The sequence below is a fragment of the Eschscholzia californica genome, unplaced genomic scaffold (genome assembly GCF_041429995.1).
Source record: "Eschscholzia californica isolate CP2 unplaced genomic scaffold, dmEscCali1.0.p SCAF_1, whole genome shotgun sequence".
In the NCBI taxonomy this organism is placed as follows: Eukaryota; Viridiplantae; Streptophyta; class Magnoliopsida; order Ranunculales; family Papaveraceae; genus Eschscholzia; species Eschscholzia californica.
In genome coordinates this window covers 13761528-13831244 of record NW_028238198.1, presented here as the reverse complement: position 1 = coordinate 13831244, position 69717 = coordinate 13761528, and the positions used below count along the sequence as shown (strand labels likewise).

The 69717-nt window shown below is 36.7% G+C and overlaps 9 protein-coding genes and 3 long non-coding RNA genes across 16 annotated transcripts in view; 3 read left to right on the top strand and 9 right to left on the bottom strand.

Moving 5' to 3' along the window:
• Positions 1-380, bottom strand: part of CSN5B (COP9-signalosome 5B) — a 6876-nt gene extending 6496 nt beyond the window's left edge. Inside the window, exon 1 of the mRNA XM_086645035.1 lies at positions 1-380. This exon is cut by the window's left edge and continues 489 nt beyond it. The gene's annotated coding sequence lies outside the window, so the exon portion shown is untranslated.
• Positions 381-3175: 2795 nt separating this feature from the next.
• Positions 3176-8431, top strand: ZTL (Galactose oxidase/kelch repeat superfamily protein). 2 transcript variants are annotated; one of them, XR_015227159.1, is made up of 4 exons: positions 3176-3999; positions 5651-7269; positions 7460-7577; positions 7957-8431. XR_015227159.1 is itself a non-coding variant. In XM_086645135.1 (3 exons), the coding sequence occupies exons 1-2, from the start codon at positions 3776-3778 to the stop codon at positions 7260-7262; spliced, it is 1836 nt and encodes a 611-aa protein (XP_086501261.1). In that variant the 5' UTR covers positions 3320-3775; the 3' UTR covers positions 7263-7269; positions 7460-7760. The 2 variants fall into 2 exon arrangements, 1 of the variants encoding a protein (XP_086501261.1); XM_086645135.1 differs by lacking the exon at positions 7957-8431 and having other exon boundaries at positions 3320-3999; positions 7460-7760.
• An 8486-nt stretch (positions 8432-16917) lies between these two features.
• On the top strand, positions 16918-30741 carry LOC147564329 (uncharacterized). Of its 2 annotated transcripts, none has more exons than XM_086645033.1 (3): positions 16918-17567; positions 17672-17769; positions 19151-19561. In XM_086645033.1, the coding sequence occupies exons 1-3, from the start codon at positions 17183-17185 to the stop codon at positions 19202-19204; spliced, it is 537 nt and encodes a 178-aa protein (XP_086501159.1). In that variant the 5' UTR covers positions 16918-17182; the 3' UTR covers positions 19205-19561. The 2 variants fall into 2 exon arrangements, with proteins under 2 accessions (XP_086501159.1, XP_086501160.1); XM_086645034.1 differs by lacking the exon at positions 19151-19561 and adding an exon at positions 30331-30741 and having other exon boundaries at positions 16983-17567.
• LOC147564331 (uncharacterized) lies at positions 21195-27990 on the bottom strand. Its single transcript, XM_086647696.1, has 2 exons — positions 26363-27990; positions 21195-22347 (listed from the first exon to the last, which is right to left on the bottom strand). Exons 1-2 carry the CDS (start codon positions 27988-27990, stop codon positions 21321-21323), a joined length of 2655 nt encoding a protein of 884 aa, XP_086503822.1. The 3' UTR covers positions 21195-21320.
• LOC147564330 (uncharacterized) lies at positions 28565-29990 on the bottom strand. Of its 2 annotated transcripts, none has more exons than XR_015227099.1 (4): positions 29976-29990; positions 29122-29227; positions 28976-29044; positions 28565-28867 (listed from the first exon to the last, which is right to left on the bottom strand). It is a non-coding gene; the product is annotated as an uncharacterized LOC147564330 (long non-coding RNA). The 2 variants fall into 2 exon arrangements; XR_015227093.1 differs by lacking the exon at positions 29976-29990 and adding an exon at positions 29397-29588.
• Positions 30742-34927: 4186 nt separating the features above from the next.
• On the bottom strand, positions 34928-37315 carry LOC147564328 (uncharacterized). The gene is made up of 5 exons (XM_086671948.1): positions 37294-37315; positions 36371-36803; positions 36042-36213; positions 35595-35959; positions 34928-35358 (listed from the first exon to the last, which is right to left on the bottom strand). Exons 1-5 carry the CDS (start codon positions 37313-37315, stop codon positions 35175-35177), a joined length of 1176 nt encoding a protein of 391 aa, XP_086528074.1. The 3' UTR covers positions 34928-35174.
• Positions 37255-43422, bottom strand: LOC147564327 (uncharacterized). Its single transcript, XM_086645020.1, has 6 exons — positions 43105-43422; positions 40545-41104; positions 39589-39752; positions 38549-39316; positions 38190-38330; positions 37255-38005 (listed from the first exon to the last, which is right to left on the bottom strand). Exons 3-6 carry the CDS (start codon positions 39739-39741, stop codon positions 37397-37399), a joined length of 1671 nt encoding a protein of 556 aa, XP_086501146.1. The 5' UTR covers positions 39742-39752; positions 40545-41104; positions 43105-43422; the 3' UTR covers positions 37255-37396.
• A 1009-nt stretch (positions 43423-44431) lies between these two features.
• On the bottom strand, positions 44432-47000 carry LOC147564326 (uncharacterized). The gene is made up of 2 exons (XR_015227060.1): positions 45360-47000; positions 44432-45190 (listed from the first exon to the last, which is right to left on the bottom strand). It is a non-coding gene; the product is annotated as an uncharacterized LOC147564326 (long non-coding RNA).
• Positions 47001-48668: 1668 nt separating this feature from the next.
• On the bottom strand, positions 48669-51474 carry LOC147564325 (uncharacterized). The gene has a single exon (XM_086645008.1). The coding sequence runs from the start codon at positions 51459-51461 to the stop codon at positions 48795-48797; it is 2667 nt and encodes an 888-aa protein (XP_086501134.1). The 5' UTR covers positions 51462-51474; the 3' UTR covers positions 48669-48794.
• A 489-nt stretch (positions 51475-51963) lies between these two features.
• Positions 51964-65759, bottom strand: LOC147564322 (ACT domain-containing protein DS12, chloroplastic-like). 2 transcript variants are annotated; one of them, XM_086645005.1, is made up of 10 exons: positions 65242-65759; positions 64188-64245; positions 63974-64099; positions 63428-63522; positions 62960-63044; positions 62778-62837; positions 52769-52824; positions 52496-52601; positions 52345-52413; positions 51964-52256 (listed from the first exon to the last, which is right to left on the bottom strand). In XM_086645005.1, exons 1-10 carry the CDS (start codon positions 65382-65384, stop codon positions 52194-52196), a joined length of 861 nt encoding a protein of 286 aa, XP_086501131.1. In that variant the 5' UTR covers positions 65385-65759; the 3' UTR covers positions 51964-52193. The 2 variants fall into 2 exon arrangements, with proteins under 2 accessions (XP_086501131.1, XP_086501130.1); XM_086645004.1 differs by lacking the exons at positions 51964-52256; positions 52345-52413; positions 52496-52601; positions 52769-52824 and adding exons at positions 61739-62042; positions 62131-62199; positions 62282-62387; positions 62547-62602.
• On the top strand, positions 52597-55018 carry LOC147564324 (uncharacterized). The gene is made up of 3 exons (XR_015227054.1): positions 52597-52994; positions 53117-53214; positions 54594-55018. It is a non-coding gene; the product is annotated as an uncharacterized LOC147564324 (long non-coding RNA).
• On the bottom strand, positions 56642-59407 carry LOC147564323 (uncharacterized). Its single transcript, XM_086647300.1, has one exon. The coding sequence runs from the start codon at positions 59405-59407 to the stop codon at positions 56768-56770; it is 2640 nt and encodes an 879-aa protein (XP_086503426.1). The 3' UTR covers positions 56642-56767.
• Positions 65760-69717: the final 3958 nt, after the last annotated feature.

Here is a 69717-nt window from a genome sequence, read left to right as displayed (position 1 = left end):
CAGTCTAGGGTACCCGAAGCCCCGATCTTTCTTCTTCGTTAAAATTAGGGATAACTTTTATACCCCCCCTTGTTGGAATGGTATTCTAATTTAGTCCGTTTCTATAATCTAATCAACTTTGGCTCTCCTCCTACTTTTTTTTTTGCCACTGTTTTGGGAAAAACATATTAGTTTTCGGGGAAGATGGTGCAAACCCAAAAAAAAAACACTCCCTCCTCCTCAAGTCACATAGCCGGTCGGAATTTCTCTCTTTCTTCTCCTTTGTCTGCCTCTCTCTTGTTCTCTCTTCTTCCCTTCTCCCTTCTTTTCCTCTCTTTCTTTCTTTTGTTGCAGTTCCAGCGAAGGGGTTTCTTTTTTTTTTGAATTGGTCAGCGTGTCTCGAACCCTTGACCTCTAAGTGGAAGATTATACCTCTTACCACTCCAACCAAGGGTTGTTGACGCGAAGGGGTTTCCCTTCGCCGGAAACCTTCGTCTGAAGACCAGACGATAGCGTCTGGATCTGGACGAGCCAGATCCAGACGAGTTTCCGACGAAGGGAGATCCCCTTCGCCGGAACTTTCGTGAGAAGGAGAGAGGATAAGAGAGAAAAAAAGAGAGATAAGAAAGAATAACGAAAAAAGAAATAAGAGAGAACTAGTTGAGGTCGCCGGAATCCGGTGGAAGTCGCCGGAATTTGGTGGAGGTCGTCGGGGTTCTAGTTGAGGTGAGAGGAGAAGAAGAAAGAATATAAAATTGAAAGGGTGGTGTTTGGAGGAAACAAAAAAAATAGTTTCCACCCAAAACTTATTGCCCCGGAAACTTATACTGCCCTTTTTTTGTCGAAAAACTTTTTTTTGTTGAAAGGCTCTCCTTTTACTTGGTAATTGATTCTCTTAGGAATGAAATAGACTTGGACTTATCTTACAAGAAGGTGACGAGGAGAATTGATACATTGCGGGGATATTCTTCTTATTTGGTTGATATCTGCTCAAATTTAATACATCTAATAATTACGATATGTACAATTACTTTCATTTTATTCAGAATATACCAAAATTATAATTATTGTTCAGGGTTTTGTTTAGAGAATACGATTCCAGGGATTCGTTTATTCTTGTGGAAATACGACGATACAACTCGTGTCTTGTGGGCACACTTCTGTTTGGATCCTCAAACAAGGGAAGTCTGTGGTATCTTACGGGTTTGGAAGGCGGTGGAAAAACAAATGCGAGATCCTCAAATGACTTTATACAGTGTGGCGTACCAGGACACGACAACACCCTTAAAAGTGTCAGGGAAACCCCGACACAGAACTGATCCATCGATAGTGTTCAGTTTCATAGTACTAACGTAGTTACGAGGAAGGATATATGGGACCCACGAGTTGTTGTAAGTCTCCGAAATCGGACGTTTGAAGTCAGGTCATTACGCCTCGAGTATCTCCTAGATGAGGGGAGGCGGGGTTATATTCCCCGAAGTGGGGTTTCTAATGCAATGACTTTCTTGGTTAACTCAACTTGTTGTTGTATGACTAAGTCAATCAGGGAATGCTCCTCTTTTCCTGAGACAATTTCTTGTATCGGAACTGAAATAATCTCTCTTATTTCCTGCTCGACCTCAATAGTGGCTTCTTGGTGTTCTTTTTAAAGCCTATCCACTTCTTTCATCCTGTCATCCTGCATTCTTTTCTCTGTTTCCAGATTTTATCGTTCCAAGTAAGGGTGGTTGATGTCTCTACAGGGTTGCAAACAATTTTTTGGCTTACGTGGGGTAAACTTGACTCAGATATGTCTTTCCGTGCCTTGAGCCAAGATGGCCAGATGGGCTTAAGGCGGAGTTAATTCTGCAACCTCCCCTTGCTCCTTCAGGATAAAAAACAAAGTCATTATCCAGAGTTCCGTACTGACATAGTTGATTTTAGAGCTACATCAGGGTTAAAGGCGCCTCAGAGTCTCGTGCCAACCTCTCAGTTCTTGGCTTAGGTAACAAAACTCTTTTGAATTCACCTCTTGTGTGACTTGAATACGGTTGACCCGTTTGATTCTTGATTTTATTGACTTTTTGACTTGATCAACTAATGGCCAATATTTGAATCATTAGTAAGGATCTATATTTTCCAATTTCCATTTACTTGTTTGCAAGTGCATCAACATTGGATGATTTCATTCGCATCAAACCGAATCTAGGGTCGATAAAGGCGTTCTTCCACCACAATATAATTTTATCCTTCCCAACATCCTTTTAATATGTATTTATTCTGTTGTAACTTGTTATCGTGAAGAGAAAAAAAGAATATAATTGGATGCCCTCGTCCATCCATAAGATGAAAATCGTTATGGGGTCTCGCCAAGCTCGCCAAATGGAGAAGAAATCCTGTCATCTTCAAAAGGTCGATTACCATAAAATTGCCTTTTAGTATGGACTCTAAACAAGCTTGCTCAATGCATTCACAACCAAATTACTTCAACCAAATTTACCATAAATATCGAAATGTTCAATTTATGTTTAATAAGTATTTGCATCAGGTTCACGATTTTTTAGCATGTGTTTGACTAAGTTTAGTTTGATTCGTCTGGGCTGATTTAGTTCAACTGGTCGATCAAGTGATATATCACCATTTTTCTTAGAATTCAAATAAAGAAGTATGAATATCACCAGCTTACCTATTGCAACCCCCAACACAAAGAAAATTGTTGTGACAAATAATAATGTGATTCGTTATTTGCAAATGACTCAGTTTACCACTTATTATCAACTTTCTCATTGCCTATAAAACATATAACAATCTACCAACTTCACATGGAAAAAAGTCTACAAACTTAAGAATTTTGTGAAATATTGTCTCCTTAGAAATAGACCTTTGTACATATTTGTTATGTTAATAAGATTTGAACTTGCTCGTCCACGTTATGAAGTAGCAAATGTTGTCGTTTTTACAGTTTTTTTTTTGATAAAACCATAACTTTCATTCATACGTAGGAATTCCATCCAATACATTACATGGTTTTGGAGACTTTTGACTCCTTTGAGTACAACATTGATTTACTATCGTAAATGACAACACGAAACTTCCAAAAGTAAAGACAACAAAACTTACAAACGTAAAGACTTTTAACTCCTTTCATAGTTATAGCATATGAGTCTGATCGATTCGATGTGAAATATTTCAAAATGTTCAAATTGAAATCAAACTCATTGATACTTTGTTTTCGCTCGAAAAAGTTACGGTTCAGTTCGTTCGGTTGGACGGATTTATGCTCACACCTAATTTATGTGTAAAATGTAACAATAACAATTTATCACTCTCATCAAAAAAAAAAAAACAATTTATCACAATTTTTCTTGAAAAAAAAGGGATATCCTATTTCTAATGTTCCTTTCTTATTCATCCTTTTGTCTCTAGGAAGTTCACTTTCTCTCTCTAAAAATGACTTCACACGCAGGCGCGCACAATCCTCTCCTCCTATCTGGGTGGTGAGTTAAGTAGCCGATTTTTAACGTGGGGGTCGGTTTTGTGGCTTAATTTATAAGTCGTCTCCTTTTCTCTCTAGCCACTCGTTACTCTCTCAAACCCCCAAATATCTCTCTCTCTCTCACTCTTTCTCTCTCTCTCTAAAATTCCCCCAATTTCTTTCTCTTTCTATCTTAACCCTAATAATATCTTCATCCCAAACCCTTACTTTCTCTAATTCGTTGATTTCTCTACCAGATCTATCACTTATCGCTTTGAGATTTTGTTCGGATGGGTTAAAAATTCGAATAATTGGGTTTGATTTTTCTTAAGAGCGATAATTATGGAGTGGGATAGTGATTCTGAAGGGGTTAGTGGTGATGATGAGGGATTTTTGTTAAATGATGGAGGTCCACGTTCTTTTGCAATCGGTAGTTTGCTTCAATCAGCTCCTTGTGGACTTGTTGTTACTGATTCTTTGGAACCTGATCATCCAATTATATATGTTAATACTGGTTTTGAGATGGTTACTGGTTATCGAGCTGAAGAAGTTCTTGGTCGAAATTGGTAAGTCCTTTTGTATTTAGGTTTTTCTTATCTTATGTTTTTTTTTCTTTTCTCTTTTTGGGGTAAAAATGAATTTGTAATTTGGTTTCTGCCATGATTCTGTAAAATATTAGTTTTATATTATTACTACTATGAATCAACTGTTTCATATGATGAAATTCGGAAAGGGGTTTTATTTATCATGCTATTAGTTGTTTTGATTGTTTGGTTTTTGCCTATCTAGTTATGCTAAACTCATATCAGATGAAGATGAGTAAGTACCCTCTTTTAGAAAAAAAAACATTTTTAGCTCAATATGAACCAAGCTAACATTTCACTGAGGGGTTGTTTACCTGACTCATGAGGAAAAGTTACTGTGTAAAGTTCTTGCCTTTAGGCTATTTATGAAATTGTGCATTCTCTTGAGCTCTCAAAGGGCAAAAAGAACAAATAAAAATGACATTGTCAACGGTAGATAGTTACTGTAGGAAGAACCTTCATGATAGATGGACCAAGGAAACCAATTTTGTGGCTTTGTTAGGATTGTTAGAGGTGGGATTTGGAGAAGGAAGGATGATAACTGGAATCAGGTAGGTAGTCATTCATGCAGGCATGCGTACTATTAGGCTGTTGGTTAAAACATAGTTTACACTTTACAGTTGTCGAAGAGGGAAAGTAACTTAATATCCACAGGAGAAAACTTGTAAAAGAACATCCAAGAAAGAAGGAGATGTAAATAAAGTAAGAGTTGTTGAGGATACTTGATTCTCCTTTACAGGGTTCATTTTGTTCTAGCTCGGGTTAGGGATCTAGATGCAAACATAAGAGTAGTGGAAGTTCACAGTACATTTTACATAAAGCAATTAAGTAAAAACAATATGAACTTGATAGTTCACATTATGTGTCTCCTCACATAATCTAGGGGGATAGCTACTAATTCAAGAGCCAAAATTTGGAAAACAACTTCATAAGAACAATTAACACACACTCATCAGAATGAGATTCTAAGCATTTAAACTACTTGGATTATTTGAAGTCATTGTACGAGCAAATGACTTCTGCAAGTTCCAGAAAGCATACAAAAAAGAAAAGAGAAAACAATGTGATTACTAATTTATGGACATGTCTCTGCTTAGCTACATGTGCTGCTGTTTACTTCATATAGAATTCAGATATTTTCTGTTTCTCGCTCCTCTGTCACCACATATATAAAAATGTGTGAGAAATTTTACTAGTTTTGTGACTGCAGGGCAAAGTTCAGCTATTTTCTATTTCTTTCTTGTTTGGATACGGTTGTTTGATGAATGAAAGACACAATACGCCTAATTAAATAGTTTATCCTTTGAATCTCCGCTGTCCATCCATCTTTATACTTTTTTGGTGTTTGACCCTTAAGTAACTTTATTTGCTCATCCTCGAGAGCTTATAACTCCTATATTAAAAAATATTTTACATCTGCCGCTCTATATGCAATATCTGAAAGTCTCTTGTTGAATGGTTTTAGTTGTCTAAGTTCTTGTTCTCTTCTCGTGTCATATTCTATCGTATGCAGTTATTTAAGTTAAGGTCATTTGTTAGACTTGAGAAAGTGTTCGTACTTTATGCTGTTACGTGACAAAAATGGTTAACTTTAATACTTTATATAGTTACTTATTACACCTTCTTCTTTCAGCCGTTTCTTGCAGTGTAGGGGCCCATTTGCTAAAAGGAGGCATCCTTCAGTTGATTCAACAGTAGTTTCAGAAATAAGAAGATGCCTCGAAGACGGTGTTGAGTTCCAAGGTGACTTATTAAATTTTAGAAAAGATGGTTCTCCTCTGATGAACAGGTTGCGGTTAACACCTATTTATGGGGACGATGAAACAATTACCCATGTCATTGGTATCCAGTTCTTCACAGAAGCAAATCTTGATTTGGGTCCATTGCCTGGGGCATCTCTTAAGGAGTCAACAAGATCATCCGACCGTTTCCAATCTGATTTGTCTTCTTATAGATCTGCTCCATTTGGACATGGAAATATTTGTTGTGAACTCCGTGGCATGTTGCAGCTTAATGACGAAGTTTTGTCCCATAAAATACTCTCAAAGCTGTCACCTAGGGATATTGCATCAGTTGGTTCCGTGTGTAAGAGGTTATATCAACTAACAAAGAATGAGGATTTATGGAGAATGGTATGCCAAAATGCATGGGGGCGTGAAACAACTCGAGTATTGGAAGCAGTTCCTGGAGCAAAAAGACTTGGGTGGGGTCGTCTGGCCAGAGAACTAACTACCCTTGAGGCTGCAGCATGGAGAAAGTTGACCATTGGGGGTGTTGTGGAGCCCTCTCGTTGCAACTTCAGTGCGTGTGCTGTTGGGAATAGAGTTGTCCTCTTCGGGGGAGAAGGTGTGAACATGCAACCGATGAATGATACATTTGTCTTGGATTTGAGTGACAGTAATCCGGAATGGCAACATGTCAAAGTTAGCTCCCCACCACCCGGGAGGTGGGGTCACACTCTTTCTTGTGTAAACGAGACATGTTTGGTCGTCTTTGGAGGCTGTGGAAGACAGGGCTTACTCAATGATGTTTTCGTATTTGATTTGGATGCACAATATCCTGCATGGCGTGAAATCTCTGGATTGACCCCTCCCCTCCCCAGATCATGGCACAGCTCGTGCACCCTTGATGGCTCTAAGTTGGTTGTTTCTGGCGGTTGTGCGGACTCTGGCGTACTTCTCAGTGATACATTCTTGTTAGATCTCACAACAATGGACAAACCTGTGTGGAGGGAGATACCCGTAGCATGGACCCCTCCTTCTAGGCTGGGTCATACACTCTCTGTATATGGTGGACGGAAGATATTGATGTTTGGTGGGCTGGCGAAGAGTGGACCTCTTCGACTCCGGTCAAGCGATGTGTTCACAATGGATCTAAGTGAGGACGAACCGTGTTGGAGGTGTATTACTGGGAGTGGAATGCCTGGGGCTGGAAATCCAGCAGGTATAGGTCCTCCTCCTAGGCTCGATCATGTTGCTGTAAGTCTCCCTGGTGGCAGAATTTTGATATTTGGCGGATCTGTTGCTGGTCTTCACTCCGCTTCCCAGCTTTACATCCTGGATCCCAGTGACGAGAAACCAACTTGGAGGATACTAAATGTACCTGGACGACCACCCAGATTTGCTTGGGGACATAGTACATGTGTTGTTGGAGGAACAAGGGCTATAGTTCTTGGAGGACAAACTGGAGAAGAATGGATGCTCAGTGAACTGCATGAGCTATCTCTGGCAAGCACCTTGATGTGATCTAAAGGTAAATTTAAGTCATAGAAGGAATCATTGTCAGGTCTTTTAACTTCGTTTTGAATATCAATATTGTGGTTCGCCTAGCATTTGATCGATGCTAACAACAATTAAACAAAGTAGTTGATCTTCATCAACATATTTTGACGTGTTCAGTAATATCTATTTATACTAGTTTTTGGTGCATTTTCCTGTTACAGGTTGCAATGGGAATGATCTGCTATCTGGGATCTGAGTGTATATTTATGATTTGCGAGGGAAAAACATAAAGTTAAAAAAACAAAAAATACCTTCTATTAGTATATGCAGTTGAAACAGGTCAGTAGAACTTGTTAGTTCGTAGATACAGGAAGATGTGGTTTACTGCTTTTGAAGTCTTGTTGTCGTCTCTCTTTTTCTTTTTTCTTCGTTTGTTGGTTCAATGTACGTATTTCTGGAGAAAAGTAAAAGTGCATGTATATATCGTACTCTGTTCTGTGCTTATTCTTAGTGTATTCTGCATGATCTTGGACTTCTCTCTTCCCTGCCTGTCTGTGCGTATGGATAAGTTTTGGTTGTATGTTTCCCATCAACTTAAACTTTTCATATTGTTGGTTAGGGTAATCCGTTAAGAGTTCTTTTGCTTTTGTTTTGGTTTATGAGTAAAATTCTAGTCGGGCTGGCCCGTTTGACATTTTCTGTATTGCAATGGTTTTAGGTCACTTGTACATGGAGTGTGGATCATCTGTTGCTGAGATTGAGTCGACGTAGCGACTTGGGCTCGGAACAACGGAGAGACAAACACCCAGAATTAGTACGAGTGAAGACAGAGTAAATGACTATTTAGGCAGAATATGCTTTTCTGAGACAAACTCCACTCTCAGGAGTTATGATCTCTTAACTTTTCTATGATGCAGGACATGACTGGGATGGCTCCAGTTTTTTAGACCATAGACATGATCCGTGACAGTAAGTTTTTAAGGTCTTTGGGCTAGGTTCAAGTTTTATTCTACTATGGAAATGGATTGTTTTCTCTGTCCAACTTTTTTGGCGTTCTCATCAATACATTTAGATTGAAAGAAGTAGAGTTCTTGTAGAACAGTATATATTCATTAAACCCACACAAATACAAAACATTGAACTTCTGTTTGTCTGATAAATAAATGTATATCTGATTAAGGGTTACTTAGTAAGATATTTACATGCCAGTGCAGGAATCAGGCAAAAGCCTTCCTTTTTTTTCTTCTGCCGTCAAGCAGTTTCTACTGTTTTTTCTTTTTTATTCTGTACTCCGTAGCCTGTCTTTTTTCATGTGTATCTAGTCGACAGTAATTGCAGCTGTCTTGTTATAACTGATACAAATAGGTCCAAGCTCGGTATCTGTACTGTTAGGTCGGGGACTTGGACACCCAGAGTTTGTGGTATGTTCACTACCTGGGCAGGTCTGGTACGTTGTGTCTACGTCTGGTAGCTAGGCAGGTTCTGGATCAAGTTATGGGATAACGTGGGCTTTTTGTTTCCCCTGATTTGTTATCTCCTGTTTGGGTTAGATCTCCATATCACTTTCACTATATGCTTGAAGATCGCATGAGCTTATCCTTAACTTTCTCTTCCGTGATACTGTCTTTATCTTTTGTGTGAAGGTCGACATAGTTTGACTATCCTCTTTAGTTGGGCTAAATTAGAACCACAAAGTGGGTAGGCTGTTTTATGCACCAACTCCCTAATCACATGATTTTGCCAGGACATGTGACCCAACACTGTTCTTGCAACAACTGTTTCCCAAACTGACTCGCCCTAGCGCGGGTCGACAAAGTTAAGCAATGTATGATCTTGACTTAAGAGATTACCGTGTTGTGCGAGAACTTTGTCATGAACTGAAAAACAGATTCACCTATACTCGGACTCAAATCCTTGCCTCTCCCTGATGTGGGGTTTCAGCATCACTAGCTTTCAGATACGGTAATGTAGGTTCAAAATTATTGGAGGGTTCGTAAAAGCAATTCAAGGGTTTCAGGTGGAGTTTGCCTGAAAACCAAGGTACTTTACAAAATGAAACAAATTCAGACTAGGTTAAAAGATCAATTAATAAATCTAGCATCAGTAAACTAATTAAAATAGTTGAAATAGACTTGTAATACAAAACTAATTTCATTAACTAATCAAACATCATTAAAACACCTAAATCAGTAGTAAACTAGTATTTATCACAATGATCTGTACTGAATTGAATAGTATCCAATTAACATTAAAAACACTTTTGACAGTAACTACTAAATCTAGTGATGAAGAAGATGATGATCAATTGGTTGAACGGCGGGCGAAAACGGATCTTCTTTTGCAATTTCGGCACGAGATAGCAAAGTAGTACTCGTTACTTCTTCTCATTAGTATGACTCGGCAAATCTTCTGGCACTTCAGGCATGATCTTGTATTACTCATGGACCTTGTTCTTTTGGGCATTGATGATGAAGAACCACTAACTGATGCACATGATGATGATGGTGGTGACCGCAGCGACCTCATAGGGCTATTTGATGATGATGATGATACCGGCTGCAACATAGGACTATACGATGGTGATGCCGGCGGTGCGAGAGGGCTATAGGATGGTGATGCTGGCGGCGTGAGAGGGCTATAGGATGGTGATGCTGGCGGCGTCAGAGGGCTATAGGTTGGTGACCATGGCGGCGTCAGAGGACTATAGGTTGGTGATGCTGGCGGCGTCAGAGGACTATAGGTTGGTGATGCTGGCGGTGTCAAAGGACTATAAGAAGAAGATGATGATAGAGGCGACATAGGATGATAGGAGGATGGGGGTGATGAATGGAAATTAGATGATGATGATGAATCGTGAGAATGATACAACATCATAGTAGAATTTGAATAAGCAGCATGAAAATTGGAAGCTTGTATGGATTGGGTTGGAGAAGTACGGATATCTATCATGGTGGTGGGAATTGTTAAGAAACAAGCAGTAAGTTGAAGGTTGAAGATTAAAACAGAGAACAATCAATAAGATGGGGGCAGGGGGTTAATTACGAGTAGTATATCAGAGAGGAAATATATCAGAGTGAATGAATCCCCTTTGATCAACCAAGTACATATATATATATACAGTAGTAGCTAGAGAGAGAGAGAGAGAGAGAGAGAAAGGGCCAATTTTTAGAAACTTTCTAAATTAAAATTAGAAAGTAGTACCTTAGGATGAGTGTGGAAGTAGTTGTATTTTAAAAACTTTCCCCCAACGGTCGGACTCCTGTTTCTTGATCCTCACTTTAATTAATGAACACAACTTCCCATCTCTTAACAAAAAAAGAACACAACTTCCCAATCTACAACTATGTAAGAGATATTTTTGGGATATTGTTGTGGTGTATTTAGAATGTGCCTAGATATTCCCCGCATCATAACGACCATCATAAATATTGCTACTTTAAGAGACTAGGAAAATAATTTAACGGTTACACCTGAGTTTCAAGTTCGGAACAGTTACTAGAATTTTAGACTTCGTGTTGAGTCTGATATGGTTTATTTAGAAATTGACCCTTAGTTATTTAGTAATATTAGGACTATACCTCTAAAACTAAGATGTGTATGGTATTGATCCATATTCTCGATTTTTCTGTTCAAATATCAGTTAGGTTCACATGTCAACTACATGCGTGACTTATAATAAAAAATACCTTTAACGAAATATTTAGACATTCTCCAGTAATTTAGAAATTTTATGACTACAACTCCAAAATGAAAATGTCTAGGTAAGTTTGTCAATGGATATCCGAAATCGACTTCAACCCACGCTCGACGAAGTCGCCCAAATCCCACACTCGTCTGGATATCCTTTGTCGTTTTTTTAAGAAAGAGGCAGCGTTGACGGATTGTTTTCAAATTGGGGGTTTTTTGGTATTTTTCATTAGACAAATGATATTTTTGACTTTGAAAACGTGACTGTCTACAAAATTGTCCTTCGACAATATTTTGAAACTTTATTTGGGCCCTAGCTTTTGAAAAAGAGAAGATGCTTAAAAAAAAGACTAGGAAATTTCTTGTAAATTAAAATCTTCTTTTTAACTAAAATTACATTGCTCCGTGAGGGATATTGACATAACAAAGGACTGTTGTCACACTGGCTGTGGAAGCTTAACTCTTAGGTGGTGTCTTTTTTTAAATGGTTGAATTTGAATTTGCTGAATTGAATAGGCTGAATCTGAATTAGCTAAACTATATTAGAAGTTAGATGTTTGTTTTTTAAATCAGAATTAATATTTTGACATTAACACCCTTATTATATGTTTTCCAAAAACAAAATCAAACTCTAATTCTCCCTTGCCTTGTTAAAACAAAGAGAGAAACCCTAAATTCTTTTTTTTTCTCTCTCTCTCTGTTGTCTCTCTAGAACACTCTCCCCCTCTCCCGCAGAAAACGACAATGGAGGTCCGACAATGAAAGTCTGACGAGGTTTGACTCTCTATCACTCTCGTTCTCTCTCTCTGAGACCCTCTTTTCTTTCTCTAACAGATCGGTTAAGTCAAACTCTTACCAAATCCAGCGAGGGTTCTCCTCTCTGTTACTTTCTCTCTTTTAACCTTCGCCAGATCTGATGGTTTATGCTTTTGTGGTGGCAGCCGATTTTGGTGGTGGTGGCGGTTTGATTCAAGTTGTGGTGGTGGCGGTTTGATTCATGTTGTGGTGGAGGCGGTTTGATTCATGTTGTGGTGGAGGCGGTCTAGTTGATGTTGTGGTGGCGGGGGGATTTGTACCTGTGTTGGTGGTCTGTACCTACGGTGGGTGGGGGGGGGGGGGGGGGGGGTCTTAGTGGCGATGGTGGTCTTACGGGAGAAGATAATTTTTACCGATCACCAGTGGGGGTGGGGGGGGGGGGGGGGTGAGATCTGAGAGAAAAACTAAGGGTTGCCGACAATGCAACTTGTCACTTGTTAGTGACTATTTCCTGCCTGAAGAAAAAATCAAATAATATTTTCATCCAAAAATTTGTACACTGGTATGTTTTTGTTTACTCGCCGCGGTGGCCTTAAAACTATTGCATTGTTTTTGATATCACAGTTTGCCATGTTATGTGTTAATATAATGATTTTCTCTTAATATTATTGTATTTTGACAAAATATTTGGTTTGGCTGTGAAATCTGTAGTTGTACTTTTAGAGAAATACAAGAGCTTAGGGTAAGACCATATTTTCCAGAAACAATACAACTTTTCGAAGTACAAATTACTTTTCGGGTGAGAAAATCTAATCCCCTTTCCCCCAAACTCTCATCTTTCTTTCCTCTAATAGTGTTCTAAGAGTGCAGGTGAACTTGGTTGCAATCCGTTTGTTTTCTTCTCGTCTCATACCACAATCATTTTCATCTATTTATCTCTTCCCGTAACTCACTAAGTTCTTTTTTTTCCTCCCCCTGCCTCTAACTCTGTTCCGGCTAAGAGGAGTGTGGTCAAAGGTAGGGTGGGAAGAGAGGTGGAAGAAGATCCAGAAATAAAATTAAATTTCGACAACGTCTGCCTATCTTCGACAACGTGAAGCGAATAAACGACCATGGAAGTTTGAGGAAGCAAAAGAGCATTAAAAAACAAGAAAAAAAATTTCACTCTTTTTTAAATGGGTTTGTTTTTGTTTCCCAAAAAAGACTTAGAATAAGGGTCGGTGGGTATATAGACCAAAATAATGTTCAAAAAAGGTTTATGATCCAATCTTCTCAAAATATGGATATTTAGTCCTTTTACATTATGGACATAAAAACCCTCACTTTCTAAACACATTACCGTCTATGTCCCACGCTCAAATTTGACGTGGAGATTTATTAGCAAAAATTGTAGAGATTTATTAGCAAAAAATATGGAGATTTATTAGGAAAAAAAATGGATAGAAACAAATCATAATTTCTCTCTCCTCTAAACAGATTTGGAAAACAAATTTTCTCTTTCCTAATATCCGAATCAATCAGAAACAAAAATCCTAACCAAAACGAAACGTCATCACCACGGATATTTCCAAATCAATTTTCTCTCTCTTCTTTACAGATTTAGAAACCAAATCAATTTTCTCTTTCCTATTATCCGAATCAATCAGAAACAAAAATCCTAACCAAAACTACTGTAAAGTATGTATAATTTCTTCACAAGTTTTTTTTGCATGGTTATTTTTCATCATAAAGAAGATTGTTTCAACGTTATGGTGAGATTTTGGGTTGATTTTTATGGTTTTTTCTGTTGTGACATAGTTGTTCAAAGCTTCGTCATAAATCAATTTTTAGAGATCTGTTTGATAAATTATGTCAATTTCTGTCTGGTATAACTTAAACTACCGTAAAGTATGTATAATTTATTCACAAGTATCCGTGATTTACCACAGGATTTGGTAATTTTTGATAAATAACCAATGATAACAGCAAAAATTTAAAAGTTTTTAATTGATCAAACCTTGTAATTTCTGATAGTGGTCATTTATATGAAGGAATTTATATTGTATACTGATATACAATAAGTATGTTTTACAATGGGATTTAATGATGTACAACAAATTCTGATATACTAATGATAAAGTATAATTTTAAACGTTATATACCTAAACTGTAAATACGATATTATGTATAATTTACAATAAATTATGCAAACTTTATGAAAAATAATGAGACATTTATCACAAATAATGAAATCATGTTTCCTTTCCATGTCTTTCAATATGAACATGGAATCGCATTTCAATGGTGCCCATCCATGCACTATCCATTTGCAATCTTCAACAGGACACACAGCAGTAACACGCTTAGAATCATTCTTTATGAATTTGAAATCATGCCCGGTGTTGATGCTATATTGCCTAAGAGCATATCGAAAAGCTTTTGCACCCCCAGGAAATAACTGTCCTAGTTCTGTAAATATCTTATCCCAACCATCTGATTTCAGTTTGATTTTCTTATTTTGATTTTCTTATTTTGATTTGATGATTCTGCCTGAAACTCCATCTGTGATAACAAAGTGAGATAGATTAATTCAAATACATTATATATACAAGTATATTATTTGCAGTAAATTATATGAACATTTGAATAAATTACATGTACTTTACAAAAAAGTACACAAGATTTACATATGTAAATCAAAGATGTTATAATAATGAAACGAGAACTGTTTTGATATTAAATCATACATAATGTTCCATAAATTACGTATGATTTACACAAAATAATATAATGTTAATGTTATTCGTGAAAAATTTGCAGAACCAGAACATATATCATGTTCTCAATTTGATATACATCGCAGGGAAAAGTTTATATAATTTACGTTACATTATGGTAATTTATTCTAAAGTATATATAATGTTAATTCTGTTACGAGTAACCGTGTGACAGAATCACGTTTCATCAATCTGTACGGAAAAAAATCAGATCTGGAGAAAATTTGAATATCATACTTTGTAAACTCCAAATCTATTGATAACTGATATGACGATTGATTGAAAACAATAAGTAAACTCGATTTGTAAGATTTAGAAATGAAGTATTAATCTCATGAAGATCGTGATCATTAATACAAACTTTAGAGAGAGAAAGACAATAATAACTTTCTTGATCTGAAACAAATCATCAAATAAGAAAATTGTTTACCTGATTAGCAATTAAGATGATGATTTTGAATAGCTCTAATGATAATGAAACAAGTTAATGGAAGATTTTCAATCGAAACATAATCAGAAAACATAAAATTTGGTTTGAGTTTTACCTGAACTTAGAAACTCAGTTTTCTGTTTTAATGGAGGATAGTTTCAGAAGATGAAGATGTAGAGAGAGAGAGAAAGATAGGACGAGAAGGTTTCGGTTAAAAAGTTTTTTGTTTTAATGGAGGATAGTTTCAGAAGATGAAGATGTAGAGAGAGAGAGAAAGATAGGAAGAGAAGGTTTCGGTTACAAATTTAAGGAAGATAAAGATTTCTTTCTTCCTTTAGAGTCGGTAATTGGAGAGAGAAACGGGGAGATAAAATAGGAAAACGAATATTGGTTGATTTGAGCTTAAATTAGATTTTATATATATGGAAGGTTAGTTTAGGTATTATAAATTATTTGGTATTCTAGGGATTTGTGTTTTCTCTCTAGATGACACCAAATGGACTAGATATCCATTTGTATTATTTTTTTGGTTTTGAAACCCTTTATAGGATTAGAGAGGACTAAAAGTCCTATTAGGGCCCGTTTTTTGGATTATAAGCCCAAAAATAAATCTTCCGATTAGGTTTTCACGACAAGCAAATATAATCTAAGAGGTAGGGTTCATGTAAACCATAAGCTTCATCTCCTTACTTTTTCCTCCCTCTCTCTTCTCGATCTCTATGCCTTGGGGTTTTGCGTGTCAAATTTCAACTACTTCTGTCACTACAATCTTCGTCCCCCTTACTTTTCTATTTCTCTCTAAAACTCTAGTGGCTTCTAGTTTTCATGTGTAGGGAAATTAGCGGTAAAGATGAAGTGTTCTCCTTGGACGAGGGCCGCCCCAAGTCTTTAGGGGGCTCAAAGCGAACTTGAAAAATGGGGCCCTACATATATCAACAAAAAATAGTCATATTGTTCTATATGTATTACTTGGTATGCAAAATTAAACTATCCTTAGAATTGAAGAAGATTAAAAGACGTTGCAAATTCAGATTGTTTGATTCATCGAGAAACTAGTCACTGTGTAGTTTTTCTTGCATATTTCATTTTCCATAATGATATACGTGAATCTTAGCTAGCTGGTTATCCACCAAGTTGTATCATAAAATTAATTCATATTGACATATTTATCAAATTTTCCTATTTAACTGAATAAACAAATAGGCCTAAGCACATTCACATGAAAAAAGATATGTGCAGTAGACACATAACTAATAATTATTTCAACAAAAAAAAAAAGACACATAACTAATATAAAGCGAAATATCTAAAATGTATGGAATGTATTGAGTAATCCAATACATCGTAGTTAATTTTTTTAATGATTCGATCATGCGAGATCCAAAAATAATTGTGGAACAAAGTAATAGTTAAAATAACCAAATTAATTTTAACTAAAATAAAACTGAAAAGTATTGACAAAGAAAATCTAATGGAGAAACGGATAAATAAAAACAAACTGGGAGAGAAAGAAATATTTCTTTCTAGAAAGTGGGAACAAAGGTTAGAAATTGGAAGTTTATGATGGCGGATGGGTTGATGGTATTAACAAAGAAAATCATAGATTTTGGGCCTTTAAATTTATGTAATGTGGGGCCCTTGGTAAGCTCGGGGCCCAAAACAACCGCTTTGCCTGTTTTGGGCCTGGACCGCCCCTGCTTGGATGCCAGTACTGGGTGGGTTTTAAATTTGATTTTCTTTGACTCTAATTTTGTTGTTTATCGAAAGATGAAGCAGTGGTAGAAAAACAATTCGAATCAATTACGAAATTTTTTATGTCTGATTATTTGCAGAAAAAGAGAATAGTAGAGATGGAGAGAAAAACATGTGAGGGAGAAGATAGACAATAAGCGTGAAAAACACAAATGAGGAGTGATAATTAGTTACTGATAGCGCACGACAGGGAGCGAATAAGAAAATGATTTAACCACCTTTGGGTGGTAAATATTTCACCTTTCTTTACCTTTTATAAACGAGAAATCAATTTTCACACCCTTTTATCTAGTCAAATGAGCAGAAAATCAAACGGACCCTAAGAAAGAAAATAAAAATAAAGTTGGAGAAAGACAAAGATCTGAGAATTTGATGCTTTTCTACTGGTTAGCTTTAAAAGCCCACAACAAATCCAACTTTCCACTGTCACTCTCTACTTTCTCTCTCTACATCTCTCCCTCCCAATTCCACTCCTTTTTCCCATGGAAGAAGAATTTCTCACTACAAACTGAGGGCATTTTCACACTCTTTATCTCCACTTCTGTTTCTCTCTCTAGAAGACTATGCCGATCACCAAAGAATCTACACCACCACCATTGATTGGTAAAGTTGGAAGATACACTGTTTTTATAACTCCACCGGCCACTCCAAAACCCTCATCTGAACTCAAATCTCCTTCCACTCCTCAATCCTTCTCTTCTAATACCAAATCCCCAAAAGTTATTACTCCAAAACCCTCATCTGAAACCAAATCCCCAAATTTCACTACTTCAAAACTCTCTTCCGAATCCAAATCTGATGATTCCCCAAAACCCCATTTTACGACTAAAGTTGTTCCTCCAGTTTTACCTCCACCTCAACAGTTTGAGAAGCTAGGTAGTGTTCGATCTTCTTCTGATTCTTCTGTACTTGGATTTTTCCGGAATGCTGTCGCTAAAGTTCAAAATGGTAACTTTTTTTGTTTTTCGAACTTTTTTAGGTTTCCTTTTGGATTTTTGTGTTGTTTCGAGTCCTGATGTTTCTAGGGTTTTTTTTTTGTTTTGTAATGGCAGCACATTCGAGTTTGGATGAGTATTTAGCGGATTGGTTTGGATTGAACCATTCTAAGTATCAGTGGGCGTTGGATGATTACTATGAAAGCCAAGGAATTGTAAGATTTTATCCCTTTTTGAAATGGGGTTTAGGGTTATTTTGGATCTGATTGCTCAAACCTACTGAAATTTGCAAGCTTTTTTTTTCTTGGAAGTTTGTGTGGAATGGTTGGTGAATTTAAGATCCGAATGCATAAAAGTAGTCTTCTAAGATAAGTGAAGTGATGTGACTTGGATCAATTTGGTTGCCTTTGTTTTTTCGATAGCAATGCTAGTTGTTCTACTTCAAAGCAAAGTTGTATTTACTCATATTGTGTCTATACTCTATGCCAATTTATCTGCCAAGGATCTTATGATACTTGTTGGAACAATTAACAATAATGTATATGCGATATAAGAAAGATACGTGATGTGATATAACATATGCTTGACCTTGAATGTTGAAGAACTATCTTTGTCTACCAAAGTGAAGCGAATATATAACTTCGTAGTTGGATAGAGAATGCTGCTGCAAAAGTCCTGGTGTTTTCAAATGATATAGAAACATAGTGGTACCCAAAAATGTAATGACGATTAAATAGCTATTCTTATGTGTAACCTGTTGTAGGATCCGGTCGAAGTTAGCCGCGAATTACTTCGTAATTCGACGATCGTAGTTGGTTTCTAGCTAAACACTACAACCCCTAAATTTACCGGACTTGAGGATCTTCTTCATCAATTGTCCTATCCGACAAATTTCTCACATTGCATCTTTGGTCGGAGGACATCTCCTTCAGATTTGTGTTGACAGCTGTGGTCCCGTGCGCGCACACACACACACACCCGCACACACATACACATTTTGGTGCTTACATTTCTTATATGCCTAGATATGTTTCTGAAAATACTTAACATAATTTTGAGTCACTTTGGTTGATCAAATTTTCCCTTTATTCTATAAAAGGATTTATAATCTTGGGCTTCATCTTTTCGTCTCTTTCTGATGCAAATTGCTTCTACAATGTGGGCTTTTTGTTTACTTCAACTACGTTGTCTCTCACAAAAATAGTTCAAAAAAGTTCCCTTTCTTCGGGTATTTTGCACCTTCAGCTTCTTCGTGTTACTCCTTGTGTTGCTTGTCTGTGCTGTCACCTAGGACTTGTTTCCTTAGTTCTCTTCCTTTGTCCAGTTTTACATACACCATTATCCTCGTGCTGCAATTGTTAGTATTTTCTTATTTCTTGCCTTTTACTATGTAATTTGCGAGTGTAGTAGGTACTGGTGAGTCGCGTGACCACATCAGTCAGGTTCTCCAATTTTCTAAAAATCACTGTTGCATTTCTGAAGACCATGTATGATTGCATTTCGAGCATTCCATTTCTAGCACTTCACTGATCGAAAATTGGAGTTTCATGTTGAATTTTGAATCCCTTCTCACTTGTTCAAATTGATGGATTTCAGGGAAAGGGAGATAAAAAGCCGAAAGAGATTGCAAGTAATGAGCAAAACGTTTGAATGTGCTGATTGCTGAAGGAAAGAAATTCAAGATCAAGCGAGAAACATATAGTAGTTCTGTATGAGTAAATTAAATCAATGTAAATCCAGAAGGCGAATGTCCGAAAAAGCAAAAGGAAATTCCCCTTCTTGTGGAAGGGATCTCTCTATTCAAACCCACATCCTCCTGTCGGTGATGTGCAATATCACCTAATTTTGTGCTGTATTTTAGCATCCATTACATGTCCTGTTGTTGAAGTATTTCTTCAAGGCTATATTTTGAAGTATTTCTAATGCACTTATATGAAGATGAAAGCAAAAACCATGTAATCTAACCATATTTATATGGTAAGTTTTACCAATAGTTCCTATTTCTTCTGCCTTGGGGTGTTGTTCAATTACTTTGTTTGAAACATTGTTACCTGAAATTTGAAAAAAAACAAACACAAGTTAACTTAGAAGTCTTGTCGTAAACTACTTGATTACTTGAGCATATCATTTTCACAAATGAAGTGTTGTTAACTGCTTAACTATTGAGTATGTTATTTCACAATAAAATTTAGTCAATAAGACTAAATTTTTTTCTCACACCAACTCAGTGCAATCCATAGCCAAAATACCAATAAAAAAGGCATCTCTCCTTGATAGAGTACTTAGAAACAAAGGTGATAGGGGACTCCCTAAGCCTACTCCCAAGTGTACTCCCCTCACATGGGAAGACCATTTTGGTCTTTTAACAGTTTTTGTCATGAAAAAACCAAAATATCCTTCCCATGTGAGGTCATTTTTGGTCTTTTTAACAGTTTTCGTCAGACTGAAAATATCAAAATATCTTTCCCACGTGAGGGGAGTACACTTGGGAGTATGATTTAGGGAAGTCCCCAAATCCTCTTTGTTAGTTAAAGTATGAAGCTATCGAGTACAATCCAGTGGATCGTTCTCCTGCCATGGCATATAGAAGTGCCCCCATATTTTATGCATCAACATTCTGAAGTCTGCAAGTAAACCCACTTATCTCTCAACAAAAAAAAAAAAAAAGTAAACCCACCTATGGTTTTCTTAAATATCCCCTTTGTAATATTTTTCATCTTCTCTGCGTCATCGTTTTTCATTCATTGAATCGTCCGTCTATAAGGTCAGAGCATATTTTGCAGAGTATAATTTGGAAGTCCGAATTATACCTAAAATACTTAAAATAAGTTGGACAAAAATCATCCCTTATCAGAGAGAAGGTGTGGATGAAGAATAAAAAAACTAGACCACTCAACTAATATACATCTTAAAATGAAATGAGAATACGAAAGGACAAACACAATGAAAAACCTCATCCTTCACAAGTAACATGTCTACCTTCTTTTTTGTCTAGTGCCCTAAAAACTAAAAGGGCACATGTTCCCCTTTTTTTGTGATCACATTACAAAAAAGTTCTCCACATGGTGGTCACCCAACCTTGTTTTTTTGCTTCAAAACCTTACAAATATTCTTTTGTTAACTAATATTTTAAAAAATTAGAGTAAACAATTATAATAGAGGGATTTCTTTTTGTGTCAGAGTTACATTAGCTTCTCCTGTTTTTAAAGTTTAAGTTCAAATTTCTAATTTCTCCTTTTAGACTTCATATTTTTAGCTTTATTTAAGCCTCAAAATTTTAGGAAACTTTGTAAAAAAGTCAAATAGGACTTCAAAATATATAAAGTTATCATTACATCAAAATTGCAACAATTGTAATAATAAGATTTTATTTTATTTTATTTTTTTGTTGAGATATAATAAGATTTTATTTGGGTAGAAATTGTTTGTTTCTAGTATAATTTGGAAGCATTTTGACTAGTATAATTTGGTTCTCCACTTTTGTTTTTGGATTTGAAAAGATTTAACCCAAACGACCAAAATTGAGGAAGAATAGTTTATCCTATTCGAGCAGCCTATTCGAGCAGCCGTTGAAATTAGATTAAAAGAAGAATGAGAAAAATGATATTCTCTCAGGGCGGTCAGCAGTATGAAATGACAATAATATAAAAATAGATCTACAATAGATATATAATTTTGTAACAAACAAGACAATAATTAAGAGAACCGATCACAAGTAGTAAGTACAATATTCATCGAGCCATTTGGAGACCTGACCATTCGATCATTAAATGAAGTGTTTCATCACACTTTTTAGGAGTATCTTTGTTAACTTCCCGTTCAATATGATATGTTCTATGACAACTCCAATTACAAATCCAGAACTAAAACCCATCAACATGATTTTCCAATCAAACATGCTAGTTTCCTCTAAATCATCCCCACTCTCTTCTACTTCAGGCACTTCTGCATGATCCCCACACTCTCTTGACACTTGAAATCCACATAAACCTAGATTCCCGTCGAAAGAAGTGTTTGAGAATGTGTTGAATTGTCTACCGGTTGGTATGGTTCCAGTGAGTTGGTTCTGTGAGAGGTTCAGAACTTCAAGGGATGTTAAACTTGCAAGCTCCCAAGGGATATCTCCTGACAAATTGTTGCCTGAAAGATCTAACGACTCAAGCTCTTTCAAGTTTCCTAACGACGATACAATATGGCCAGAGAAATTGTTGTGAGACAGATTAAGCATTTTCAGAAACTTGAGATCACCAATTGATTCAGGTATACTTCCTTGGATCATGTTGTTTGAAAAGTCTATAGACATAAACTGAGTCTCCATCCTATACAATATCATCTTTATTCCTTTGTTTATCAGCGCCAAAGGATTTTTAGAGTAGTAGTCCGATGTAGATTCGAACCTTTCCAGATATGAATCAGTTGCCTTTATCATCAAACCAGTAAATCTAGAAAAATACTTTGATGACAAATTTCCTGTGAAATGATTATATGAGATGTCGATGACATGCAACTTTGGAAATGTAAAAAGATCAGTTTGCAAAGGGTGTTCAAGCGGCCCATAGAAATGATTTGATCGAAGAATAAGAAATCTTAGATTTGGCAAAGACCCCAACCAAAAAGGAAAATAACCATTTATGAGATTGTTTCCAATATCAAGATACTGTAGTTCTTTACAATTGATCAATGAACGTGGAATATCCCCTTGAAATAAATTACCATTAAGGTTTAGCAATCCCAAACTGTTCCCACTTATAAACATCTGAGGGATAACGCCTACCAACAGATTGTCAACATACATTTATATATATGTGTAATTGTCTATGTACACAATGTAATTGTCTATGACTTCAATGTCTAGTATTGTAATCTTGTACATGAAACCTTTCTATAAATACAAAGTGAATAGCCCTCTTTAGGGCATCTTGCCTTCAACGTTTTCATGGTATCAGAGCAGGCCATCAATCTCTAAACTTCCTCTCCCTCCCACCCTAGTTTTCAGTGTCAATCTCCTCTTCTTCTTCTTCTTCCTTTCATCAATGGCAGATCAAACTTTTCAACCTCAAACCCAAACTTCAATCCCTCTTTCTCCTATCTCTCAACCTCCTCCATCTCCTATCCCTCAACCTCCTTCTTCTTCTATCAATCACTCTGTCTCCACTCTTCCTTCTCTAACAAACATTTCCAACCTTATCTCCATTAGGTTGGATGCTTCCAACTACCTACTTTGGCGCAGCCAACTTCTTCCCATTCTTCATTCCCAGGACCTCTTTAAGTTTGTCAATGGAAGTTTTCCTCCTCCTAATGAGTTTATCCCTGCTTCAGCTGAAGGCTCCTCTGCTCTCATTCCAAACCCTGACTATGTTTACTGGTATCGAGTAGATCAAATGCTACTCTCATGGATTAATGCAACTCTCACAGAACCCATCCTTCTTCAAGTACTGGGACTTACTTCTTCTCGAGCTGTTTGGGAGTCCCTTGAGCATACCTTCTCTTCTCTAAACTCAGCTCGTCTCATGAACCTTAAGCTTCAGCTCCAAACAACCAAGAAGGGATCACTCTCTGTCTCTGAATATCTCCTTCGTCTCAAAACCCTATCTGACTCTTTAGCTGCCATTGGTCATCCAGTGGCTGATGATGAATTAGCTCAATCACTCTCTCCTGGAGTTCGTACATCTGCAGATACATGGCATACTCGACTGGGTCATCCTCATCTGCAGATTTTAAATTTCTTAGTTAAAAATCAATTGTTACCATTAACAACTTCATCATTATCTAAAACTAAATGTGTTAGTTGTATTAATGGCAAACATCATCAATTCCCATTTGGTACTGTTAATCATTCTTCTTCTTCACCAAATGAATTAATACATGCTGATTTATGGGGACCCTCTCCTGTCCCTTCCATCTCTAACTTTCGTTATGTTTTGATTCTTGTTGATGATTACTCAAGGTATACATGGCTGTATTTTCTTAAAAACAAATCAGAGGTCGAATATCATTTTCAAAACTTCAAAGCCATGGTTGAAAAACAATTTTCAAAACCAATTAAGATTTTTCAAACAGATGGTGGAGGTGAATTCATTAGTAATTCATTTTCTTCATTTCTTCACACTAATGGCATTATCCACAGGAAATCTTGTCCTCATACACCCCAACAAAATGGGGTAGCTGAGAGAAAGATTCGCCATCTAGTTGAAACTTCTCTATGCTTGATCACTCAGGCCTCTGTTCCTCTCTCTCTCTGGCCTGATACCTTCTCTACTGCCATTTACACCATTAACCGACTACCATCTCGAATTCTTGGTAATATTTCCCCATTTCAGAAGCTAACAGGAAAACCCCCAAATTATTCCTTTCTTCGTGTATTTGGATGTCGATGCTTTCCTCTTCTAACTCCCTATCGATCTTCCAAACTCGAATCAAAGACAAAGCCTTGCATCTTCATTGGTTACAGCCCAGACCATAAAGGGTATCGATGTTTAGATGAATCATCTAATAGGGTTTATATCTCTCGAAGCGTGATCTTTGATGAATCAATTTTTCCATTTCATCTACAAAATCAAAAATCCCCAAATTTCTCATCTTCTACTCCTGTAACCCTAAATTGGTCTGTTATTTCAAATCCACAAATTCCAACGGTCTCAAGCCGAGCTGTCCCTTCTCCCACCGTTCATCGTGTCTCAAACACATCTCCTGGAACCATCCCTTCGTCCATTCCATCTTCTAATCCTAACCGTTCATCTCACGTACCACCTGTCAACCCCACAACTAATAACGTGGTCCAACGATTATCAAATCCTGACCGTTCCTCTGCTCCCTCTCATGGATATCTTCCACCTGTCTCTGTGGTCCAACGATCGTCCTCTCCTGCCTCCCACTCCTCTGAATCTTCTTCGTCTCTGAACCCTAATTCAGAGGACGACTCATCTGTCCCTCCCTCTCTCTCAACTGCAAATACTTTACCACCACCTCCTTCAACAACCGACATCTCTGTTACCACCTCTAAACATCACATGGTAACTCGCAGTCGTGATGGTACGAGAAAGGCAAAGGTCCTCTTTACAACTAGTCTGCCCCAATTACCTATTATGGAAAATTCATCATTGCTTGAGGAACCATCGACGTTCCTTCAAGCATCAAAGTCTGAACATTGGCGTGCAGCCATGAAAGAAGAAATTAATGCTCTGAATAAAAACAAAACCTGGAAATTGGTTCCTAGGGATTCTAATATGAATTTGGTCGACTGCAAATGGGTTTTTCGGGTGAAGCAAAATTCAGATGGTTCGATAGCTCGTCACAAGGCTAGGCTTGTTGCTCGTGGTTTTACTCAGCAAAAAGGGATTGATTACACCGAAACTTTCAGTCCGGTTGTTCGTCCGGCCACAATTCGTACGGTTCTATCTCTAGCTGTTAATGGTAACTGGTTAATTCGACAATTAGATGTAAAGAGTGCGTTTTTGAATGGGGATCTTAAAGAAACTGTGTTTATGACTCAGCCGAAGGGATTCGAAGATAATTGTCATCCTGATTATGTATGCAAACTCCAAAAGGCAATCTATGGTCTAAAGCAAGCACCGAGGGCTTGGCATCATCGTTTTAGTTCGTTTTTGTTCGAATTAGGGTTTTCTCAATCAATTTCAGATCCCTCCATGTTCTCAATTCGTTCATCATCAGGTATAACAATTCTATTGCTTTATGTAGACGACATTATTGTCACCGGCAGTTCATCTGAGTTTTTACAATTACTAATTTCGAAATTAAAAACCCAATTTGATATTACTGATTTGGGATCATTGAGCTACTTTTTGGGCATGGAAGCAAAACGAGATTCTTCTTCTCTTCTTCTCACTCAACAAAAATACACAATTGATTTGCTCACCAAGTTTGGTCTATTACATTCTAAGTCTGTCAATACACCATCATTAACTGGTAAGAAATTGTCTAAGAATGATGGAGAACCTCTGTCGAATCCTCAAGAATATCGAAGTCTCGTCGGAGCACTACAATATCTAACACTAACTCGACCGGACATCGCTTATTCAGTCAATCAGGTGTCTAAATTTATGCACTCTCCAACTACAACTCACTTGAAGGCTGCTAAGAGAATCCTTCGATTTCTCAAAGGAACAGTAACAACTGGAATCCATCTCCGATCATCTTCTTCATTACCTCTGTTAGGATTCTCGGATGCGGATTGGGCCGGGTCACCCGATGACAGAAGGTCCATTACCGGCTCGTGTATCTTTCTTGGACCAAACTTAATTATGTGGACTTCTAAGACTCAGCCGACTGTGGCTAGGTCGTCGACTGAGGCTGAGTATCGAGCCGTGGCTCATGCGGCTGCTGACATCATTTGGCTAAGAAATCTATTGGGTGAATTGGGTTACGTGTCTTCCACTTCACCAATCATTCATTGTGATAACTTAAGTACTACATACTTAGCCGTAAACCCAATCCATCATTCAAAGACTCGTCACTCGGCTATTGATTTTCACTTTGTACGTGAACAAGTCAATGATGGTAAATTACGTGTGCATTATCTTCCAAGTGAGTCACAAATAGCGGATATCTTCACCAAGGGTCTTCCAACATCAAGGTTTCAAGAGCTATGTATCAAGCTTTCACTCGGTCCCCGAGGTTCGGCTTGAGGGGGGGTGTCAACATACATTTATATATATGTGTAATTGTCTATGTACACAATGTAATTGTCTATGACTTCAATGTCTAGTATTGTAATCTTGTACATGAAACCTTTCTATAAATACAAAGTGAATAGCCCTCTTTAGGGCATCTTGCCTTCAACGTTTTCACAGATTGCTTTGTAAATCCAATATAAAAAGATTTTGGCTAAAGTTACCGAGACATGGAGGCAGTGAGCCAGACAACTGATTTTTAGCTAAAATTAGGATGTAAAGATCATTAAGTTGACATATGGATGACGGTATAGTTCCACTTAGTCTATTTCCGATAATTTCCATGATCTCGAGGTTTGTCAGTTCACCTAACGAGGGAGGTAGTAAGCCAGACAAGTTGTTGCTAGACAATTGTAAACTATTCAAGGACTTGCATTTTCCAATTTCACTTGGTATTGCACCAGATAAACAATTATTAGAGAGGGTAAGAGAAGAAAGTTTTGTTGCATTGCCGACATTATTTGGAATCAAACCTGAGAAATTATTCGAACCAAGATTAATGTATTCCAAATGTTTGAGCTCAAATAAGGCCTTAGGTAGTTCTCCAGATAATTTGTTTTCAGACAAATCTAAACTCCTCATATTTGTTGCATTCCCGACATTATTTGGGATCAAACCTGAGAAATTATTACTCCCAACATCAAGCTCTCTCAAATGTTTGAGATCAAACAAGACTTTTGGTATTTCTCCAGATAATTTGTTTTCAGACAAATCTAAACTCCTCATATTTGTTGCATTCCCGACATTATTTGGGATCAAGCCTGAGAAATTATTCAAACGAAATTGAATATCTTCCAAATATTTGAGCTCAAACAAGACCTTAGGTAGTTCTCCTAATAATTTGTTATCCGACAAATGTAAAATTCTTATATTTGTTGCATTGCCGATATTATTTGGGATCAAACCAGAATAATTATTACCCTCAACATGAAGCTCTCTCAAATGTTTGAGCTCAAACAAGACCTTAGGTATTTCTCCTGATAATTTGTTTCCAGACAAATCTAGACTCCTCATATTTGTTGCATTCCTGACATTATTTGGGATCAAACCTGAAAAATTATTCAAACCAAGACTAATTACTTCCAAATGTTTGAGATCAAACAAGACCTTTGGTATTTCTCCCGATAATTGGTTATCTTTCAAAAGTAAATTCCTCATATTTGTTGCATTGCCGACATTACTTGGGATAAAACCTGAGAATTCAGACCCCGATAAATCTAGTTCTTTCAAATGTTTGAGCTCAAATATGGAATCAGGTATTTCTCCAGTCAGATAAGGATTAGAAGAAATAGACAAATATCCCAACAACTGGAGATCCTTGAAGAATTCCTTAGCAATTCTACCGGAAAAATGATTAAACTGTAAATTTAAGTATTGAAGACGACTGCAGTTTCCCAACTCTTGAGGGATTGAACCAGAAAATTGATTATAACTTAGATCAATTGTTTCGAGATATCTTAACAGTCCAATTTCAGGTCCTAATTGACCAGAAATCTCGTAACCTTCAAGATTTAAGGAAACTACATTGAATTTAGAATCACACTTGATACCTGTCCAGTGGCATGGAGTTGGATAGGTAGAGTTCCAACTGGATTTGATGGAATAGTATTGCTCCTTAGATAGGGAAAATCTATTAAAAAGAGAAAACAAAGCTTTTCCTTCTGAATTTAGAGCAAATATTATTGGGAGAGAAACTATTACATAAAAGAAGAAGAGGAAGAGAGCGAAAAGTCTAGATGAAGCCATGAATAATATGTGTGTTGTATTCATCATGGAAGATAATACTTACTATAAGAAGATAGGGGGAGTTTGTTGTTTCTTCAATTTATGCTTAATAGTCAAAGTCTTTGGTAAGTCAATAGACAAGGTGTGGTCTATTTGCTTTAGCTTGCTTCCGTCTTGCTTGTGTTGGAAATATAAGGTTTAAATAAAGTCTTTTGTAAGTCAACAATCCTTAACTGTACTTCTTACTTTTCCAGCCTTTAAAGTTTAAGTGCAAAGTTCTAATCTCTTTTTTAACTTCATATTTTAGTTTTATTTAAACTTGGAACAATTTAGGAAACTTTGTAAATGAGTCAAATAGGACTTCAAAAATATAAAAAGTTGTTATTACATCAAAATTACAACAATTGAAAATAAGATTTTATTTGGGTAGAAATCATTTGTTCGTAAGCTATTGATTAGTTTGTTTTTCTTTTTTGTTGAACTATTGATTAGTTTGTTAATTTTGTGAATCTCCGGTCCGCTACAAAAAAACGATACAAATAACGAGGACCATAACATATCACATATTCTTATATAACAAAGTGGCCCTCAATGGTATATTAAATGTCTTATTTCCATGACATTGAATGGACAAGTAAAATGTTCTTTTACAATATCATACGAAGTCAATACAACAGATTTTCCTAAACATTAATACATTTTTCAACATTATGTTTGTTCAAACAATACATTATATGCCATTGCATTTCTAGAGAGAGAGAGATAGAGAAGAAATGAACTGAAACACCAACATCTCCAAAAAGATAGAAGACATAATTATGGCTACCTAAATGGCTCAAAAGCTGGCATCCTCGGTCGATGGACGCCTCAAAAAATACCTCAAGCTATTAGCAAGAACCTGCAAAATTCGGATTTCTCGAGTTAATCTTATGCTACAAGATCTGAAAAGGACTCTCAACAAAAAAAAAAAAGATCTGCAAAGGAGCCTGATAGAAGTCCCATTTACCTGTTGGAGAGGCTTGATAAGCCCTTTATCCCTATAGCTGACATGAAACTTTGCCTTGGCTAGCAACCCCTATACTTCATAGATCAAAAAGTTTGTATTATGTAATGCAATGTTCGATTCTCCCCGACGATATAGATATGTATTACCTCGGTATCAAACTCTCCAGATTCAACTGATACGCTTATGTCGGTAATGTTCTTCACCAAATCCACCAGTAATCCAGGGCGATCAGCAGACTCTACGTAAAGCAAGCTGAAGAAAAAACAACAGGAAAATTAACATAATGAAATGCAGATTACCGACCTCGGCTAAGGGCTGGTCTGGTGTTGGAAATTCTTTTATTGGGCAAAGATTGGATAAGCTCGGGCGACAAAAGTTTATCCAAACCAAGCTTCTTGAGAAAAAGTGACAATGTGCTCACCTACGATTGGGACCATCGTCGTAAACATTTACATGGGTAACATAGTGGTACCCAAAAATGTAATGACGATTAAATAACCATTCTTATGTGTAACCAGTTGTAGGATCCGGTCGGAGTTAGCCGCGAATTACTTCGTAATTCGACGATCGTAGTTGGTTTCTAGCTAAACACTACGACCCCTAAATTTACAGGACTTGATGATCTTCTTCATCAATTGTCCTATCCGACAAATTTCTCACATTGCATCTTTGGTCGAAGGACATCTCCTTCAGATTTGTGTTGACACCTGTGGTCCCGTGCGCGCACACACACACACCCGCACACACATACTCATTTTGGTGCTTACATTTCTTATATGCCTAGATATGTTTCTGAAAATACTTAACATAATTTTGAGTCACTTTGGTTGATCAAATTTTCCCTTTATTCTATAAAACGATTTATAATCTTGGGCTTCATCTTTTCGTCTCTCTTTCTGATGCAAATTGCTTCTACAATGTGGGCTTTTTGTTTACTTCAACTATGTTGTCTCTCACAAAAATAGTTCAAAAAAGTTCCCTTTTTTCGGGTATTTTGCACCTTCAGCTTCTTCGTGTTACTCCTTGTGTTGCTTGTCTGTGCTGTCACCTAGGACTTGTTTCCTTAGTTCTCTTCCTTTGTCCAGTTTTACATACACCATAATCCTCGTGCTGCAATTGTTTGTATTTTCTTATTTCTTGCCTTTTACTATGTAATTTGCGAGTGTAGTAGGTACTGGTGAGTCGCGTGACCACATCAGTCAGGTTCTCCAATTCTAAAAATCACTGTTGCATTTCTGAAGACCATGTATGATTGCATTTCGAGCATTCCATTTCTAGCACTTCACTGATCGAAAATTGGAGTTTCATGTTGAATTTTGAATCCCTTCTCACTTGTTCAAATTGATGGATTTCAGGGAAAGGGAGATAAGAAGCCGAAAGAGATTGCAAGTAATGAGCAAAACGTTTGAATGTGCTGATTGCTGAAGGAAAGAAATTCAAGATCAAGCGAGAAACATATAGTAGTTCTGTATGAGTAAATTAAATCAATGTAAATCCAGAAGGCGAATGTCCGAAAAAGCAAAAGGAAATTCCCCTTCTTGTGGAAGGGATCTCTCTATTCAAACCCACATCCTCCTGTCGGTGATGTGCAATATCACCTAATTTTGTGCTGTATTTTAGCATCCATTACATGTCCTGTTGTTGAAGTATTTCTTCAAGGCTATATTTTGAAGTATTTCTAATGCACTTATATGAAGATGAAAGCAAAAACCATGTAATCTAACCATATTTATATGGTAAGTTTTACCAATAGTTCCTATTTCTTCTGCCTTGGGGTGTTGTTCAATTACTTTGTTTGAAACATTGTTACCTGAAATTTGAAAAAAAACAAACACAAGTTAACTTAGAAGTCTTGTCGTAAACTACTTGATTACTTGAGCATATCATTTTCACAAATGAAGTGTTGTTAACTGCTTAACTATTGAGTATGTTATTTCACAATAAAATTTAGTCAATAAGACTAAATTTTTTTCTCACACCAACTCAGTGCTATCCTCCTTCATCAAAAAAAACTCAGTGCAATCCATAGCCAAAATACCAATAAAAAAAAGAATTTTTTGATGAAAGGCCCAAATTTTGGGCCCAAATACTAAAAAAAACCCAACAAGGTTTATTATCTCACCCAAAACCCAATAATCAAATAATAATTCATATCAAACCCAAATACACATCCCTATGCTTCATCTCTTCCCAACTTGTATCTCTAAGACCTAATGGTTTCTTCTATTCCCTCTTTTGCCCTCCTATATATATCCAACTACTCCCTCCTTTTCCAAACCAAAATTTTATCTCTCTAAAATATCTCCCTTTCTCCATAACCGGGTTTCTTTCTCTCTCTACCTCACCGCCCAACACGAAACCCTCTTTTCTCTTTTCTCTCTCCAACCTCGCCGGCCATCTCTTCAATCTATTCCACCTTCATTCATCATCTTCTTCTCTGTAGACCCTTCTTTGCTGCTTCATTCATCATCTTCTTCACTGTAGAGCCTACTTTGCTCGTTCACTCATCATCTTCTTCTCTGTTTTCGTAGAAGCCCAGACCTGAAAAGTTCCACCTTCATTCATTCGTCATCTTCTTCTTGGTGGAAAAACCGTCCCGAGATAGATAACCTTTTTACCTTTTTCGTGGTTCAGTCATCATCTTCTCCTCTGTAGAAGCTTCAGTCATCATCTTCTTCTTCCATAAAACCAGGTACCTTTTTATTAGTTGTTCATCCTTCTTTTGTGATGATTAGTTTCTTTTTTTGTTCTCCATGTTTACGATTTGTCCGTACAGTTTTTGGTTTTTTCTTTACACTTCTGTTTCTGTACTTTCATTGTTCAGAATTTGACAACATTTTGTTAAATGTTAACCTAACTTTTATAATGTGTTAACATATTTGTTGCAATGCTATCTAATGATTACTGTGATTATCATTTTATGAAATGATCATACATTGCAGTGTGGACCATATGATTTTATGACATATATCTTGTTTGGTCGTTCAGTTTATTAGTTCTTTCCTCAAAACCTTCCCTGATTTTGTAACTAAACAGGACAGTTTGTGTTAACATTGTGTACCTTTGTACAACATTGTGTGGAATGTTAACAGTTCTGTGTTATGTGTTAACACATTTTGTTAAATGTCCCCATTTTCCCAGTTAATTTGCAATGTCCCAGAGACGCAAACATTTTGTACCAATTTAAAAAATTATTCCAGTTTTTATGACAGTGCAAGGAATGTTGGAACATGCAAACAAATTCTACAACATTCCATAGTTTGTTATAACAGTTTACAACCTGTTAAGACATTTTATGATACTTTCATAACATTTTATTCAAATTTGCAGTATGGAACCTGAAAGGTCACTTTCTACATCTCAAAATAATGACAAGAAGTTAGTATGTGACTCATGGGGCGACGTATTTACGGAGATTGGGCAAATATCCCTGGTGGGGTCAAAGCTTTTCGACACGCTCTTGGTCGTTATACCATTGCAACCAAGAACAACTACAAATATATCAAGAATGAACCATGTCGTGTGACTGCCGTTTGTTCCAAACCCGGATGTAATTGGAGAGTCCACGGGGTTGCACCATTGGGATGTAAATCCGTGTTTCTTTTGAAAGAATACGAACCGATACACGATTGTCTCGATGTTGTTCTCAAACCTGCGGATCCCAAACTCTCTAGTAAACTTGTTGGCAGCCTAATGGATGACGACATCAGAAAACACCCAAATTGGAGTACTGCTGAAGTCAAAGAAAAGTTTCAAGACGATTACGGTGTTGAGTTGAGCTATTACTTTTCTTACGGTGGTAAGAAGGTAGCCATGGACAAAGTATTTGGTCAGGAGGGTGATTCCTATTCAAAGTTGAAGTGGTACGTAGATTCTTTGGCGACTACTAATCCCAATAGCATAATTGATTTGCAAATCGAACCCACTACCAACAGATTTGTCCGAGTTTTTATTGCGCTTCACGCATCTATCCTTGGGTTTCAACACTGTCGTCCCGTGATCTATATTGATGGAACATTCGCCAAGACACGTTTTAATGGCTGCATTTTAGCTGCGGTTACCAAGGACGGAAACGACGGTATGTTTTCATTTTCACATCGTACGTTAACATTCTAATGTTCCTGCCAACACTTGACAAAATTTTAAGAACACGATCTACAATGTCGGTGCATCGAGTGAGATGATGCGTCATTTATTGGTGTAACTGAACATTACTACGTATGTTTAGACATTTCATAAGTTGCTAATGCACTATTGGTTTATGAATCAACAGCACTAATTTTGTATTATTATTTTTTTGTTAGGTCTTTTCCCCATTGCTTACGCAGTTGTGGACATTGAGAATGATCATAATTGGGATTGGTTTCTGCAAAATTTGAAATTAGTGGTGGATCCGATCAAACGTTACACCTTTATTTCGGATAGACATGCTGGAATTCTAAAAGGCGTGAAGAATGTTTTTCCCACCGCTCACCACTCATTCTGTGCTTGGCACTTACGATGTAATCTAAACTTGAGAATACGTAACGGGGCGCGCCAGTCACGTTATTTTCAGAGTCTTATGTTTACGGCGGCACGTGCATTACCCGAGAGCGAGTATCACGCAACCATTGAACAAATGGTTGAGATGGGTGGAACCAATGTGGAGAGGTTTTTCCAATCCCTTAATCCGGAATCATGGGCAGATTCCTTTTTCCCCGGAGATAGGTATTTTGTTTACTCATTTTCAGTTGAAATGTTGAAACACCACGAACCTTGTTACCGGCACACTTTAAGTTTACCCAGTAATTTTTTCACATTTAATCATAGCTTCTGTTATGAGAGGACACGCTTCCTCGTGTTTTGTTATTCTAACTAATGTTTACACATTTAGTGTACGGTTGGAACACAACATGAATTAATATAAGCATTCCGTAAAATGTTGTTACAGACGTTATAATGTTATCTTACAGGTATGGCGCCATCACTTCCCAACTGTCTGAGAGCTTCAACAACATGGTAAAGAAAGCCCGCGTTCTCCCTATTACAGCAATGTTGGATGCCATAAGACAGAAGATTATGAACAAGATGAGAAAGCATAGAGACGCCGCTATTGGATGGAATACATTTCTTTGCCCATCCATTAACTTGGAGCAACAAGCGAAATACAAAGTTGCGGAGACTTGGAGATACGTCGAGGCAGCCCCACTTATTTATGAAGTATATTCGACTCCTCGCCATTCCGTAAATCTTGGTACTCTCACATGCTCTTGTCGGCGTTGGCAAGTAGATTCGCTTCCGTGTCAACATGCAATGTTATGCATCAACAAGACTCGGGGTGATAGTACATGTTTTTACGATCCAGTCTGGACGGTTGAGGCTTACAGGAACACATACCAACATTGTGTTTACCCCGTTCCAAATTATGACGAACCTTATACTTTTGATCCATTAACCAAGACTCTTCCTCCACTAGTTAGAAGGGCACCAGGGAGACCACGTACAACACGGTTGCAGAGTTCCGGAGATGTTACCAGGAGGAAAAGAATATGTCGCAGGTGCAACCAACCCTCTTATCACAACAGTGCAACATGTCGGGCCCAACTGTAGTTCTCATTTTTCTAAATGCTTCAACATCAACGATATGTCTCAACATTTTACAGACTGTCTGTACATTGTGTTGAATGTTTTAGAAAAATCTTTTGGTATTTAGTACATATTTTGTTCTCTTGTGAAAATGTTATAACATTCTACAAAATGTTCAGTGAATGCATCCTTACATGTCTTACTATTATTTACAATGTGTCAACATTATGATTTTTTTTAATACATTCGTATTAATGAAGGAACATTATAACATATTTCTCAAACATTTGTCAATTTGTCCCAGCATTGAAAGGAATGTTCTAACATATCTGTGTATGTTCTTCCCTGAAACAAAGTCTAAGGGGACAATGCATGTCACACATGTTGTTGAAGAAAAATAATAATATATTCAAATTTACTTCATATTGTTTTAACATAAACATCCCATCCAAAATCATTGTATGTTGTTAACATCCCAAAATAATTTACAAAGCATAGAGTTTGTTTGTAATCTAATCAAGAATGAAGTCGTTTCGGGTTTAGTGATATGAACATAACCCGTTACCTGAACAACTACTTCATTTTTGATTAAAAAAGATCCTTTACAAAAAAAACATACACAGGGGAAACTACTTCAAGCTCGGGCCATCCTCCAAGATATCGTATTCTCTTTCAAAATGTTGTGGGTTAGCTTGGCCCTCTTCCTTTGTGCCAGGGATACCCAATCTGGGTTTTCTGTACGCTGTTTGGGTCCTGTTGTCGTGCAGTCTGCCACGAGCTCTTCAATTTTCAAAATGACAAACAGACCGCAATCCGGGCTGTTCAAGACACAAACGAAATGTTAAAGCATAACCAATAATGTGTCTACAGTCACAGACAATTCTGAAACATAATGTTAAATGAGACTAAATTATTTATAACTACGTGTGTTTTTATCAAATTTCTAAAGACATATAAGTTTTTGTTCCAACATTTCCAGGAATGTTGGAACAATGTCAAACTAACTAAAACATGCATCATAATGTTGGAACAAATAAAGAGTGAGAACACTTACTTTTCTCCCTGAGTAGGGAATTCTGGCTCCCCAACGACATCTGCATATTTTTGTTGGGTTCCAAACATTGTGAACCCAACTTCTTCCATTACATCCTCGACATATGCCGCGTACTCCCTGGCATTTTCGTAACAGTCCTTGGCCTTCTTCTTGTCAAATGACATTGAGTCATAATGGGTCCACCTATGGAGAAATACATTGTATATCAATAGTGTCCAGTGCCCCCCCCTTGCTGCGTCCCCCGTTGTTGGGTGGCAGATTGGTGCACACACAAACAAGATCTCCGGTTTCCCAGCATTATTACTCAACGTGCGATTGAGCATATGTTCGGTTGAAGCTTGGTTGACCTCCGACTTTATCATTGTCTGTCGAACAAACACAAAGTTATCAAAATGTTCTCTCATATAAAAGATGACGATAGGAAAACATTCTAATCTCTTCACTTACGTAGATCTCTGATGGGAGGCAAAGCACACACTTTTCTTTCAATTCTTTGTGGTTAGTGACGAAGGAACTGGCCCAGTTGATAATCTGTGAATCGCATTCTAGATTCATCATCAACATGTCGAGATGCTTTCCACATATGTCGTTTATCCCGTCACTAAACCACACTTTAGTACTGGAAAACGTGGAAAAAACAGTGTCACTTTTTGCAATGATAGGACATATCAGCCAATGCTAGAACATTACAGTAAGCTAAAATTAATGTTACAACACAAACAAGAATGTTTAAACATTCTTGTCCGTGCATGAACATTACAGTAACCTACTCGTACCTTTTGTCACTTTTCCTGATGAATTCTTCCATCAGACCCTTTTCATCTTCCTTGACATTCTTCCAGACTGGGCTTCTTCTCCAGTTTCCAAGCTTCTTAACTTTCTCCTCTTCTGACTTTCCGGCTCCCAACTCTATAATGTCCTCTACATTGATTGTTTTCTTTTTCTCGAGTTGCTTGCCTTTCTCGGTCATGGTTCGGGTTCTTGGCTGTGTTTTAACCCTCTTCACCAAAGAGTTTGGTTTGTTTTTATCTTTCTTTTCCACAACTTCAGCCGTTTCAACCTTTGGCTTATCTACAAAATCGTCTTCAGAAGAACTTTCGTTCTCCACGATCTCGTAGTTTTCATATTCTTTGGCCCTTTCACAAACCTCTGAAAAGAAAGCTGAAGGCCAAGTCAGCTGGAAGTCTAGTTCTTCCGTCTCTGTTTCACCTACATTCAAAACACTTGCAAAAGACTTTTCACCTGTCCCCCACCACCACACGTTTAACTAGTCAACATTCGATATAAAACCCAAATCTTAACAAAAAGCATTCTCCAATTTTTGATCAATATATATAAACGTTATCACGGATGTTCCAACATTTTACGTATTTATGTGGGAGAAGAACACTTACTTGTTTGTTTCTTATTTATTACTTAGCCGACCAGTCTATTGTCGTTCGTGGTAAAAGAAAGTCTTCAATTGTCGTGGTAAAAGACATCGTGGGAGTACGATAGAACTCTTTTACTTACCGTTTATCAAAAAACTTGTAACGATGGCTGAACAATTTATGTTCATACCAATCATCTGACAAGTAAGTAAGAATTTCAGAGAAGATAGATTGATTGCACACAAGTTAATACGTTGCTTTAAAAAAAAAAAACTAGAAATAATACCAACTTTAATCTAAACAAAGACAATATCTATTAATTTTATAACAGTATCTCAAATGTTGAAGCATTCTGGTGTTTGCTCCAACATTTCCAAATTCTTATCAAGCAAAGACAGGAATGTCAACGGAAGTAAAGAATTGCGTGAGCATTTACTCACTTGACCCAGCAACTTGGCTCTCTTTCTGCTCCTGGTTGTGCCCCTCCCCTGAATTTTGACCCTTTTCCAACTCATCAGAAATTGCCCTCTTACCCTTATTGTCTATTTCTGCTCCTTCAGTTTGGGCCTCGGCATCACTTTCTTTTTCGTTGCGGGCTTCTACGTTTACTTGTTCCGCATTTTTTGGGGCTACTTCCTGCTCCACTATCTTCTCTCCACCATCTCCACTCTCCACCTCTTGTCTAACCTCCCCACCCTCCACCTCCTCTCCAACAGTCACCAACTCTCTACCAACCTCGTCTCTAACATCCACCTCCCCTCCTACACCAAAATCAAATTCCAATACATCATTTTTCTCTCCTCTCTCTCTCTTCATCCTCTCCAACTCCTCTTTTAATACTTCTCTCTCTCTCTTAACCATCTCACTTTCTCTCTTAACCCTCTCACACTCTCTCTTAACCAACAAATTTTCTTCTCTCAACCTCTCCACTTCCTCCTTCAACTTTTCTACTTCCTCCTCATTCATCTCCTCCACCACCCTCTCCGTGAACTTTAACAACTCTTCCTCTTCCACAGACTCCGCCACCAACTCCACCTTCACCTACAAGAAGGGATACATAAGGTTATTATCTCAACACCTCTTAAAAAAACACATGCACTTAATTAAATGTTCCAACATTTGTGCAAATGTTCCAACATTTCCTAAAATGTCACTCAGACATTAGTTATGTTAGAACATTAGTTTTAATCACCGAGACATTATAAGAAATGTTAAAACAAATTACCTGCTCTTCTGTAATGCTTTCCAGCTCTTCTTCCAGTCCTTTAAGGAAGAATGGCTCGATCATCCATCGAGCTATTCTAGGACTGACCCCTACTTCTCCAACCAGGTCCTCATGGATCCTGGTGTGCATGCAATACCAGTACTGCAAAGAAATTAAACACTCTTAGGTCAGTACTGTTTTTCTTTATCACCATAAGAAATGGAAACACAATTTATAACATGCCCAAACATTCTCCAAAATGTTCCAGCATTACAGAAGCCCCAAACGAATGATGAAACATAATGTCAGAGCAAACTAATTTGAATTTTATCACTATAAGAAATTATGAAACATTTAAGTGCATGGTTATGAATACTTACGGGGAGAAGAGTCAGGCATCCTGAAGCTTTTGCCGGGTCTTCCGAGTGCTTGTTTATTCTCTCCATCATGTAGGAGTGAATAGCTCTCGCCCATGAAACTCTTTTCATCATTCTCTCCGTTTGGAGATTGTGATAAAAACTCCCGACAACCGAGGACCCGGCAGCTGAAGCAAACAGGAATGTGGCTGCCATGTACATAATCCATAGTTTCAAGAACTCAATGGCCGGAGCCTTTGTTCTTGCAGCCACATGCAAAGCCTTTTCGATGCTGGGACCCCCAAAAGATGCAGCCTTTCCCTCAACAATACAGTCTTTGAAATACTTGCTCAAAAACTGGTCCTTAGCCACATCTATGGTGACATTGGTTGGGAATGAATCATATATTTGTCCTTCCATTGGGACTCCCAACAACAAAGCAACATCTCCGGGAGTGAACTGAATCAAATTCCCTCCGATGTTGAAGGCTTGGCTCTGTTTGTCATAGCAGTACAGAAGATCATAGATGGCTTTGTTCGGCTTCTCCATCACATTCTCTGTTCGGAAACTAAAACTGGTCACTGCCTTAAATAAGGCCCCGAATGGTGAAGAAAGCAACATCTCCCTTTGCTCTTCAGTAATATATAACTGCAATTCCCGCGCCACCTTGAAAACTGCTTTGAAGTTACATTTGTAATTGAAAGCAGCTTTCTTCTTCTGCTCTTTAGCCCCTGTTGGTTTTGGTTGAGGCTCCACCTTGTCCACTCTCGCCTTTGAAGTAAACCCACGGTGCTTCACAGAAACAATAACAGAAATGTCAGGGCATTCAACAAAATGTTACAACAGTAGACTTAATGCTTCATCACAATAAATAATGGGAGATCATTGTTTAATGTGTCTACACAATAAGCATAGGCCTCTACACAATAATGACAGATCAATAATTGAAGCAACATTTTACAGAATGTTAACACACTAACAAATATGCATAACAATTATAAGAAATGTGAGAACACAAACATTATTGTCAGAACATTGTAAAAAATGTTTATACAATAACACACCTTTGCTTGTTGGGGGCTGGCAACTTTCTTGCCTTTTTTGCTTGGCCCAGCATTTGATGCCTCTTCAGCAGGTCTCTTCCTGGGGCTAGCCCTCACAGGAGTCTGTTGTTTCTTATCAGCACCATCTCCTTTCTTTGTGTTAGTTTTAGCCATCTTTGGATTGTCTGCAAAAGTTCATATGTTTCAAACAAACACAAAGACAAACAAAAGCAGAATGTATATACACAACCAAATTGTATAAACATATACTAGTTTTTTTTTTCACAACCATGAATGTTAAAAAAAAAACATTCTGTTAATCAACAACCCATAAATCTTGAACAAATGACTAAATTTCTCCACAGAAACATAAATGTTAAAACAACCCTAACCTAGAAACTTGATGTAGTATCATAAACACCCAAATGACCTTTATGTGTAGATGCATGCTTTCGAAATCACTAACAACTATCAAAATGTCTGAACATAATCCAACATTTCTTCAACACAACCCACAATGATAAACCAAATCATGCACTTCATAAACAAAGACAGACCCCCAAAAAACAAAGACAAAGTACTAAATGTCTCCACAGAAACCTAACTTTCGGATCACAACCCTAAATGTTAAAACAAAACTAACCTAGAAGCTTGATGAAGAACCATAAACACCCAAATGGTTCCGAAATCACAAAACAACAACCAAAATGTTTTATCACAAACTTTAGAGCAACTTAACCCTAAAACTTTTTCGGAAAACAACCCAAAATGATTTATCACAGACTATAGATCAGACTACTAAACTTGAAATCATAAACCCTAATTGTTTGAAAACTCCCCCAAATTTTCAAACACCCCTAAATCTGTACCAAAACCCACAGATGTGAAACAAGACACCCAAAAAATGTTCCAACAATCATAATAATTTACCAACAACAGAGATAGGACCAAGAGTTAGAGGAAGAACAGAGATGTACCTGTTTGTGAAAGAGAGAGAAATCGAGAGAGAAGCTTTAGATTCGTTGAAACAGAGCGAAATAGAGAGAAAAAAGAGTAGATCCGGTTGCTTAAATAGGTTTGGGCGAAGAGAGATTCGGCTGTAACGTTTGGAATGCAAGAGGCGTTAATGGCGGTGCTTTTTCGCTTGAAAAAAAGAAAGAGAGAGGTAGAGATGGACCGGTTTTCTGGTTTTGATCGAGATAGAGAGGAGAGATAGAGAGGAGAGATAGAGTGAATCGGTTGAATGAAGAGAGAGAGAGAGAGATAGAGAGGGTTGTGTCTTACCGGTTTGAATGAGGAGAGAGAGAGATGGAGTGGGTTTGTGTGGATGTGAATGAAGGAGAGGGATGTCAGTCGGCTCCTCTCAATCAAGTCAGAAGTCAGGGAGGGGAAGATGGGAGGGTGTTTTGGGCGGGAAATGTGTGAGGGATAAGTGTAGCGCCCCAAATCCCAAATCTCAAGCCGCCTTGAAATCGAAGATTTGAGACCTTCAAACTGGATCCACGAGCGACGCCTACCATGAGTGCACAATCAATACCTGAAAAATGAAATAGCTGGGTTAAAACCCAACTGCAGTAGATTTCCTCAAACCTAAGTCTCGGGTAGGCAAGCTCAATCCCCAATCAAGGAAGTATTTCATTCATATACATTATTGGCGTTATCTGAAATTTAACGTGACAACTAACATAATACAACGAGATTTACCACACGCACGTAGAAATTAGTAATTTATCTTCTTGATTATTAGGCTTTCAACGTCCTCGTTTTCTAATCTAATATTAACTCTCGTGATAATAATCTTTATCTTTTCAATCAGTATAAAAAGATCACACTATTCACTAAGATAGACCTTTATAGAACCTTAACTTGACGATTAAGTCGACAAAACATTATGCCAAAAGACACAATCATCCAACTCTCGTCGAATGATATGACAAGTTGGTATCCACGTTGTATGAGAGTGTGGCCCACAAGGTCATCCATTGTGTTAGCGCCGACCCCATACGCTCCATACCTCGATCACATCCGGTAGAGAGGGCCGAACCAACCACATAAACTCATACAACCGTCCATCAAGTCCATCATCACACACATAATAACATCATACAACAAACATAAGTCGAATGAGAGTGTGGCCCACAAGGTCATCCATTGTGTTAGCGCCGACCCCATACGCTCCATACCTACATCACCTTCGGTAGAGAGGGTCGAACCAACCACATAAACTCATACAACCCTCCATCACATCACACACATAATAGCATCATACAACAAACATAAGTCGAATGAGAGTGTGGCCCACAAGGTCATCCATTGTGTTAGCGCCGACCCCATACGCTCCATACCTACATCACCTTCGGTAGAGAGGGTCGAACCAACCACATAAACTCATACAACCCTCCATCACATCACACACATAATAGCATCATACAACAAACATAAGTCGAATGAGAGTGTGGCCCACAAGGTCATCCATTGTGTTAGCGCCGACCCCATACGCTCCATACCTACATCACCTTCGGTAGAGAGGGTCGAACCAACCACATAAACTCATTCAACCCTCCATCACATCCATCGCATCAAACACATAATAGCATCACACCACAAACATTGGCTCTAATAAAGAATTACAAACAAGTTTACCAAACCATTCAAGCCAACAACACATGGCAAGTCAAAATGGATGATGCTCATAATAGATCCTCACGTGGATCATCACCTCAAACAAACAAATAACAATAATAGTTAACGAATATAGACTCACCAATATAAGGTATCATATACCTAGGAAGTACATTGCTTACAGAATAGAAACCATGTGAATTATCTTAATCGATTCGCTCATTGGAGATTGTATCGACACCTAGTACAAAAACTATTATAACTTCTCACTCGGAACTTCAATTAACTCACCGTTTGAACCACTAGAAAGTAGACAAACAGACCTTTCCAACCATATAAGATACACACCGAGATTCATTACCAATCATAACCAGATCTAATTTTAATCTACACCGAAATACAGTAGAGACTGCTGTGACACCTCGTACGAAAACTATTATAACTCCTCGCTCGGAACTCCAATTAACTAACCGTTTGAACCACTAGAAAGTAGACAAACAGACTTTTCCAAACATATAAGATACACACCGAGATTCATTACCAATCAATGCCAGATCTAATTTTAATCTAGACCCGAAATGTAATAGGGACTGCTGTGACACCTCGTACGAAAACTATTATAACTCCTCGCTCGAAACTCCAATTAACTCACCGTTTGAACCACTAGAAAGTAGACAAACAGACCTTTCCAACCATATAAGATAGACACCTAGATTCATTACCAATAAATCCAGATCTAATTTTGAAGTTAGACCAAAACATTGTCCTATATAGATATTTTATGGAATTCAAGATAGAACTAATATCTAAATCATTCAATCATTCTTTATAGAACTTTATGTGATTAACAATACTAAACCTATCATGGAATCAATTGAAAAAGCCTACAAAAGAATTAGGAGATAAGAAATCTACCTCTTTTGCCTTAGATGACATCAAGACCACCATCATGCCTCTTTCTCTCTCTAGAGAACTCAATCTCTACCTCTTTTCTTCTTTATCCATTCTTCATTTACTAAGAGTGGCTTGTTGGAGATTAAGAAGGTATACTAACCATAACATAAACAATACATAGATTTCTTCAACTTATTCATCAAAATCTTCTCCAAAGAATACCATTTCTCTTTCTCTCTCTAAGTTTTGTTCTAGATCCACAAAAAGAGCTCTAGACCCCTTTTTATATAATTAACTCAAGCAGCCCTAGTTTTCCTTCTAACCCACTTCTATTTTTATGATGTTCAAGCCCACACTAACTTACTCTTCATATTAGGCCCAACCCCAAATTGACCTAGAGTTTTGCTATTTACACCTAATTTGATATATATAGAAAATAGGGGTGTTACAATCTTCCACCCTAAAAGAGGATTTCGTCCTCGAAATCTAACATACCATAATCACAAACAATATGCAATCAAGTGTAGCAAATGCTAAAACGTATATGTTATATGAGCACAAAAAATACAACACTACATAAGGCACTCTGTACCCACAGGTTTAAGCAAACCACATGTACAAGCTCGCTACGACAAATCATAAGTATCAGACTCGGTACAAGGCACAAGCGATTTACAATCTCTATATCATAATAGAAAACTCATATGACATCAAAACTTTCATAACAACGTCTTCTACCCAGATTGATTATCCAATTCTAGAGATCCGTACATTTAAATTTCCCTTTTAATGGGTTATAACCCATTTCGAGGTTCACTTGATAGCTTCACTTGCTATCCATGTTTGCATCGGCTTAATCCTCTCCAATAAACCATGCGACCCTTCAGTCATCGCACCTCTTATGAGCAGGAAGCGAGTCAACTTCTGACATTGCTCATTGAATAAACATCCAATTAATGCTCCACTTGATAGTCTACCACAAATTAGTCATGTGTTCGTATCAACCTTTACGTCGAGGCAACCTCTATTCCGGTCAATTATTATTATTATTATTTTTTTTTTATTTTTTTATTTTCACTCAATCAAATTATTAGGTAATTCATAAACAACTGATACATTAGCGACGACATACATTCAAACAATTCAAAGCCCCATAAAAGTAGGGAGTTTCACAACCCTCGTGTATATCATAAACATATGGATTGCGATAATCACTATCACATACTTTAAGTTTGACATCACATTCAAATAAGACATTTGATCACACGTATCACAGACAAAAACACATCATATCAATACGCATTATCCTTCATAAAAAAATTGCACCCACAATTTATATTCGGAAAACACAAAACAAACTTCTTTAAAGTTTTCACAAGAAAATAATTCCAAAAATATATGTTCTAGATTCAACCAGTTGTGCAAGACACTAATCAAAGTGTTTCTAATAATGACATGTCTAACGTCGACAATCAAACCCACAATACAACCCTAGGACCACTAAACCTAGAGCTCTGATACCATTTTGTAGCGCCCCAAATCCCAAATCTCAAGCCGCCTTGAAATCGAAGATTTGAGACCTTCAAACTGGATCCACGAGCGACGCCTACCATGAGTGCACAATCAATACCTGAAAAATGAAATAGCTGGGTTAAAACCCAACTGCAGTAGATTTCCTCAAACCTAAGTCTCGGGTAGGCAAGCTCAATCCCCAATCAAGGAAGTATTTCATTCATATACATTATTGGCGTTATCTGAAATTTAACGTGACAACTAACATAATACAACGAGATTTACCACACGCACGTAGAAATTAGTAATTTATCTTCTTGATTATTAGGCTTTCAACGTCCTCGTTTTCTAATCTAATATTAACTCTCGTGATAATAATCTTTATCTTTTCAATCAGTATAAAAAGATCACACTATTCACTAAGATAGACCTTTATAGAACCTTAACTTGACGATTAAGTCGACAAAACATTATGCCAAAAGACACAATCATCCAACTCTCGTCGAATGATATGACAAGTTGGTATCCACGTTGTATGAGAGTGTGGCCCACAAGGTCATCCATTGTGTTAGCGCCGACCCCATACGCTCCATACCTCGATCACATCCGGTAGAGAGGGCCGAACCAACCACATAAACTCATACAACCGTCCATCAAGTCCATCATCACACACATAATAACATCATACAACAAACATAAGTCGAATGAGAGTGTGGCCCACAAGGTCATCCATTGTGTTAGCGCCGACCCCATACGCTCCATACCTACATCACCTTCGGTAGAGAGGGTCGAACCAACCACATAAACTCATACAACCCTCCATCACATCACACACATAATAGCATCATACAACAAACATAAGTCGAATGAGAGTGTGGCCCACAAGGTCATCCATTGTGTTAGCGCCGACCCCATACGCTCCATACCTACATCACCTTCGGTAGAGAGGGTCGAACCAACCACATAAACTCATACAACCCTCCATCACATCACACACATAATAGCATCATACAACAAACATAAGTCGAATGAGAGTGTGGCCCACAAGGTCATCCATTGTGTTAGCGCCGACCCCATACGCTCCATACCTACATCACCTTCGGTAGAGAGGGTCGAACCAACCACATAAACTCATTCAACCCTCCATCACATCCATCGCATCAAACACATAATAGCATCACACCACAAACATTGGCTCTAATAAAGAATTACAAACAAGTTTACCAAACCATTCAAGCCAACAACACATGGCAAGTCAAAATGGATGATGCTCATAATAGATCCTCACGTGGATCATCACCTCAAACAAACAAATAACAATAATAGTTAACGAATATAGACTCACCAATATAAGGTATCATATACCTAGGAAGTACATTGCTTACAGAATAGAAACCATGTGAATTATCTTAATCGATTCGCTCATTGGAGATTGTATCGACACCTAGTACAAAAACTATTATAACTTCTCACTCGGAACTTCAATTAACTCACCGTTTGAACCACTAGAAAGTAGACAAACAGACCTTTCCAACCATATAAGATACACACCGAGATTCATTACCAATCATAACCAGATCTAATTTTAATCTACACCGAAATACAGTAGAGACTGCTGTGACACCTCGTACGAAAACTATTATAACTCCTCGCTCGGAACTCCAATTAACTAACCGTTTGAACCACTAGAAAGTAGACAAACAGACCTTTCCAAACATATAAGATACACACCGAGATTCATTACCAATCAATGCCAGATCTAATTTTAATCTAGACCCGAAATGTAATAGGGACTGCTGTGACACCTCGTACGAAAACTATTATAACTCCTCGCTCGAAACTCCAATTAACTCACCGTTTGAACCACTAGAAAGTAGACAAACAGACCTTTCCAACCATATAAGATAGACACCTAGATTCATTACCAATAAATCCAGATCTAATTTTGAAGTTAGACCAAAACATTGTCCTATATAGATATTTTATGGAATTCAAGATAGAACTAATATCTAAATCATTCAATCATTCTTTATAGAACTTTATGTGATTAACAATACTAAACCTATCATGGAATCAATTGAAAAAGCCTACAAAAGAATTAGGAGATAAGAAATCTACCTCTTTTGCCTTAGATGACATCAAGACCACCATCATGCCTCTTTCTCTCTCTAGAGAACTCAATCTCTACCTCTTTTCTTCTTTATCCATTCTTCATTTACTAAGAGTGGCTTGTTGGAGATTAAGAAGGTATACTAACCATAACATAAACAATACATAGATTTCTTCAACTTATTCATCAAAATCTTCTCCAAAGAATACCATTTCTCTTTCTCTCTCTAAGTTTTGTTCTAGATCCACAAAAAGAGCTCTAGACCCCTTTTTATATAATTAACTCAAGCAGCCCTAGTTTTCCTTCTAACCCACTTCTATTTTTATGATGTTCAAGCCCACACTAACTTACTCTTCATATTAGGCCCAACCCCAAATTGACCTAGAGTTTTGCTATTTACACCTAATTTGATATATATAGAAAATAGGGGTGTTACAATAAGAGAGGGAACAAATTCTTTTGGAGGGATAGAGAGGTAATCTAACATTTTGGGTTTTTTTTGAAATATAAATCCCTATTGGGTTGGATTTCCTATTTGGGCTCCTTTTTTGGGCCTTAGATTTATCCTCTAAAAAAAAGGCATCTCTCCTTGATAGAGTACTTAGAAACAAAGGTGATAGGGGACTCCCTAAGCCTACTCCCAAGTGTACTCCCCTCACATGGGAAGACCATTTTGGTCTTTTAACAGTTTTTGTCAGACTGAAAAAACCAAAATATCCTTCCCATGTGAGGTCATTTTTGGTCTTTTTAACAGTTTTCGTCAGACTGAAAATATCAAAATATCTTTCCCACGTGAGGGGAGTACACTTGGGAGTATGATTTAGGGAAGTCCCCAAATCCTCTTTGTTAGTTAAAGTATGAAGCTATCGAGTACAATCCAGTGGATCGTTCTCCTGCCATGGCATATAGAAGTGCCCCCATATTTTATGCATCAACATTCTGAAGTCTGCAAGTAAACCCACTTATCTCTCAACAAAAAAAAAAAAAAAGTAAACCCACCTATGGTTTTCTTAAATATCCCCTTTGTAATATTTTTCATCTTCTCTGCGTCATCGTTTTTCATTCATTGAATCGTCCGTCTATAAGGTCAGAGCATATTTTGCAGAGTATAATTTGGAAGTCCGAATTATACCTAAAATACTTAAAATAAGTTGGACAAAAATCATCCCTTATCAGAGAGAAGGTGTGGATGAAGAATAAAAAAACTAGACCACTCAACTAATATACATCTTAAAATGAAATGAGAATACGAAAGGACAAACACAATGAAAAACCTCATCCTTCACAAGTAACATGTCTACCTTCTTTTTTGTCTAGTGCCCTAAAAACTAAAAGGGCACATGTTCCCCTTTTTTTTGTGATCACATTACAAAAAAGTTCTCCACATGGTGGTCACCCAACCTTGTTTTTTTGCTTCAAAACCTTACAAATATTCTTTTGTTAACTAATATTTTAAAAAATTAGAGTAAACAATTATAATAGAGGGATTTCTTATTGTCTCAGAGTTACATTAGCTTCTCCTGTTTTTAAAGTTTAAGTTCAAATTTCTAATTTCTCCTTTTAGACTTCATATTTTTAGCTTTATTTAAGCCTCAAAAATTTAGGAAACTTTGTAAATAAGTCAAATAGGACTTCAAAATATATAAAGTTATCATTACATCAAAATTGCAACAATTGTAATAATAAGATTTTATTTTATTTTATTTTTTTGTTGAGATATAATAAGATTTTATTTGGGTAGAAATTGTTTGTTTCTAGTATAATTTGGAAGCATTTTGACTAGTATAATTTGGTTCTCCACTTTTGTTTTTGGATTTGAAAAGATTTAACCCAAACGACCAAAATTGAGGAAGAATAGTTTATCCTATTCGAGCAGCCTATTCGAGCAGCCGTTGAAATTAGATTAAAAGAAGAATGAGAAAAATGATATTCTCTCAGGGCGGTCAGCAGTATGAAATGACAATAATATAAAAATAGATCTACAATAGATATATAATTTTGTAACAAACAAGACAATAATTAAGAGAACCGATCACAAGTAGTAAGTACAATATTCATCGAGCCATTTGGAGACCTGACCATTCGATCATTAAATGAAGTGTTTCATCACACTTTTTAGGAGTATCTTTGTTAACTTCCCGTTTAATATGATATGTTCTATGACAACTCCAATTACAAATCCTGAACTGAGACCCATCAACATGATTTTCCAATCAAACATGCTAGTTTCCTCTAAATCATCCCCACTCTCTTCTACTTCAGGCACTTCTGCATGATCCCCACACTCTCTTGACACTTGAAATCCACATAAACCTAGGTTCCCGTCGAAAGAAGTGTTTGAGAATGTGTTGAATTGTCTACCGGTTGGAATGGTTCCAGTGAGTTGGTTCTGTGAGAGGTTCAGAACTTCAAGGGATGTTAAACTTGCAAGCTCCCAAGGGATATCTCCTGACAAATTGTTGCCTGAAAGATCTAACGACTCAAGCTCTTTCAAGTTTCCTAACGACGATACAATATGGCCAGAGAAACTGTTGTGAGACAGATTAAGCATTTTCAGAAACTTGAGATCACCAATTGATTCAGGTATACTTCCTTGGATCATGTTGTTTGAAAAGTCTATAGACATAAACTGAGTCTCCATCCTATACAATATCATCTTTATTCCTTTGTTTATCAGCGCCAAAGGATTTTTAGAGTAGTAGTCCGATGTAGAGTCGAACCTTTCCAGATATGAATCAGTTGCCTTTATCATCAAACCAGTAAATCTAGAAAAATACTTTGATGACAAATTTCCTGTGAAATGATTATATGAGATGTCGATGACGTGCAACTTTGGAAATGTAAAAAGATCAGTTTGCAAAGGGTGTTCAAGCGGCCCATAGAAATGATTTGATCGAAGAATAAGAAATCTTAGATTTGGTAAAGACCCCAACCAAGAAGGAAAATAACCATTTATGAGATTGTTTCCAATATCAAGATACTGTAGTTCTTTACAATTGATCAATGAACGTGGAATATCCCCTTGAAATGAGTTATCATTAAGGTATAGCAATGTCAAATTGTTTCCATTTATAAACATTTGAGGGATTAGGCCTACGAACTGATTGCTTTGTAAATCCAATATAATAAGATTTTGGGTGAAGTTAAGGAGACATGGAGGCAGTGAGCCAGACAACTGATTTTTAGATAAAATTAGGACTTCAAGATCTTTAAGTCGACATATGGATGACGGTATAGTTCCACTTAGTTTGTTTTCCATAATTTCCATGTTCAAGAGGTCTGTTAGTTCACCTAACGAATGAGGTAGTAAGCCAGACAAGTTGTTCCTAGACAATCCTAAAGCATACAAGGACTTGCATTTTCCAATTTCACTTGGTATTGCACCAGATAAACAATTATTAGAGAGGCTAAGGAGAAAAAGTTTTGTTGCATTGCCGACATTATTTGGAATCAAACCTGAGAAATTATTCCAACCAAGATCAATGTATTCCAAATATTTGAGCTCAAATAATGCCTTAGGTAGTTCTCCTGATAATTTGTTATCCAACAAAAATAAAAATCGTATATTTGTTGCATTGCCGATATTATTTGGGATCTTACCTGAGAAATTATTACCCTCAACATCAAGCACGCTCAAATGTTTGAGATCAAACAAGACCTTAGGTATTTCTCCTGATAATTTGTTTTTAGACAAATCTAAACTCCTCATATTTGTTGCATTGCCAACATTATTTGGAAACAAACCTGAGAAATCATTCGAACCAAGATCAATGTATTCCAAATATTTGAGCTCAAACAAGACCTTAGGTATTTCTCCAGATAATTTGTTAGCCTCCAAATCTAAACTCCTCATATTCGTCGCATTGCCGATATTATTTGGGATCTTACCTGAGAAATTATTACCCTCAACATCAAGCACGCTCAAATGTTTGAGATCAAACAAGACCTTAGGTATTTCTCCTGATAATTTGTTTTTAGACAAATCTAAACTCCTCATATTTGTTGCATTGCCAACATTATTTGGAAACAAACCTGAGAAATTATTCCAAGCAAGACTAATGTCTTCCAAATATTTGAGCTCAAACAAGACCTTAGGTATTTCTCCAGATAATTTGTTATCCTGCAAATCTAAACTCCTCATATTCGTCGCATTGCCGACATTATTTGGGATAAAACCTGAGAATTCATTTATAGATAAGTCTAGTACTTTCAAATGTTTGAGCTCAAATAGAGAATCAAGTATTTCTCCAGACAAATTAAAATTATGAGAAATGGACAAATAACTCAACAACTGCAGATCCTTGAAGAATTCTTTAGCAATTCTACCAGAAAACAGATTAATTTGTAAATTTAAGTATTGAAGACGACTGCAGTTTCCCAACTCTTGAGGGATTGTACCAGAAAATTGATTATAACTTAGATCAATTGTTTCAAGGTATCTTAACGATCCAATTTCAGGTCCTAATTGACCAGAAATCTCGTAACCACTAAGATTGAAGGAAACTACGTTGAATTTAAGATCACACTTGATACCTTTCCAGTGGCATGGAGTTGGATAGGTAGAGTTCCAACTCGATTTTATGAAATAGTATCGCTCCTTAGATAGGGAAAATCTATTAAAAAGAGAAAACAAAGCTTTTCCTTCTGAATTCAGAGCAGATGTTGTTGGGAGAGAAACTATTACATAAAAGAAGAAGAGGAAGAGAGCGAAAAGTCTAGATGAAGCCATGAATAATATGTGTGTTGTATTCATCATGGAAGATAATACTTACTATAAGAAGATAGGGGGAGTTTGTTGGTTATTCTATTTATGCTTAATAGTCAAAGTCTTTTGTAAGTCAATAGACAGTGTGGGGTCTATTAGGTATTAGGTTTAGCTTGCTTCCGTGTTGTTTGCGTTAGAAAACAAGGATTAAATAAAGTCTTTTGTAGGTCAACAATCCTTAGCTGTACTTCTTACTTCTCATGTCTTTAAAGTTTAAGTTCATTTAAATACTAATCTCTCATTTTTTAACTTCTTATTTTAGCTTTATTTAAACCTCGAAAAATTTAGGAAACTTTGTAAATGAGTCAAATAGGACTTCAAAAATACAAAAAAGTTCTTATAGCATCAAAATTGCAACAACTGAAAACAAGATTTTTCAACAAAAAAAAAACAAGATTTTATTTGGGTAGAAATCATTTGTGCGTACGAGGACCACACCATATTACATATTCTTATGGTGAGTTTGCTGTAATAATAAAGTGAACCTCAATGGTATATTAAATGTCTTATTTCAAGATAACATTGAATGGACAAGTAAATATTCTTTTACAACATCATAAGAAGTCTTACAACAGATTATCCTAAACATTATTACATTTTTCAACATTATGTTTGTTCCAACAATACATTATCCAATCGCATTTCCGGAGAGAGAGAAGCTATGAACTGAAACACCAACATCTCCAAAAAGATCGAAGACGTAAACATGGCCACCTAAATTGCTCAAAAGCTGGCATCCTCGGTCGATGGACGCCTCAAGAAATACCTCAAGCTATTAGCAAGAACCTGCAAAATTCGAATTTCTCGAGTTAAGCTTATGCTACAAGATTTGAAAAGGAGCATCATAGAAGCATTTCAGAAAAGTCCTATTTACCTGTTGAAGAGGCTTGATAAGCCCTTTATCCCTGTAGCTGACATGAAACTTTGCCTTGGCTAGCAACCCCTATAGTTCATAGATCAAAAAGCTTGTATTATATAATGCAATGTTGGATTAGTACTCTCCTGACGATATAGATATGTATTACCTCGGTATCAAACTCTCCAGATTCAACTGATACGTTTATGTCAGTAATGTTCTTCACGAGATCCACCAGTAGTCCAGGGCGATCGGCAGACTCTACATAAAGCAAGCTGAAGAAAAAAAAAACAGGAAAATGAACATAATGAAATGTAGATTATCGACCTCTGCTAAGGGTTGGTGGTTCTTTTGATTGGCCAAGAATCCAAGATTAGATAACCTCGGACGACAAAAGTTTATCCTAACCAAGCTTCTCGAGAAAAAGTGACAATGTGCTCACCTACGATTGGGACCATCGTCGTAAACATTTACATGCGTTGCTATATCGACATCAACCTGAACAAAGGGCAAAGAAAAATTTAGTTTTGAAGAATTTGGAGACAAATATGGAAGATTGGACATCAATTAGTATCCAAATGCAATACGTCCATTTCGACAATCTTTCAGACTTTTCATTATATTTGAAGGAATCAAGGAAGATGTTCCAAGGACAGAAGAAATACTGGGTACCTCTTGCTTTGGCGGCTCAACTTTTTTTGGTTTTCGAACTTTTTTAGGTTTCCTTTTGGATTTTTGTGTTGTTTCATGTCCTGATATTTCTAGGGTTTTGTTTTTCTTCTAATGGCAGCACATTCGAGTTTGGATGAGTATTTAGCGGATTGGTTTGGATTGAACCATTCTAAGTATCAGTGGGCGTTGGATGATTACTATGAAAGCCAAGGAATTGTAAGATTTTATCCCTTTTTGAAATGGGTTTTAGGGTTATTTTGGATCTGATTGCTCAAAGCTACTGAAATTTGCATGCTTTTTTTTTCTTGGAAGTTTGTGTGGAATGGTTGGTGAATTTAAGATCAGAATGCATAAAAGTAGTCTTCTAAGATAAGTGAAGTGATGTGACTTGGATCAATTTGGTTGCCTTTGTTTTTTCGATAGCAATGCTAGTTGTTCTACTTCAAAGCAAAGTTGTATTTACTCATATTGTGTCTATACTCTATGCCAATTTATCTGCCAAGGATCTTATGATACTTGTTGGAACAATTAACAATAATGTATATGCGATATAAGAAAGATACGTGATGTGATATAACATATGCTTGACCTTGAATGTTGAAGAACTATCTTTGTCTACCAAAGTGAAGCGAATATATAACTTCGTAGTTGGATAGAGAATGCTGCTGCAAAAGTCCTGGTGTTTTCAAATGATATGGAAACATAGTGGTACCCAAAAATGTAATGACGATTAAATAGCCATTCTTATGTGTAACCTGTTGTAGGATCCGGTCGAAGTTAGCCGCGAATTACTTCGTAATTCGACGATCGTAGTTGGTTTCTAGCTAAACACTACGACCTCTAAATCTACCGGACTTGATGATCTTCTTCATCAATTGTCCTATCCGACAAATTTCTCACATTGCATCTTTGGTCAGAGGACATCTCCTTCAGATTTGTGTTGACACCTGTGGTCCCGTGCGCGCACACACACACACCCGCACACACATACTCATTTTGGTGCTTACATTTCTTATATGCCTAGATATGTTTCTGAAAATACTTAACATGATTTTGAGTCACTTTGGTTGATCAAATTTTCCCTTTATTCTATAAAATGATTTATAATCTTGGGCTTCATCTTTTCGTCTCTCTTTCTGATGCAAATTGCTTCTACAATGTGGGCTTTTTGTTTACTTCAACTATGTTGTCTCTCACAAAAATAGTTCAAAAAAGTCCCCTTTTTTCGGGTATTTTGCACCTTCAGTTTCTTCGTGTTACTCCTTGTGTTGCTTGTCTGTGCTGTCACCTAGGACTTGTTTCCTTAGTTCTCTTCCTTTGTCCAGTTTTACATACACCATTATCCTCGTGCTGCAATTGTTAGTATTTTCTTATTTCTTGCCTTTTACTATGTAATTTGCGAGTGTAGTAGGTACTGGTGAGTCGCGTGACCACATCAGTCAGGTTCTCCAATTCTAAAAATCACTGTTGCATTTCTGAAGACCATGTATGATTGCATTTCGAGCATTCCATTTCTAGCACTTCACTGATCGAAAATTGGAGTTTCATGTTGAATTTTGAATCCCTTCTCACTTGTTCAAATTGATGGATTTCAGGGAAAGGGAGATAAGAAGCCGAAAGAGATTGCAAGTAATGAGCAAAACGTTTGAATGTGGTGATTGCTGAAGGAAAGAAATTCAAGATCAAGCGAGAAACATATAGTAGTTCTGTATGAGTAAATTATATCAATGTAAATCCAGAAGGCGAATGTCCGAAAAAGCAAAAGGAAATTCCCCTTCTTGCGGAAGGGATCTCTATTCAAACCCACATCCTCCTGTTGGTGATGTTGATGATCAGTTTTGTGCAATATCACCTAATTTTGTGCTGTATTTTAGCATCCATTACATCTCCTGTTGTTGAAGTATTTCTTCAAGGCTATATTTTGAAGTATTTCTAATGCACTTATATGAAGATGAAAGCAAAAACCATGTAATCTAACCATATTTATATGGTAAGTTTTACCAATAGTTCCTATTTCTTCTGCCTTGGGGTGTTGTTCAATTACTTTGTTTGAAACATTGTTACCTGAAATTTGAAAAAAACAAACACAAGTTAACTTAGAAGTCTTGTCGTAAACTACTTGATTACTTGAGCATATCATTTTCACAATGAAGTGTTGTTAACTGCTTAACTATTGAGTATGTTATTTCACAATAAAATTTAGTCAATAAGACTAATTTTTTTTCTCACACCAACTCAGTGCAATCCATAGCCAAAATACCAATAAAAAAAAGGCATCTCTCCTTGAATAGAGTACTTAGAAACATAGGTGATAGGGGACCCTAAGTGTACTCCCCTCACATGGGAAGGTCATTTTGGTCTTTTAACAGTTTTGTCAGACTGAAAAGACCAAAATATCCTTCCCATGTGAGGTCATTTTTGGTCTTTTTAACAGTTTTCGTCAGACTGAAAATATCAAAATATCTTTCCCACGTGAGGGGAGTACACTTGGGAGTATGATTTAGGGAAGTCCCCAAATCCTCTTTGTTAGTTAAAGTATGAAGCTATCGAGTACAATCCAGTGGATCGTTCTCCTGCCATGGCATATAGAAGTGCCCCCATATTTTATGCATCAACATTCTGAAGTCTGCAAGTAAACCCACTTATCTCTCAACAAAAAAAAAAAAAAAGTAAACCCACCTATGGTTTTCTTAAATATCCCCTTTGTAATATTTTTCATCTTCTCTGCGTCATCGTTTTTCATTCATTGAATCGTCCGTCTATAAGGTCAGAGCATATTTTGCAGAGTATAATTTGGAAGTCCGAATTATACCTAAAATACTTAAAATAAGTTGGACAAAAATCATCCCTTATCAGAGAGAAGGTGTGGATGAAGAATAAAAAAACTAGACCACTCAACTAATATACATCTTAAAATGAAATGAGAATACGAAAGGACAAACACAATGAAAAACCTCATCCTTCACAAGTAACATGTCTACCTTCTTTTTTGTCTAGTGCCCTAAAAACTAAAAGGGCACATGTTCCCCTTTTTTTTGTGATTACATTACAAAAAAGTTCTCCACATGGTGGTCACCCAACCTTGTTTTTTTGCTTCAAAACCTTACAAATATTCTTTTGTTAACTAATATTTTAAAAAATTAGAGTAAACAATTATAATAGAGGGATTTCTTATTGTCTCAGAGTTACATTAGCTTCTCCTGTTTTTAAAGTTTAAGTTCAAATTTCTAATTTCTCCTTTTAGACTTCATATTTTTAGCTTTATTTAAGCCTCAAAAATTTAGGAAACTTTGTAAATAAGTCAAATAGGACTTCAAAATATATAAAGTTATCATTACATCAAAATTGCAACAATTGTAATAATAAGATTTTATTTTATTTTATTTTTTTGTTGAGATATAATAAGATTTTATTTGGGTAGAAATTGTTTGTTTCTAGTATAATTTGGAAGCATTTTGACTAGTATAATTTGGTTCTCCACTTTTGTTTTTGGATTTGAAAAGATTTAACCCAAACGACCAAAATTGAGGAAGAATAGTTTATCCTATTCGAGCAGCCTATTCGAGCAGCCGTTGAAATTAGATTAAAAGAAGAATGAGAAAAATGATATTCTCTCAGGGCGGTCAGCAGTATGAAATGACAATAATATAAAAATAGATCTACAATAGATATATAATTTTGTAACAAACAAGACAATAATTAAGAGAACCGATCACAAGTAGTAAGTACAATATTCATCGAGCCATTTGGAGACCTGACCATTCGATCATTAAATGAAGTGTTTCATCACACTTTTTAGGAGTATCTTTGTTAACTTCCCGTTTAATATGATATGTTCTATGACAACTCCAATTACAAATCCTGAACTGAGACCCATCAACATGATTTTCCAATCAAACATGCTAGTTTCCTCTAAATCATCCCCACTCTCTTCTACTTCAGGCACTTCTGCATGATCCCCACACTCTCTTGACACTTGAAATCCACATAAACCTAGGTTCCCGTCGAAAGAAGTGTTTGAGAATGTGTTGAATTGTCTACCGGTTGGAATGGTTCCAGTGAGTTGGTTCTGTGAGAGGTTCAGAACTTCAAGGGATGTTAAACTTGCAAGCTCCCAAGGGATATCTCCTGACAAATTGTTGCCTGAAAGATCTAACGACTCAAGCTCTTTCAAGTTTCCTAACGACGATACAATATGGCCAGAGAAACTGTTGTGAGACAGATTAAGCATTTTCAGAAACTTGAGATCACCAATTGATTCAGGTATACTTCCTTGGATCATGTTGTTTGAAAAGTCTATAGACATAAACTGAGTCTCCATCCTATACAATATCATCTTTATTCCTTTGTTTATCAGCGCCAAAGGATTTTTAGAGTAGTAGTCCGATGTAGAGTCGAACCTTTCCAGATATGAATCAGTTGCCTTTATCATCAAACCAGTAAATCTAGAAAAATACTTTGATGACAAATTTCCTGTGAAATGATTATATGAGATGTCGATGACGTGCAACTTTGGAAATGTAAAAAGATCAGTTTGCAAAGGGTGTTCAAGCGGCCCATAGAAATGATTTGATCGAAGAATAAGAAATCTTAGATTTGGTAAAGACCCCAACCAAGAAGGAAAATAACCATTTATGAGATTGTTTCCAATATCAAGATACTGTAGTTCTTTACAATTGATCAATGAACGTGGAATATCCCCTTGAAATGAGTTATCATTAAGGTATAGCAATGTCAAATTGTTTCCATTTATAAACATTTGAGGGATTAGGCCTACGAACTGATTGCTTTGTAAATCCAATATAATAAGATTTTGGGTGAAGTTAAGGAGACATGGAGGCAGTGAGCCAGACAACTGATTTTTAGATAAAATTAGGACTTCAAGATCTTTAAGTCGACATATGGATGACGGTATAGTTCCACTTAGTTTGTTTTCCATAATTTCCATGTTCAAGAGGTCTGTTAGTTCACCTAACGAATGAGGTAGTAAGCCAGACAAGTTGTTCCTAGACAATCCTAAAGCATACAAGGACTTGCATTTTCCAATTTCACTTGGTATTGCACCAGATAAACAATTATTAGAGAGGCTAAGGAGAAAAAGTTTTGTTGCATTGCCGACATTATTTGGAATCAAACCTGAGAAATTATTCCAACCAAGATTAATATTTCTCAAATATTTGAGCTCAAACAAGACTTTAGGTATTTCTCCTGATAATTTGTTACCATTCAAATGTAAACTCCTCATATTTGTTGCATTGCCAACATTATTTGGGATAAAACCCGAGAAATTATTCCGACCAAGACCAATGTCTTCCAAATGTTTGAGCTCAAACAAGACTTTAGGTATTTCTCCTGATAACTTATTATCCGTCAAATGTAAAAACCATATATTTGTTGCATTGCCGATATTATTTGGGATCAAACCTGAGAAATTATTACTACTAAGATCAAGCTCTCTCAACTGTTTGAGATCAAACAAGACCTTAGGTATTTCTCCCGATAATTGGTTATCTTTCAAACGTAAATTCTTCATATTTGTTGCATTGCCGACATTACTTGGGATAAAACCTGAGAAATTATTCAAATAAAGTTGAATATGTTCCAAATGTTTGAGCTCAAACAAGGCTTTAGGTATTTCTCCTGATAATTTGTTTTCAGACAAATCTAAACTCCTCATATTTGTTGCATTCCCAACATTATTTGGAAACAAACCTGAGAAATTATTCCAAGCAAGACTAATGTATTCCAAATGTTTGAGCTCAAATAAGACCTTAGATATTTCTCCTGATAATTTGTTATCCTGCAAACCTAAACTCCTCATATTCGTTGCATTACCGACATTATTTGGGATAAAACCTGAGAATTCATTTATAGATAAGTCTAGTACTTTCAAATGTTTGAGCTGAAATAGAGAATCAGGTATTTCTCCAGTCAGATAAAAATTAGAAGAAATAGACAAATAACTCAACAACTGTAGATCCTTGAAGAATTCTTTAGCAATTCTACCAGAAAACTGATTAAACTGTAAATTTAAGTATTGAAGACGACTGCAGTTTCCCAACTCTTGAGGGATTGTACCAGAAAATTGATTATTACTTAGATCAATTGTTTCAAGGTATCTTAACGATCCAATTTCAGGTCCTAATTGACCAGAAATCTCGTAACCACTAAGATTTAAGGAAACTACATTGAATTTAGAATCACACTTGATACCTTTCCAGTGGCGTGGAGTTGGATAGGTAGAATTCCAACTCGATTTGATGAAATAGTATTGCTCCTTAGATAGGGAAAATCTATTAAAAAGAGAAAATAGAGCTTTCCCTTCCGAATTCAGAGTAAAGATTGTTGGGAGAGAAACTATTACATAAAAAAAGAAGAGGAAGAGAGTGAAAAGTTTAGATGAAGCCATGAATAATATGTGTGTCTTGTATTCGTCATGGAAGATAATACTTACTATAAGTAGAGAGGGGAGTGTTTGTTGGTTCTTATATCTATGCTTAATAGTCAAAGTCTTTTGCAAGTCAATAGACAGCGTGTGGTCTATTAGGTTTAGCTTGCTTCCGTGTTGTTTGCGTTAGAAAACAAAGATTAAACAAAGTCTTTTGTAAGTCAATCCTTAGAGCAAATCCAATGGGGAGGAGTCCCGGGCCCTTAATTCAAATTAAGGGCCCGGGACACCCCATCCTCCCCATTGGAGTCCCGCCGGTCCCGGGCGGAGGGCGGAACCAAATAAGGGGCGGCCCCTTATTAGGGGCCGGCCCTTTGATTCCCAAGGGACCGTTGGGGATCCCCAACGGTCACCTTGGGGATCAAATCCCACCGTTGGATCACATCCAACGGTGGGATTATTTTTTTTTCCTTTTTTTTTTTGTAAAAATAAAATAAAAATAAAAATAAAAAACTCATTAATTTAAAAACTTAAATAAAAAAACTTAAACTTAAAAAACTTGAATAAAAAAACTTAAATTTAAAAAACTTGAATAAAAAAACTTAAAGAAACTTCAAATTTAAGGGCCCGGGACCGCTCCCCATTGGAGCTGATTTTGAGGGTCTGAGCCCGGGCCCTTAAATTTGAATGAAAAGGTGAATTAAGGGCCCTGGGACCGCTCCCCATTGGACTTGCTCTTAAGGGCAAAGCCAATGTGGGAGGGCTGGGGCTCCCAATTTGAGTTTTGGGAGCCCCAGCCCAGCCCGTTGGCTGCCCAACCCGAGAGCCCCGGGGCTGGGAGCCCGGAAGCCCACCCCACTTAAATTTATTTTTTTTCAATTGTTTTTTTTAATCTTCTTAAATGTTTTGAGCTACTTTTGAATCTTTTTTTTTCTTTTGTGTGTTTATCTTTTTGAAATTATCTATCTCGGACAATATCACATTTTAATTTATAGTCGAAATCTAATAATTTATAGTCGAAATCTAAAATCAAAATTTCGCACACGCGCACGCACATCATTTGGATTTGGGAGCCCCCACGTTGGAATTGAGACAAAGCCCCGAGGCTCCCAAAATTGGGAGCCCGAGCCCCACGCTGGCTTTGCCCTAACTGTACTTCTTACTTCTCATGTCTTTGAAGGGCTGCAGTTTGGGGGAATAAAGAAAAGTCTCCGGGGCATAAAGACTTAGTCAATTTGACTTAAGGGACATATTTATTGTTTAGTTCAAAAATTCAAATGATTGAATTTTGCCCCCACATCTTCACCTTCTCATCCCTTTCACCACCACAACTTCCGATTGCCTAACACCACCGTTCCAATTATCGAGGCATCAAACACCACTGCCACCTCTTTTGTCGGTCTCTCTCTTCTTCTGCTCGTTTTTTCTCTAAGAATTTATGTGATCCTCTTTCAACGAGGCGATCTATAGAGGAAGAAAGACCGTCAAAACAACATAACCAAGATCAATGGTGCCGCCGATCCGAATCGGAACATGGTTATCAAAAGAGATCTTTGTGGTCAGAAAGCTAAAGCCAATTTCTCCTTATTAATCCCACCATCTTTTCATCAATTACCCTTGAAAAATCATCCTAACCCTAACCCTAATTTTTATGATCACGACCGTTATCAATTTGGCGATGATCTATATTATTGAAGTTCGAAGAGGGTTTCATCTAATCTCAATGGTTATGATCTGAGTTTCCTTCAACAACATGGGCTTCAAAAAAATTGAGTTTTTCTTGTTCAAGAAGATGATGTGTTAGAGATTAATAGTTGGGTTTGATGTAAGTTTTGTTCCTCTTTGAGATTGAATGGAGAGGAAGTGAAATGTGGTTTTTCATTGTTTCTTATGGCATCTCTGAAATGTAGGAATTTGAATGTAATGGTTTTTCATGATTTTTCGTTGGTTCTTATGACATCTCCCATCTTACTGATTAGAAAGTTGGAGAGCAAGCAAGTACGAGAGAGATGAATGGAGAAGGAGATGAGATGACGATTAGGGGGCAGAAAACAAAAAAAATAATTTTGGGACTGAAAATGAATATGCATCTTAAATCAAATCTAGTTGACCAGTGACTTTATTCCCCGGAGACTTTTCATTATATGCCCCAAAGTCGCGGCCCTTTGAAGTTTAAGTTCAAAATACTAATCTCTCCTTTTTTAACTTCTTATTTTAGCTTTGTTTAAACCTCAAAAAATTTAGGAAACTTTGTAAACGAGTCAAATAGGACTTCAAAAATACAAAAAGTTCTTATTGCATCAAAATTGCAACAATTGAAAACAAGATTTTTCAACAAAAAAAAAAACAAGATTTTGGGTAGCAATCATTTCAAGATAACATTGAATGGACAAGTAAATATTCTTTTACAACATCATAAGAAGTCTTGCAACAGATTATCCTAAACATTATTACATTTTTCAACATATGTTTGTTCCAACAATACATTATCCAATCGCATTTCTGCAGAGAGAGAGAGAGATAGAGAAGATATGAACTGAAACACCAACATCTCCAAAAAGATCGAAGACGTAAACATGGCCACCTAAATTGCTCAAAAGCTGGCATCCTCGGTCGATGGACGCCTCAAGAAATACCTCAAGCTATTAGCAAGAACCTGCAAAATTCGGATTTCTCGAGTTAAGCTTATGCTACAAGATTTGAAAAGGAGCATCATAGAAGCATTTCAGAAAAGTCCCATTTACCTGTTGAAGAGGCTTGATAAGCCCTTTATCCCTGTAGCTGACATGAAACTTTGCCTTGGCTAGCAACCCCTAAAGTTCATAGATCAAAAAGCTTGTATTATATAATGCAATGTTGGATTAGTACTCTCCTGACGATATAGATATGTATTACCTCGGTATCAAACTCTCCAGATTCAACTGATACGTTTATGTCAGTAATGTTCTTCACGAGATCCACCAGTAATCCAGGGCGATCAGCAGACTCTACATAAAGCAAGCTGAAGAAAAAAAAAACAGGAAAATTAACATAATGAAATGCAGATTATCGACCTCTGCCAAGGGTTGGTGGTTCTTTTGTTTGGCCAAGATTAGATAACCTCGGACAACAAAAGTTTATCCTAACCAAGCTTCTCGAGAGAAAGTGACAATGTGCTCACCTACGATTGGGACCATCGTCGTAAACATTTACATGGGTTGCTATATCGACATCAACCTGAACAAAGGGCAAAGAAAAGTTTAGTGTTGAACAATTTGGAGACGAATATGGAAGATTGGACACCAATTAGTATCCAAATGCAAGACGTCCATGTTGACAGTCTTTCAGACTTTTCATTATATACGAAGGAATCGAGGAAGATATACCAAGGACAGAAGGAAATACTGGGTACCTCTTGCTTTGGCGGCTCAACTCCAAAAGCGACTCCCATAGCTAACTGAGCACTAGATTCCTGGACAATCAATCCAACTAATTCAAGAAACCGGTAATCATTGATGGAGCAAGTTAAAGTATTCAAAGATGTGTCTCCAAGAAAAAGAAAAACAAGATATTTAAGAAATTCTGATATGATACCGGGTGATACTGAAGAAGATTGTTAATTATCGTCAAACGTATAGCCTCCAACAGCTCGGGTTCCTCAACTTTCCGGCCAGTATCACTGCACACCATTTAAGCTATTTAGAATTGCAATGAAGTATGGAGTTGATCCCATTCTGGGTTGCTAGAATTTCAGCAAAGAGCCAGAAGAAGAAGAAGGAACTCAAGATTTTCTTTCAGCGATCCCATATTTTATCTACTTGTTTTAAAAGAGAAAATTTTTAGTAATTCTTTCCAAGGAGTATCATTTGTCATGGAATATGATACATTTATTAGAAAAAGAACGAAGACGTTATGTAGTTGCTAAAAACATGTAAAGCTGTCGAGAAACAAAATCTGGAAGTTCTTTATTTTTGTAGAACGACAAATTGCATCTCCGAAAGAGCGAGAAAAGAAGCAAACATAAATATTCAAATCCAACAATGGGCACACCATAAAACTTACGCTTTAGTAATAGCAAATGTATTGTGCTTCCCAGAGGAATCTAAGAAGACATTTGCCTTAACGACATTGAGCCCAAGGCTTTTAAGTGCATTCATCTGCACGCAATAAATGTAGTCATTGATCGTGGAGATTTTTTAAAATCTGAAACTAATGCCTCGAAACCCAAATGAATTACTGTTTTAAAGTGCTACGTTATGCCCTCTCAAGTTTCAACTACGGAAATATATAGAAATTTTTAATATATATCTTGAATTACTTTATACACCCTGCCGAATATTTCATAATTATTTACTATAAGATGCCATTACGCCACCTACAAACATACGATGAGACGCATCTGGATTTCCGAATATTCACAACTTACCAAGTTAAGCCCTAGTAGTGACTAAAAGCTGGCTGGGCAGAGTCTGATCCAAAATTGGCGGATACCAAAATTAAATCTCAAGCATGCCAACCGATTGCTGTTTATGATGCTCTTTAAAGTGGTCAACTAATAATTTAGATAAATCACCAAATATAAAACAGGATACGGGAGGGGTAGTATACCGTATCCAAGAGAGCCCCAAGGCGGTCGCCAAAAGTTATCTCAACAACAGTTGCATTTGGGTCCGAGTCTTGGTCAATTATAACTTTAGGGATTGGAACTGTATCAGTCCCACTTGAACTTCCATCCTGTCATCACAAATAATGTTAGGCACCGTGATAATAAAAAAAAATCGAAATGAACATTTCCAACTGAACTAAAAGTTTTTTTAAGTACCTCAATGGAAGTTGATGATGAAGCTCGTGGGGCTTTCACAACTACGGAAGACGACAATCTGAAAAAGCCCAATCACATAACTAACAAGGAATAACCAAAATAGGAAAACGATCAAGAAATAATTGAAATAGAAAAAAATAACAAGTTTAATCATACAATCATTATTTGGATCTTTTATATGTGGAACTGTAATTATTTGATTCACTTGTATATGAGCAGTCAATTTGTGTTCTCTGGGAAACAAGAAATTTCAGTTTGATATAACCCAACAGAAAGAAACTATAAGCTACTAAGAAAACGACAAAGACTGATAAAAAATTAACAACGAGCAACAAAATAAGCGATAAAGACTACTCAACAAATTGAAAATAGCAAGAAGTTCATTTTCATGGTGAGTAAATAAATCAATACCCATCAATATAATTCATCCAAAAGGGCGAGAGAAAGAGGAAACAATATGAAAGTTATTAGAAAGTGAGACCAACAGCTTGAATAAACGGGTAACTTTAAACTATAATAAGAAACTGATAAAACTAGCAATTTCCCCACCACCAAAGAAACTAAATCAGCTAAACTTTCAAAAACTGTCCTCATTTTACGAAAATTCGCCAAGACAGATCCCAGTGTTTTCATAGTATTAACTTTTTTCTTGGAAAGGTAATATGTATCTGTGTCAAGACCTAGACGGTGAAAACCACTCCACCCAAGGGTGTTGACTTCATAGTACTAAAATTGTATTAGCAATCAATCCACAATCTAAACTAGTGAACTAATCAAAAACAACATTACCCAGATCTATGAACCAAAAGAAAAATAAAATTTGGTCTTTGCTCATGAATGTCAATAATGAAAGTCATCTGATAGATTAACAATATCAAGCAATAAAGGGGAGCTCAAAAATGAATCATATGCTACTTGAATAACAACAATGCATGAAAGTTCTAAACTAAAAAAGTAATCTTTAACAAGAATTTAGTAGAAATCAACAAAAATAATTCAAATTAAGGAACCCAATTAAGAAACCAATTCAGTATGATGGGATTAGTTAAGTTACCTTCCTCTGGGAAGAAGTCTAATTTGTTGAAGATTAGAACCCAAAAACCTCTTCAAATCAAAACCCTTTCCTGATAAACGATTTTCAACATTTTTCAATCCAGAGTAAATCCTAACAGTTCCAGCAGCAATAGCAACAGCCATTTCTCTCAATATAGAAAAACACCCAAGAGATTAAACAAGCAAAAGAAAATAGAAGAAAAAGTAAATGCTAAGATCTTTGAGAAGGAAACCCTAAACTTAGTTGTTGTTAGAGAAATTCATGAAAGATAAAAGTGGGAAGTGGATGGGTTATTTTGCTAAAAGTGGTTTGGTTAATACTCAACCACTTGGCTTCTTTTTCATTGTTCATATTATCCATCGCCATTACAGTTTTAAGTTTTTTTCTTTTTCTCTCTCTCTCTCTCTAGTGTTTAGTAGATGGGATAATAACGACGCGTTTGGTTGGGAGATGAGTGATAGAGAGAGAAAGTTAGTATTCCTTACAGATAACATCTACTAATTGGATATTCCCCCCTGACCACGATTTTTGTTTTTTTCTCTGGCTTAGGTGCTGGTGGGACCAGGGTGTTAACCATTCGGGTCATTTTCTCTTTTTGAATTGTTCAGCGTGCCTCAACCTTTAACTTCTAAGGTGGAAGACTATATCTCTTACCACTCCAATCAAGGATTGTTGGCTTGCTTATCATATCGTCATGATGTTTTAATCAATGTCTTGACACGATAATAGCTTAAGTTGAACTTATAATAAAGAGGCTTAAAACCCAACAACATGAAAGATATCTAAAGTCCGACATACTTATTACATTATTTATACCTTAACAACCCAAGTTCAATAACCATGTATTCCACCTCCTGTAGGAATCGAACTTACGACTTTCATGTTTTTGGAGTTTATGTCAACACTTTGAACTACTTCGGCAACCAAGTGTTGACATTCGGATCATACTTGACTATGGGTGCTTCTAAAGGCACCTGACCAAACAGCTGTTAGCATCCAAAAATATTGTTGACTCAAGTCAATGATTTTTGACTCGAGGTCTCTATAAGCACCAGTTTTTAATGTGGGTGACGTTCACCTTCGTTTACTTCTTCCATCTTCTTCTTCCAACAAAAAAGGAATCCTAATCAATTCTTCTTCCAAAACAAAACCCTAGAAAAGAGTGCAACATTCTCCGGCAACGGCGACGGCAACGTCTCCGACACCTACCGGCGATTAAAGTATTAATTTGACTTTAATCTTGTTGATCAAAACATCCTTCTTTACCCTCCCAAAACAACCCAATTTCATTTCTTATTTATCTGCAAAATTTGTCTAGAGTTTTGGAAACCCTAAATCTCATCCCTTCTTCCTACTGAGTGGAATAAAAAAAGATGAGTTATCAAAAGGATTCATACCCATACGCTCCTCCACCAGGTAACTATCACTCTTCAATTTCATTTAATTTGATTATTTTTCTGTCAAATTTGGGATTGTTGATTTCTGAGTATAATTTGTGACAGGTTATGGTTCTCCATATCCTCCACCTGGGTATTCTTCACAACCACCACCGTATGAAGGGTATCCACCACCCAATCCTGGGTATCCTCCACCGCCACCAAATCCTGGTTATCAGGGTTATTTCAATGATGATTACCAACAACAACAACAACCACCTTCTTATTATCACCACCACCATCATCGTGATGATTCTTCTTGTTCTTCATTCCTCAGAGGCTGGTATGTGATTCATTATCTGTTTTTATACTTGATTTATGAGGATTCTCCATGGATTTAAACTCGGTTTTGTAAGAGCTTAGAGAGAGAAAGTTTAAAATCTTTTGGATGGATTTTGTGAGAGATGGATGGAGGGGTTAGGGTCAACAGATAATGGACCGGTGCCTACATACTTGAGTGGTGCCAACAGAGAATAGAGCGGTTGGGCGTGGTGCCAACAGAGATGGATGCTAACAGCTGTTTGGTCAGGTGCCTTTAGAAGCACCCCTTGACTATCTATTGTTAACATGAGCCAATAATTTTAAAGGCACTCTCAATAATTTTATAGGGGCAATAGGAAGTTTGTGAGTGAAGGAGATGCCTTTAAGACTAATGGGTGACCCTATAAAACTTCTCACGCCACCATCTCCTAAAGTGTAGCTCCAAATCATCCTCCAAATTGGCACTTATCTAATTTGTGGCTCATATTTATTTCCAAATCCCATCGGATCTTATTAGGTTTATTTCACAAAATTACTAAAATTTTGGTTATATTTATTTCCATCTTGCTCTCGGTCTAACCCCCTTTCACCCTTTGTAAACATTTAACTTAAAAAAAATTAGAACTGAAATGATGGACTAAACCTTTCAACAAAAAAAGAAATGATGGACTAAACAAATATTTAGAGGGATCCAAGAAAAATAAGATAAAAAGGCAACTAACATATTTAAATTTACAAAATAATCTAAAGGAGTCAAATAATCAAAAAGGCAAGAAATACTCAAACCTGACTCTAGAAATTTAGAGGAGATAACAATAACTTCAAATATAAAGAGGCATTATTAATGGTACTCCAAATCTTTTAAGTACGACCTTTGGAGTGTTTACCCTTTGAAATTTTGTACTTTTTGGAACAGTGTAACTCCCGTAGGAGATGCTATAAAGTCTATTAGACATATAAAACTGCCTAAAGAAACTAATAATGAAGTATCTGAATGATACCTGAATCTATTTTTCGATAATTTGGAAATTATGTGACATTTGAACATATAATATATTAGTTATTTGGCATGAACACCGAGACTTTCAGACATCATATAACTGAAAATTATCTAGTTTGATATGGAATTTAAACTTTGATAAATGTAAAAAAAAAAAAAAGTTAATTAAATATATAGGGGTAATTTGTCAATAACTTATACCCTCCAATAATTTAGTGTTATACGAAAATGAAGGGTTATTTATGCTAAAACCATCCAAGGAACTCTAATACTAGAAATGGTAAATACAATGGAGATGGATATTGTGTTTCAACAAAAAAAAATGAACAATAATGCGTGTGGCTATGGTGGCAGAGTCTGAGGAGGGGATTTTGGTATGTGTGGACCCTAAAAGGCTAAAACATATGATGGTGGATCGTGGACATGTGAAAAAAGATAGTCACAACTCACAATGAATAAATCATTGTGGTATGCACCCAGTCTGAGTCGGTCTCTATTATGTGTATGAGGTTAGGGTGGTGGAAACGGCCAAGGTGTTTTCAATGGTTGTGGTGATTTTAATTGGGGAGGGTCCGTGGGGACTGGGGAGGACGATGGAACCAAAATAAAAAGGCCATCAATATATAAACATGGTCAAATCACACATCGCAGTATATTAGGCTTTCTTATTTAAGAGGTTTATTTAAAAAGTTCGTGATATAACTTTTTTTTTGTTAAAAGTTCGTGATATAACTAGAAAGACGTTTCAAATACCACACATGAGTGACTGGACATGACAGTTTGATGTATCCCATTTTATACCTTCGTATCTGGGAATCTTATTTTAACAAAAAATTCAGATGTGGTAATTTTAATAAGGAGATTCAAAATTTGGCGAAATCCGAACGTCTGTGTTGGATTCTGGCAGATCTTACCTAAAAATTCGGACACATTTACATTTTTCAAATAGGGCGTTTGAGTAAGAAACCCCTTAGGTTAGGGTTTGATCTTAGTTGGATGGTAGTTGGCAAAGTTGTTTCCCATTGTCATATTTGAATATGACACTCCAAGAGCTTGGAAAAATAAAATAAAATGATGGGTTAATTCTCTTTTGACTCCCAATTTGTGACCAACTCACCGTTTAGTCTCTATAATTTAGTGGTGGCCAACGGGCCGTGCCGTGCCGGCACGGCCCGTTTGGCAGTCGTGGCGTGTCAGACACGCCACGGCCACGCCAGGCACGGCTTGAGCCGTGCCGTTCCGTTCCGTGCCCACACCACAAAGGTCTGGGCACAGAAACGGCCCATGGGAACGGCTGGGCCGTTCCCGTGGCGTTTCCGTTGCGTTTCTGGCCGTTTCCGTGGCGTTCCCGTAGTCGTTCTCGTGGCCGTTCCGTGGCGTTCCCGTGGCTCCAACCCATTCATAAACCTTTTTTTTATTTGTCAAAAAAAAGTAATAAAAGAAACATTACATTTTTTTCAAGTAAAAAATTGTGATGTACAAAAACTTTAGAGTTTATGTCATATCTTTGTTTATTTTATTGGAAAAGAGTTGTATAAAGATTCTCCACATTTACTTTATATTTTGTGGTTTAGGTGTGGGTGTGGGACTATCTTTACCACTTTATTTGTTTATTTTTTTGAAAAAAAAAAAAATCTAAGTAAAAAAATAAATAAAGTAAACCTCTTTTGTTAAATTCAAGTATTACTTTTTCTTTTTAAGTATTACTTCTTTTTTTTAATTCAAGTAATTCAAGTATTACTTTTTTTAAATGTTTTTTCTTTTTGTAATATAAAGTAG

Bases quoted from the DNA above. Each gene is read 5' to 3' on its own strand.
- ZTL (XM_086645135.1), top strand. From the start codon at position 3,776: ATGGAGTGGGATAGTGATTCTGAAGGGGTTAGTGGTGATGATGAGGGA. The intron at 4,000-5,650 runs GTAAGTCCTTTT...TTCTTCTTTCAG, and splicing joins GAAGTTCTTGGTCGAAATTG to CCGTTTCTTGCAGTGTAGGG.
- LOC147564329 (XM_086645034.1), top strand. From the start codon at position 17,183: ATGCCGATCACCAAAGAATCTACACCACCACCATTGATTGGTAAAGTT. The intron at 17,568-17,671 runs GTAACTTTTTTT...TTGTAATGGCAG, and splicing joins TGTCGCTAAAGTTCAAAATG to CACATTCGAGTTTGGATGAG. The intron at 17,770-30,330 runs GTAAGATTTTAT...GATGGATTTCAG, and splicing joins ACTATGAAAGCCAAGGAATT to GGAAAGGGAGATAAGAAGCC.
- LOC147564331 (XM_086647696.1), bottom strand. From the start codon at position 27,990: ATGGCTTCATCTAGACTTTTCGCTCTCTTCCTCTTCTTCTTTTATGTA. The intron at 22,348-26,362 runs GTGAAAACGTTG...ATATATATAAAT, and splicing joins TTGGATTTACAAAGCAATCT to GTATGTTGACAATCTGTTGG.
- LOC147564328 (XM_086671948.1), bottom strand. From the start codon at position 37,315: ATGCTTCAACATTTGAGATACT. The intron at 36,804-37,293 runs GTTATAAAATTA...TTTTGAATGTAG, and splicing joins GCTTCAACATTTGAGATACT to GTGAAACAGAGACGGAAGAA. The intron at 35,359-35,594 runs GTAAGTGTTCTC...TGTCTTGAACAG, and splicing joins TTCCCTACTCAGGGAGAAAA to CCCGGATTGCGGTCTGTTTG.
- LOC147564327 (XM_086645020.1), bottom strand. From the start codon at position 39,741: ATGGCTAAAACTAACACAAAGAAAGGAGATGGTGCTGATAAGAAACAA. The intron at 39,317-39,588 runs GTGTGTTATTGT...GTTTCTGTGAAG, and splicing joins CCAGCCCCCAACAAGCAAAG to CACCGTGGGTTTACTTCAAA. The intron at 38,006-38,189 runs GTAATTTGTTTT...CCCTTCTTGTAG, and splicing joins AAAGCATTACAGAAGAGCAG to GTGAAGGTGGAGTTGGTGGC.
- LOC147564325 (XM_086645008.1), bottom strand. From the start codon at position 51,461: ATGATGAATACAACACACATATTATTCATGGCTTCATCTAGACTTTTC.
- LOC147564323 (XM_086647300.1), bottom strand. From the start codon at position 59,407: ATGGCTTCATCTAAACTTTTCACTCTCTTCCTCTTCTTTTTTTATGTA.
- LOC147564322 (XM_086645005.1), bottom strand. From the start codon at position 65,384: ATGGCTGTTGCTATTGCTGCTGGAACTGTTAGGATTTACTCTGGATTG. The intron at 64,100-64,187 runs GTACTTAAAAAA...TTGTGATGACAG, and splicing joins CATCATCAACTTCCATTGAG to GATGGAAGTTCAAGTGGGAC. The intron at 62,838-62,959 runs GTATCATATCAG...TTGATTGTCCAG, and splicing joins ATCTTCTTCAGTATCACCCG to GAATCTAGTGCTCAGTTAGC.